Source organism: Ornithorhynchus anatinus, chromosome 2 (genome assembly GCF_004115215.2).
Source record: "Ornithorhynchus anatinus isolate Pmale09 chromosome 2, mOrnAna1.pri.v4, whole genome shotgun sequence".
NCBI classification, from domain to species: Eukaryota; Metazoa; Chordata; class Mammalia; order Monotremata; family Ornithorhynchidae; genus Ornithorhynchus; species Ornithorhynchus anatinus.
In genome coordinates, this window is record NC_041729.1 from 139,325,965 (window position 1) to 139,397,836 (window position 71,872).

Genomic DNA, 71,872 nt, shown 5'->3' on the forward strand with positions numbered 1-71,872 from the left:
TGATTGATTCCACACGATAAACAAAGTTTGTTTTCTCTCCTAAAACATCCAGTTCTACACAGATGCCCAAATATGACCATCCTCTTACCCTAACCCTTGGTGAAGAGGATTAGATGTGCTAGTAGAGACGAGGGAAGCTGCATGTCCTTTGGAAAGACCATCCACATAGGTTCTGATCCTTGCTCTGACATATTTGCTGTATAACAAATAATATAATAAAAGCAATTTTCCATTCGAAAAATCTCTTTCCCTGAATGTCAGCCACCTGAATTCCAATCCAGCTGTAGCCTGGTATTTGTCTGACTTCTTGATGGTGATGGTTTATGGTTTTACAATGTCTGTTCGCTAGTTATTTCAACTATTCATTCAATAGTATTTATTGAACGCTTACTATGTGCAGAGCACTGTACTAAGCGCTTGGAATGAACAAGTCAGCAACAGATAGAGACAGTCCCTGCCCTTTGACGGGCTTACAGTCTAATCGGGGGAGACAGGCAGACAAGAACAATGGCAATAAATAGAGTCAAAGGGAAGAACATCTCATAAAAACAGTGGCAACTAAATAGAATTAGGGTGATTTACATCTCATTAAACAAAATAAACAAAATAAATAGGGTGATAAAGATATATACAGTCCAGCGGAGGAGTACAGTGCTGAGGGGGTGGGATAGGAGGGGGGGAGGAGGAGAGGGAAAGAGGGAAGAAGAGGGTTTAGCTGCGGAGAGGTGAAGGGGGGGTAGAGGGAGCAGAGGGAAAAAGGGGGTACCTCAGTCTGGGACGGCCTCTTGGAGGAGGTGAGTTTTAAGTAGGGATTTGAAGAGGGGAAGAGAATTAGATTGTCGGAGGTGAGGAGGGAGGGCGTTCCAGGACCGCGGGAGGACGTGGCCCGGGGTCGACGGCAGGATGGGCGAGACTGAGGGACGGTGAGGAGGTGGGTGGCAGAGGAGCGGAGTGTGCGGGCTGGGCAGTAGAAAGAGAGAAGGGAGGAGAAGTAGGAAGGGCAGGTGATGGAGAGCCTTGAAGCCTAGAGTGAGGAGTTTTTGTTTGGAGTGGAGGTTGATAGGCAACCACTGGAGGTGTTTAAGAAGGGGAGTGACATGCCCAGATCATTTCTGCAGGAAGATGAGCCAGGCAGAGGAATGAAGAATAGACTGCAGAGTGGCGAGAGAGGAGGAAGGGAGATCAGAGAGAAGGCTGACACAGTAGTCTAGCCGGGATATAACGAGAGCCTGTAGCAGTAAGGTAGCCGTGAGGGTGGAGAGGAAAGGGTGGATCTTGGTGATATTGTAAAGGTGAGACCGGCAGGTCTTGATAACAGATAGGATGTATGGGGTGAACGAGAGAGACGAGTCACAGATGACACCGAGATTGCAGGCCTGAGAGACGGGAAGGATGGTCGTACCGTCCATGGTGATAGGGAAGTCTAGGAGAGGACCGGGCTTGGGAGGGAAGATGAGGAGCTCAGTCTTGCTCATGTTGAGTTTTAGGTGGCGGGCCGACATCCAGGTGGAGACGTCCTGGAGGCAGGAGGAGATGCGAGCCTGAAGGGGGGGGAGAGGACAGCGGCAGAGATGTAGATCTGCGTGTCATCTGCGTAGAGATGGTAGTCAAAGCCGTGAGAGTGAATGAGTTCACCAAGGGAGTGAGTGTAAATGGAGAACAGAAGTTCCTATCCTTCCCTGCAGTATCCTCAGAGGAGATCTCCTCCCTCCTTGCAAGTGCCACCCCCTCCACCTGCGCCTCCGACCCCATTCACGCTCACCTTATAAAAAACATGCCCCTGCCCTCCTCCCTCCCTTAACTTCTATTTTTAACCACTCAATCTCCAATGGCTCCTTCCCCTCTACCTTCAAACATGCCCACGTCTCCCCCATCCTAAAAAAACCCGCTCTTGACCCCACTTCCCCTTCCAGCTATTGCCCTATCTCCCTACTACCCTTCCTTTCCAAAATCCTAGAACGAGTCATCTACAATCGCTGCTTAGAATTCCTTAACTCCCATTCTCTCCTGGACCCCTTCCAATCTGGCTTCCGTCCCCTCCACTCTACCGAGGCTGCTGTCTATAAGGTCACCCATGACCTCCTTCTTGCCAAATCCAATGGCTCCTACTCCATTCTAATCCTCCTTGACCTCTCAGATGCCTTTGACACTGTCGACCATCCCCTCCTCCTCCACACCTTATCTGACCTTGGCTTCACAGACTCCATCCTCTCCTGGAGACTCTTATCTCTCTGGCCAGTCATTCTCGGTCTCCTTCGCAGGCGCCTCCTCCCTCTCCCATCCTTTAACTGTTGGAGTTCCTCAAGGGTCAGTTCTTGGCCCTCTTCAACTATTTTTTATAGTATTGGTTAAGCACTTACTATGTGCCAGGCACTGTACAAAGCATTGGGGTAGATGCAAGATCATCAGACTGGACAAAGTCTTTGTCCCACATGGGCCTGACTTGCTCCCTTTATTCGTCTCCCCTCCCAGCCCCACAGCACTTTTCTATGCATAACTGTACAAATCTATACATATCTTTAATTTATTTATATTAACATCTGTCTCCCTTTCTAGACTGTAAGTTCATTGTGGGCAGGGAATGTGTATGCTTATTGTAATATTGTTTCCTCCCAGTGCTTAATACAGTGTGCTGCACTCAGGGAGCACTCAGTTTAGATGACTAAATGAATGATTGAATTTTAATCCCCATTTACAGATGAGGTAACTGAGCCCTAGAGAAGTTAACTGACTTGCCCAAGGTCAAACAGGAGACATGTGGCAGAGTTGGGATTAGAACCTAGGTCCCCAGACCCCCAAACTTTCCATGGGACCCTGCTGCTTCTCCAACCATTGGTTTACCAGAGGTCAATGACCTGTTTAAGCTTGTAGGGAAGAGAGACAGAAGGGAACTTTGCTCTCAGGGACTGTGTCCCTTGATTGTTTTTTGTACTTCCCAAGTTCTTAGTATACTGTATTGCTCAAGAAATGTCATTACTCCTACTGCAACCACTAAATAAATTATTCTGGATACTGGTCACCTCCTTCTCTATAATCTCACATTTCCGCCTATCTCCAGCTCAGCTCTACTTAGATGTTTTGTGGATTCCTCAAGCTTAACAAAATTAAATGTAACAAAACAAAACTCATCTTCCACCGCAAACTTCCCTCCCTGCAGACGTTCACATCCCATAGAAAATACCACCATCTTCTTTGTCTCAGGAGCCCACAACCTTGGCATTACCTTTGACTCATTTTTCTTCTTAAACCTGTCTATTCAGTGTGTCTTCACATCCTGTCAATTCAACGCTTAGAACAGTACTTGGCACAAAGTAAGCACTTAACAAAAACCATCATTATTATCATTCTATCTTCACAACATCTTTAGATTCCACTCCTTCCTCTCCACCAAAACTGCTACCATGCTGGCCCAAGCACTTTTCATATCCCTTCTCAACTACTACATCAGTCTTCTTGCTGACCTCCCTGCCTCCAGCCTTGCCCCATCCAGTCCAACTTCATTCTGCTGCTTGACTCATTTTTCTAAAACAATCTTTTAGTCCATATCTCCCCACTCCTCATGAACCTCCAGATGCCCATCTGTCTCCCCATCGAGCAGAAACTCCTCACCAATGGCTTTAAGACACTCTTTCAATCAGTTCTCTCTCCTACCTAACCTCACTCCTCTCCCAATATAACGCCTCACTCACATCTCTGTCCTCTAGCAGCAACCTACTCACTGTGCCTCGATCATATATTTCTCACCACTGGCCCCTTGCTCATACCCTCCCTCCTACCTGGAAGTCCCTTCCCCTTTATATTTGATAGACTACTACTCTCCCCATCTTCCAAGGTCTTCTGAAATGATATCTTTTCCAGAAAGCCTTCCCTGACAAATCTGCCATCTCTCCACCTTATTATCTCTCCCTTCTGCATCACCTATGTACTTGAGTCCATACCCACAAAGCATTTAGGCACTCACTTCACTCCCACAACACTTATAAACTTATCCTTTGGGGAAGCAGTGTGGCTTAGTGTAAAAGCCCTGGTTTGGGAGTCAGTCTCCGTGGGTTCTAATCCTGGCTTTGCCACCTATCAGCTCTGTGACTTTGGGCAAGTCACTTAACTTCTCTGTGCCTCAGTTATGTCATCTGTAAAATGGGGATTAAGACTGAGAGCCCCACATGGGACAACCTGATTACCTTGTATCTTCCCCAGTGCTTAGAACAGTGCTTGGCACATAGTAAAGCGCTTAACAAATACCATCATCATCATCCTTTTACTTAGTTGCCTCTCCTATTTTAATGTCTGTCTCCCTGCTAGTAGAGGGCAGGGGCCGTATTTACTTAGACTCTGAGCCCCATGAGGAACAGGGACTGTTCAACCTGATAAACTTATTAGAATAGTGCTAGACAGTAAGTGTTTAACAAATACCATAACTATTGTTATTATTACTTACTTCATTGTTCTTTCCAAAGCACTCAATAAATATTCACAATAAACCCACACAGTAAGCACTAATAAATATAATTGATTGCTTGATTGAGCAGAGGAGGCCTTCTGGCTGAAGCGGGGGTTGGGATTTGGGAAAGAAGAGCTGATGGTTCTAGGATTCTCACCTCTCCTCTTTACTAGCTGGCTGGCTCATCTCACATTTCTTTTAGAAATGAGTTTGGAAGTCCAAAAACTTTTAAATGACCTATCTGGCCTCAATTAACCTACTATGTCAGGTGAAACATTAACCTAATATATTGGCCTGAAATATTTGCATTATTCAGAACCTAGAGGATTTTTGTTTTAGGGATCAATTATTAATCAATCAGTGGTATTTACTGAGCATTTACTGTTTGCAGAGAACTATACTAAGTACTTGGGAAAGTACAATACATCAGAGTTGAGGTAATATTTATATATTAGTGTCTTCAGCATTGGGAACAAAGCCTCAGATAGAGAAGTCAGGTGGGCAGAAGGAAAGAGGGTAAGAAAAAGAGAGAAATCTGAACTGAAGATGGGTTGTGTTTTCAGGATGCTGAGTTAGGAGCTGATAATCTCTTGATGGGTCCTTTCTAGATCTGGAAAAGAGTTGGTAGTAACAGTATTTAGTGGAAATAGCATTTATGAAGTGACCAGTGAGTATACTTAGCACAGGAAAAAAAAGTCCTTGGCTGAGAATTAGACACAGTTCCTGGCTCCAAAGGGGTTCACAATCTAAGAATAAAGGGCAGTAAGTGGCTGGGGGAGGACCTGGAGAGAGACACATAAGGAAAGATAAAACAATAAAATCACACGAAAAAAACAAAAGACTCTGTCGAGGACAATAACTAATGCAGTGAGGATACAGTAACAAGAGGGGCAGAGTTACGGACTACTTGCTGCTCAAAAGCCAACAGTCTCAGCCACCACCACAGCCTACCAGTATTCTAAATTGTTTGGAGTTCACACAATGGTGCTGAAGGTTTCCTGTCTGCCCCCTGGAGCAAAACAGGTCAGGGACGAGGCTCCAGATGGCATGGCATGGAAGGTGGCAGTGGTTCCCTGGGCAAGTAGCTTGATAATAATAGTAATGTTGGTATTTGTTAAGCACTTACTATGTGCCGAGCACTGTTCTAAGCAGTGGGGTAGATACAAGGTAATCAGGCTGTCCCACATGAGGCTCACAGTCTTAATCCCCATTTTACAGATGAGGTAACTGAGGCACCGACAAGTTAAGTGACTTGCCCAAAATTACACAGCTGACAGGTGGCAGAGCCAGGATTAGAACACATGACCTCTCTTTAGCCCGTGCTCTTTCCAACGAACCACACTGCTTTGGTCCTCCCTCAGGTTTCCACAAAATGGCTCTTCCTTTGGGTCTGCTTTCCCCACTGTCCAGAGGCCCTATCCTGGCCAGCTGGAGACTGAGCCATCTCTGTTCTGTTTTGTTTTTTCTCTCAAATCTGCTTTTCCACATAACTTTTCCATCCCAGCAGGCCACAGCACCATCCTCTCTAGCCCAGAACTTGACAACCAAGTGATCATCTTCTCAACTCTCACATTCAGTCTGTCATTAAATCTTGCTGGTTTGTTCTCCACAATGTTTGCTAGATTTATCCCTTCCTTTCCATCTAAATGGCCACTCCTCTCATCCAGGTACTTGTCATATCCTGGATAGACTATTGCATCATAGTCTCCTGGCTCCTTGAGAGCAGTATGGCTAAGTGGATAGAACACAAGCCTGGGAATCAGAAGGTCATGGGTTCTAATCCCGGTTCCTTCACATATAATAATAATAATAATGTTGGTATTTGTTAAGCGCTTACTATGTGCAGAGCACTGTTCTAAGCGCTGGGGTAGATACAGGGTCATCAGATTGTCTCACATGAGGCTCACATATCTGCTGTGTGATTCTGCTGTGTGATCTTGGGCAAGTCAGTTATCTTCTCTGGGCCTCAGTTACCTCATCTGAGAAGCAGCATGGCTTAGTGGCAAGAGCCCAGGAGTGAGAGTCAGAGGACTTGGGTTCTAATCCCAGTTCCGCCACTTGTCTGCTGTGTGACCTTGGGCAAGCCATTTCACTTCCCTGTGCCTCATTTACCTCATCTATAAAATGGGGATTAAGACTGTGAGCCCCATGTGGGACAACCTTATTACCTTGTATCTACTCCAGCGCTTAGAATAGTGTTTGGCAAATAGTAAGCGCTTAACAAGTACCATCATTATTATTATTATTAAAATGGGAATTAAGACTGTGAGCCCAATGTGGGACATGGACTCTGTCCAAACTGATTACCTTGCATCTACCTCTACCTTACCTTAGGGAAGCAGCATAGCTCAGTGGAAAGAGTCCGGACTTGGGAGTCAGAGGTCATGGGTTCGAATCCCAGCTCTGCCACTTGTCAGCTGTGTGATTGTGGACAAGTCACTTAACTTCTCTGTGCCTTAGTTCCCTCATCTGTAAAATGAGGATTAAGACTCTGAGCCTCACGTGGGACAACCTGATTACCCTGTGTCTACCCCAGCGCTTAGAACAGTGCTCTGCACATAGTAAGCACTTAACAAATACCAACCATTATTACCTCAGTGCTTAGGACAGTACTTGGCACAAAGTAAGTGCTTAACAAGTACATTATTATTATTATTATCATCTTCCTCATGGTTTTTCCTGCTCCCAGTTTGGCCTTTCTCCAGTCCATACTTGACTCCACTTTCCAGATCATTTTTCTAAAATGTTGTTCTACATTTGTGTCTCTATTCCTCAAAAGCACTTCAGTGGCTACCCATTACTCTCAAATAGGAAATCTTGATTGTAAACTTTTAGGTATTACATCATTTCTCTCCTACTTATCCGCTCTCTTCTTCCACTGCACTCCAGCTTATACTCTTCAAGAGTACTCTTGTACTCTTACTCCTTGTATCTTGTTTTTGACTTTCCTGTCTCCAAGTTCATTTTCACACCACTCCTTGTATCTTGTTTTTGACTTTCCTGTCTCCAAGTTCATTTTCACACCCTCCCATCTGCCAGAACTCCCTCTCCCTTCACATCTGGCAAACCATTACTCTCTCCATCTTCAAAGCCCTCCTGAAATTCCACATTCTCCAAAAGAAATTTGTCACAGAGACAGAGACAGAGGGAGGAGGGAGTAAGGATCAGAGGGAAGGAGGGATCCAGGGTCAGAGGGGAGAGGAAGCCAGGGTCAGCAGGGAGTCAGGACCTGAGGAGAGATTGGAACCAGGGTCAGAGAGGAGGAGGGAGTCAGGAACAGAGGGGAGGAGGGAACCAGCAACAGAGGGAAAGAAGTCATTAGGCAAATGCTGTCCAGAGTCCCCTGGTGATGAATAGGTCCACCAGGACTTCTTGGAAGGAAACAAAAGTCCTTTACCAGCACATATCTGGCAATTGTCCCTAAAAGCAGGCTGGGGAACGTGGGCTGGGAGTGAGGGGTAGAATCGTGGAGGGGAGAGCTTCCCCAGACTCTGATCTCCCAGGGCCCAGAATCCTGAGAAGATGCTCAGAAGGTGAGTTTCTGGAAACTGTTTCTTTGGGGTTGGTGAAATGGTGCTTCTGAAGTGATTAAAATGTTTGTGATGCACCTGGAAATCAGGCAGCAACACAGTAGGAACTGATTTTAGGGACATGTATTTTTGTTTGTCTATGTGGGGGGTTCAATTTTTTTTTAATGGCATTTGTACAGTACCTACTATGTGCCAATCACTATATTAAGCACTGGAGTAAATAGAAACTAATCAGGTTCAACACGGTCCATGCCCTACATGGGGCTCACAGTCTTAATCCCCATTTTACAGATAAAGTAACTGAGACACAGAGAATTTAAGTGACTTGCCCAAGGTGGCCTAGTGGAAAGGGTATGAATCTGAGAATCATAGGATCTAAGTTTTAATCCTGGCTCTGCCACTTGTCTGTTGTGTGACCTTGGGCAAGTCACTTCTCTTTTCTATGCCTCAGTTACCTCATCTGTAAAACGGGGATTAAGACTGTGAGCCCCATGTGGGACAAGGACTGTGTCCAATCTGATTACTTTGTATCTGCCCCAGCACTTAGAACAGTGTCTACCCTACAGTAACTGCTTAACAAATACCATTTTTCAAAAATGGCAGAGCTGGGATTAGAACCCAGTTCCTCTGTCTACCAGACTCTGGCTCTTTTCACCAGACCATGTGACTTCTCATGTTGACATGGGAATGTCCGGTTTGTGAGGTTTCTAATCTCAGCTCTGCCACTTGTTTGCTGTGTAACCTTGGGCATGTCACTTAACTTCTCTGTGCCTCAGTTACCTCATCTGTAAAATGAGGTAAAATGTGTCCAACCTGATTAGCTTTTATCTACCCCAGTGCTTAGAAGAGTGTCTGACACAGTAGGCATTTAAAAAATGCCATCATTATTATATGGCATTTTTAAGTGCTTACTCAGTGCCAGGCCCCATACTAACTGCTGAGGTAGATACAAAATAATTGGGTTGGGCACAGGTTTTGTCCCACATAGGACTCACAGTCTTAATCCCCATTTTAAAGATGAGGTAAATGAGGCAAAGAGAAGTTAAGTAACATGCCCAGGGACACACATCAGACAAGTGGAGGAGTCAACATTAGATCTTAGGTACCTTGAGTCCCAGGCCTATTCTCTTTCCATTAGGCCAGGCTGCTTCTCTATTGAGTACTTACTGTGTGCAAAGCACTGTCCTAAGAGCTTGGGAAAGTGCTCTGTAGCAGGGTTGGAGCCACCTTCCCTGCCCACAAGTGGATTAAAGTCTAGAGGGGGATTATTATTATTACAGCGCTCTGTAAACAGCAATTGCTTCATCAATAAGCGCCAGATAAATGTCATAATTATTATTACAATTATTAATGGGATTGGAGTGTAGGGCTGTGCTCCAAGTTGGGGCTCAATACAGATTGGTGATATGTAGGGGAGCCCCAAGCACTGGTGCCCTGAAACCTCAGCCCACATCAAAACACTTTTGTGCCTAAAAACCTATCTAGAGGATGCTGAGAGTTGAATTGCTTCATCTGCTTCTAGGTTAAGCTGCTCTCACCTGCCTTGGAGTAGGGACCTGGGGCTTCTTTTGAAAGACAGCCTTCACTATTAAGTAGAAGACTATCATTCAGAAGCATCCTACCTATAGTGTAAAAACAGTGTAGTCCAGTGGAAAGAGAATGGATCTGGGAGTCAGGACCTGAGTTTTAAGCTCAGCTCTGCCAGTGGTCTGGCAGATTTGAAGAAGGAAGGGACTCCAGGCCTGGGAGGATGTGAGTAAGGAGACAGAGGCAGGATGGGGCCCACTGAGGTTATCTTGGGAGTAGTGAAGAGAGCCCCAGATGGGGAATAGTGGGTGAATAGGGCAGATAGAGGAGAGAGATGATTGCTACCTCTCAGAAGCCAATACCTTCTTTTTTATGGTATTTAGATTGTCAACCACTGTTCTACCAAAGGGGTGATACCTGTTAATTAGGTCAGACACAGCCCCTGTCCTACATGGGGCTCTCGTTCTAAGTAGGAGGGAGAACAGGTTGTTAACCCCCAGACATTTAATCTCTGAGGCACAGAGAAGTTAATTGCTTTGCCCAAGGTAATTGGCAGAGCCAGGATTAAAACCTATAACTCCTGACTCCCAGGCCCCTTCTCTTTCCACTAGGCCACGCTGCTAGTGGCAGGATCAAGGGAAGGAAGGAATGAGGGTCAGAGGCAAGAGGGAGCCAGGGATGGAGGGAAGGAGGGAGCCAGGGTCAGAGGGAAGGAGGGAGCAGAGATTCAGAGAGAAATGGTAAACATCAAAGGTTTTTGGTGTATGGGAGAGCCCTATTCTGGCATCAGAGCATGTGACAGGCTGGAAAGGGTAAAGGCTTGAGGCAAGTAGACCTATGAAAAGGCTGGTACAATAGTCTAGTCAGGAGATAACAATAATAATAATGATAATTATGGTATTTGTTAAGTGTTTACTGTGTGCCAGGCACTAAACTAAGCTCTGGGATAGATACAAGCAAATTCAGTTGGACACAGTCCCTGCCCCATGTGGAGTTCACAGTTTCAATCCCCATTTTACAGATGAGGTAACTGAGGCACATAGAGGTCAAGTGACATGCCCAAGATCACACAGCATGCAAGTGGCAGAGCCGGGACTAGAACTCACGACCTGATGACTCCCAATCCCATGCTCTATCCACTATGCCATGCTGCTTCAGAGATGATGACGGTTTGAATCAGAGTTCAAGCTCTCGTAATATCCTGGCTGGATTATTGTGTCAGCCTCCTCTCTGATCTCCCTTCTTCCTGTCTCTCCTCACTCTACTCTGTTTTTCATTCCCCTGCCCAGATCATCTTCCTACAGAAACGCTCTGGGCATGTCACTGGAGAAGCAGCGTGGCACAATGTAAAGAGCCTGGACTTGGGAGCCAGAGGTCATGGGTTTGAATTCCCACTCTGCCACTTGGCAGCTGTGTGACTTTGGGCAAGTCACTTAACTTCTCTGTGTCTCAGTTTCCTCATCTGTAAAGTAGGGATGAAGACTGTGAGCCTCACATGGGACAACCTGATTACCCTATATGTACCCCAGCGCTTAGAACAGTGCTCTGCACATAGTAAGCGCTTAACAAATACTAACATTATTGTTCCCCTCCTTAAAAACCTCCAGTGGTTGCCTATCAACCTCCACAAGAAACAAAAACTCCTCACTCTTGGCTTCAAGGCTCTCCATCACCTTGTCCCCTCCTACCTACCTCCCTTCTCTCTTTCTACTGCCCACCTCACACGCTCCGCTCCTCTGCCGCTCACCTCCTCACTGTCCCCGTTCACACCTATCCCGCCGTCAACCTCTGGCCCATGTCCCACCTCTGTTCTGGAATGCACTCCCTCCTCACCTCTGCCAAACTAACTCTCTTCCCCTCTTCAAAGCCCTACTGAGAGCTCACCTCCTCCAAAAAGCCTTCCCAGACTGAGCTATCCCCTTTTCCCTCTGCTCTCTCTGCTCCCCCTCTACTCCTCCCCCTTCCTTCACCTCCCCTCAGCTAAGACCCCTTTCCCTCTGCTCCTCTCCCTCTCCCTTCCCCTCCCCTCAGCACTGGGCTCATTTGTATATATTTTTTATTACCCTATTTATTTTGTTAATGAGGTGTACATCCCCTTGATTCTATATATCGTGATAATGTTGTCTTGTTTTTGTTTCGTTCTGTTTTGCTCTGCCATCTATCTCCCCCGATTAGACTGTGAGCCTGTCATCGGGCAGGGATTGTCTCTATCTGTTGCCGAATTGTACATTCCAAGTGTTTAGTACAGTGCGCTGCACATAGTAAGAGCTCAATAAATACTGTTGAATGAAAGAATGAATATTGAATGCCCATTTGGGTGCCCATTTAGGTGGAGAGAAAGAGGTGGACCTAAGATCTACTGTGGAGGAAAAACAGGTAGGATTTAGTGAATGATCAATTATGTGGTACTGACATTTAGGGAATGAGACAGAGGGAGGACCAGCAAATGATACTGAGAAGGAGCTTTCAGAAGGTAGGAGGAGAACCAGGTGAGAGTCAGATCAGAGAATGTTTCTAGGAAAATGAAGGTGCCTACAGTCAATCAGTCAGTCACATTTATTGAATGCTTACTATGTGCAGAGCACTCTACTAAGTGCTTGGGAGAATACAATATAACAGAAACATTCCCTTCTCAGGAAAGGCAGTTAGGAAGCCAAGATGGAATAGGACAAATAGATGAAGTTCCTTGTTAAGAGCAACCAGTGAGACTTGGACCTGTCTCTCCAAGACCGAGAATCTGTCCTACAGAATTGATTGTGCTGCTATGGGCTCTCAATGTGTCCTTCGCACTCTGTTGTCTCTGCCAATCATGGCACTCAATCATGGGGTGAATCAAGAGAGTAGACAATCAGGGGTATAGCACCCTTCAAAGTTAGAGGTAGTCTTCACCCACTTCAACCAGCTCCAGGCAGAACTGGGGCAAGAACCAGTTAATGGTATTTATTTAGTGCTTATTATGTGCAGATCTCTGTACTAAGCACTTGGGAAAGTATAATACAACAGGATTAGTAAACACATTCCCTGCTCAGAACGAGCTACCCATCTAGAGGAGGAGATAGACATTAATATGAATAAATAAGTTATTTATGAAATATAAAATTATGAACAAAAATGCTATGGAGTTGGGAGAATATCCAACACCCAAAGGTCAAAGATCCAAGTTCATAGATGAGACAGAAGGGAGAGCGAGATGGGGAAATTGAATTTTGGAGAAGGCCTCTTGGAGGAGATGAGACCTCAAGAATCTATGTTTTCTGAGTCCCAAAGGACTTCTTTGAGCCTATGGCCAGGCTAGAGCAGAGCCTATTGGACATGACTATCCCAGTTGATTGGAGAACTCATTGAATATGGCCTCAGGGGACAAAGGGGGTGAAACCCCAAATGTAGCCTGTTGAGAAGAGATTTTGAGGAGTTTGGACAGGAATGGGATCGAGGAGATGGTGTAATAGTTAGAGGGTGCAGTAGGATCTAGAAGCACATTGTAATATTGAAGACACACGACCCACAAAAACTAGAAACTTTCAAAAAAAATTAGATATGCACCAGAATAGAACTCTAAAAGAGGGAGAAGGAAGAGCTTCAGCAGAGAGAGGGTGAAGGTGTTGCAGGCAGGGGAAATGATGTGCTGAAGGTACTTGTAAAGCACATACTATATGACGGACACTGTACTAAATGCTAGGGTGGACATAAGCTAATCAGGTTGGAGATAGTCCATGTCCCACATGGGGCTCAAAGTCTTAATCCCAGTTCTACCAATGAGACAAGTGAGGCCCAGAGAAGTGAAGTGACTTCCCCAAGGTCACTCGGCAAACAAGTGTCAGAGTTGGGATTAGAACTCGGATCCTTCTGATTCCCAGGCCCGTACTCTATCCATAGGCCATGCTGTTTCTTTTCTGGACACCAAGTTAGGTTTCCAAGAGGACCACAGGCCAGTCCTCAGGGGGCTCAGGACTCACTTGTGAGTTGATTTCTGTTCATTTCTTCACATATCCCCAGCATGGGAGAGTCCCAAGGCAACACCTCTGGCTCCCTCTCCATCATCCTGACTGGCTTCCCAGGATTGGAAGATTCCTTGTATTGGATGTTTATTCTGCTTGGAGCCCTCTACTCTGTTTCCATCCTAGGAAACTCCCTGATCCTGGTCATCCTCAAGGAGGAGCAGAGCCTGCACCAACCCATGTATTATTTCCTGGCCATGCTGGCCATCAGTGACCTGGGTGTGAACTGCTCAACTCTGCCCACAGTCCTAGGCACCTTCTGCTTCAACGTCAGGGAGGTTAGCTTCGATGCCTGCATGACCCAGATGTTCTTCATCCACTCATTCTCCTTAACGGAGTCAGGCATCCTGCTGGCCATGAGCTTTGACCGCTATGTGGCCATCTGTAACCCACTCAGATACTCAGCGATACTGACCGGCAGTAGCATTGTCAAGATGGGTTTGGCCATTTTAGTACGCAGCTTCATTTTGATCCTTCCTTTACCCTTCCTCCTGAGGAGACTGCCATTTTGCAAGGTCAACATCCTGCATCACGCTTACTGTCTCCATCCCGACCTCATCCACCTGCCCTGTGGGGACACCACCTTCAACAGCTTATTTGGCCTATTCATCGTGCTCTCCACATTCGGACTGGACTCCGTGCTCATCTTCCTTTCCTACGTCCTGATCCTCAGGTCCGTCCTGACCATCGTGTCCCAGTCAGGGCAGTCCAAGGCCCTCAACACCTGTATCTCCCACATCTGTGCGGTGCTCATCTTCTACATCCCCATGCTGGGCGTGTCCATGATTCACCGGTATGGGAAACGGGCCCCTCCATTCATCCACACATTGATGTCCATCGTCTATCTCTTCGTGCCACCCATGCTTAACCCCATCATCTATAGCATCAAGACCAAGGATATCTACAAAAAGATGGACAAGATGCTCTCTGGTGCTTTCGGGGTGGGCCGGGGAGTTAAGCCCTTATCTGGATAATATTAAATGCTTCTTTGTAGTGTTTCACCTTTGTGAAAAGTCTGAGCCTTCTTGGTCCTGATCACTGAGAAAAGCACAGTCTCTGACCCAAACTAGCTTGTGAGCTTGAAGAATCCTGTCAGAAAGAAAATCTCAGTGGTAAGTCCAGTGGTGTATGACCCTTTCAGAATCCCCCCCTCCCACAGACCCCCCAGGTCCCCTCTATTACAGACACACTGATCCAGAGAGAACCAAGATAAGATGGAGTCAGGGCTCGCCATGGTGACCTCTCAAAATTCCTTCCAGAAATTGTGGTCTTTATTCAGTGTACCTCAGGACAAGGCAGAAAGGGGCCAGGAGAAGGATGGGAGAAGCTTCATTCTCAAGACCCTTGAGCTTGTGTGGGAGGGCTAGAAAGGCAGATGGGCCAAACCCAAACAGAGCTGAGAATGCATTTTGCCAAACTATGAGAATGACTGACCACATTTTTCCCTTTCCTGTCATCTTTGGCCTCTTTCCAGATTTCTTGAAAGCTTAACTCTGGCTTTCTTTCCAAATAAGAACTCGACTGGTGATACGCCCCTGGCCAAAAGGATAATTTGGAAATTAATGTCAAATAGGATCCTGTCCTGAATATTTTGCTTTAGTAAATAGGCTCAGTTCTTCTGACCAATTTACTTCTAACCCACTAAACTGAGTGTAGCTCAGGTTGGAGGTGATGAACAGGAATTATATTTTAATGTCAACTTCTGAAATGTTGTGAAGCAGTATGGCCCAGGGCATTGTGACCCAGGGAGGCATAGTGGATACAGCAGGGACTTGGGAGTCAGAAAGACCTGAGTTCTAATCGGGCCTCTACCACTTGTTTGCTGTGTGACCTTGGTCAAGTAACTTGGCTTCCCTGTGCCTCAGTTACCTCAGCTGTAATAGTGGAATTAAGACTGTGACTGTGAGTCCGAAGTGGGTTCCAACAGTGTCCAACCTAATTATCTTGTGTGTACTTCAGTATTTAGTACAGTGCCTGGCACATTGTAAGTGCTTAACAAATACTAAAAAAATGCAGGGTTAGTAAATTGGGTTATTACATATTTCGTTTTATATTATATAAATATTTTTTAAGTGCTTACTATGTGCAGAGCACTGTTCTAAGCTCTGGGGTAGATACAGGGTAATCAGGTTGTCCCCCATGAGGCTCACAGTCTTAATCCCCAATTTACAGATGAGGTCACCGAGGCACAGAGAAGTTAAGTGACTTGCCCACAGTCACACAGCTGACAAGTGGAGGAGCTGGGATTCAAACCCATGACTTCTGACTCCCAAGCCCGTGGTCTTTCCACTGAGCCACGCTGGTTCATTTTCTGTTCAACTACAGGCACAGTATACCATGTTTGGCAAAAAAAGTCTTAAATAAAATCAGTCATTTATGACTGTAGAGCTCTTCAGCATAGCAATTTCTGGATGCTTTGAAACTTAATTATCATCAAACACCTAAGATTTCCCATCATATATGAAGAAATTCATTTCCACTTTTGACCAAGTTTTCAGTATTTCCTGGTTCACTGGTTGGTTGGCTCATACCTGACATTTTGATGTTTTTTTAGTATGTTTTCTTTGAATCATTTATACGTGGCCAGTATAAACCACATGAAAAAATAAGTGGCTCATTTTCCTCTTAAATTTTTCCACATGCAACAGACCCTCATGCATTCACCAATTAGGACTAATATCACATTAGCAGGCATCATTATCTGGGAGTTTTTGAAAAGTACCCTGCATATTTTATGTAATTCACAACTGTATCCCAAGGCAACAGAATAACAAAATTATTTTTGAGATGCATCCCAACTGAATTTCATGCATCAGCTTTCTTGGCCTGTTAATTTCATGTGCAAGCTATGAAAAACTCTCCTATGTTTCTTCTATATCATTTGAATATTTTTAGAATTCCATCCGCTGAGATATGTTTCTCAGTAGTAAACTTCAGTGTCGACATTCTATTATTCTATTAATGAGTTCAAGTTGACAGATTGTACCCACTGACATTTCCCTGAACACAATTTATCCTGTAAATACTTTTAATAGAGTTTGTCTTGTGCCAGGTTTGTACTGTACTTTCTGATAAAGTTCAACCTGATCAATACTTTTTGCAATCTTCCTTGTCTTTTGAAGCAGTTAAACTTGTGATGAGATGTATTCTGTTTTGATCTATTTCTATGCATCTACCAACAGTTCTTTCATTCATTCACTAGCATTTATTGAGCACTTACTATATGCAGAGCAATGTACTAAGTGCTTGGAATGTACAATTTGGCAACAGATAGAGACAATCCCTGCCCAGTAATGGGCTCACAGGCTAAATGGGGGAGACAGACAGCAAAGCAAAACAGAATAAATCAAAACAAGACGTCATCAAGATAAATAGAATCAAGGAGATATACACTTCATTAACAAAATAAATAGGGTAATAAATAATATATACAAATGAGCACAGTGCTGAGGGGAGGGGAAGGGGGAAAAGCAGAGGATGGGGGAGAGGAGAGAGGGGAGGAGAAGAGAAAAAGGGGGGCTCAGTTTGGGAAGACTTCCTGGAGGAGGTGAGCTCTCAGTAGGGCTTTGAAGAGGGGAAGAGAGTTAGTTTGGCAGATGTGAGGAGGGAGGGCATTCCAGGATAGCGGTAGGACATGGGCCAGGGGTGGACAGTGGGATAGGTGTGAACAGGGGACTGTGAGGAGGTGAGCGGCAGAGGAATGGAGTTTATGGGATGGGCAGTAGAAAGAGAGAAGGGAGGTGAGGTAGGAGGGGGCAAGGTGATGGAGAGCTTTGAAGCCAAGAGTGAGGAGTTTTTGTTTCATGTGAAGGTTGATAGGCAACAACTGGAGGTTTTTGAGGAGGGGAGTGACATGTCCAGAGCGTTTCTGTAGGAAGATGATCCGGGCAGCGGGATGAAGAATAGACTGGAGTGAAGAGAAACAGGAGGAAGGGAGATCAGAGAAGAGAGTGACACAATAATCCAGTTGGGATATTATGAGAGCTTGTACCAGCACGATAGCCGTTTGGATGGAGAGGAAAGGGAGGATACTGGACATAGTGTGAAGGTGAGACCAGCAGGTGTTGGTGACTGATTGGCAGTGGGAAATTTCTTTCAATCTAAATTGACATTTACTTCCATGAAGTTTTGTGTCCTCTCATATTTGAACCAATGTCTATTCAGTGTCTTTTTCATGTTCCCCTAGGTTTGCACTCCAAGGCAGTGAATCAGTCAGGGATGCTTTTGCAGTTGTCTACAGTTTTAAAAACTCGATTACTTCATTGATGGAAAACTTCCATAGCAGAATACAATACAAATGCCAGTGGGTAAACAATAGCTTCCAAATGCCAAATTCTACAGCTTCCAGTTAAAATTGTATGTACCAGAACCCTAAACATGTGTGGAGAAAGAAAAGTATTTTGCATCTAAAATTTGACAAAAGCCTCATCTCGGTCAATCAATAAATGGCATTTATTGAGAGTTTACTGTGTCCAAAGCACTGTGCTAAGCACTTGGGGGAATAGTAGATGCACTACAATAAAGTTGGTAGACACAGTCCCCACCCATAGGGATTCTATAGTCTAAAGGAGGATCTTGCAGTCTAGAGGAGGTGCTTACAGTCTAGAAGAAGACTTTACTGTCTAGAATGGAAAAAAATAAACATTTTTTTAAAAAATAATTATTCAGATCTTTGGGATCTAAAATACTCTTATGTAATCCATCCCTTTTCTTTACTGACCTGAATGAATGTGCATATGCCTTAAATCTGTCTATTTTTTCTATAGATCTTTGTATTAATCTCACATCCTTCAAGCATCCACACCAGAACATACTCTTTGAAAAATTTATCGTTTTCCTACTCTTTCAAAACCATTTAGGTATTCATTTAACTTATATTACCTTCCTCTGTCAAGTCATAAACTTCCTTCCAGACATAAAACATGTTCGCAATCTCAGATTTGTTACACTATTCCCCTTAATAGAAATGATTTGAACAATATCCTTCCTATCTTCACATTTTACTGGTTCATTCATTCATTTATTCACTCACATCTATTGAGCACTTATGGTGTGCAAAGCACTGTACTAAGTGCTTGGGAGAGTACAATATAACATCAGACTCATTCTCTGCCCACAACAAGCTCACAGTCTAGATGGGGAGGCAGACATTAGTATGAGAAGCAGCATGGCGTAGTGGATAGAGCACAGGCCTGGGAATCAAAAGGTCGTGGGTTCTAATCCTGGCTTTGCCACTTATCGGCTATGTGACCTTGGACAAGTCACTTCACATCTCTGTTCCATCTGTAAAATGGGGATTGAAACTGTAAATCCTACTGAGACAGGATCTGTGTTCAACCGATTTGCTTGTATCCACCCCTGGCACACAGTGAGCACTTAACAAATACCGCAGTTATCATTGTTATTACAAATAAATAAATACATTACATATATTATTTGAATATATAAGGGAGGGAAGGAAAATGAATGAAGAAGCAAGTGGTTTCAGTACAAGAAACCACCAGTGGAAATTTTTTTGAACAGCTGGAGCATTTCTTCTGCTTCATTTGAATGGCTCTTGTTTGATTTTCAACCCCTTGTAAATCTGCTAGGGCACAATATTAACCTAAGGCAAATAAAAACTATACTGTAGGTTCATTCAGTTTTTGGCTCCTATACAGGTCTAGTCTGCTTCCATTTCTATGGAAGTGGGTCAAGCTGAGGTGAGGCCTGGGAGATATTGGTGATGCCCTCCTTATCCTGACCCTCCCCAGGTCTGATCTGATCCCATTCCCATGATTTTGGGAGTTCCCGGCAAGCTGCAAGGAAGGGTAGGCATATCTGCCATGGAATAAGTTTTTAAAATGAAAGGCTCCAGGCATTAGAAGTTGAATTATGGGCATGGGAGAGTTCAGTAAGGGAAGATGAGAGGGGGTGGAGCAACTGTGGGTAAGAGCTGGTTTAGGGAGTAAGTGGGTAGTGTAATACAGGAGATGGAGATTACACAAAGCGATGGGGTTGGTGGAGTGGGTAATAAAGATGGTATTTGTTAAGCACTTACTATGTGTAAAGCAATGTACTAAGCACTACGGTGGATACAAGTAAATCAGGTTGGACCCAGTCCCTGTCCCACAAGGGCCTCACAGTCTTAATCCCCATTTTACAGATGAGGTAACTGAGGCCCAGAGAAGTGAAGTCATATGCCCAAGGTCACCCGGTAGACAAGTGCTTAGAACAGTGCTTGGCACAGAGTGAGTGCTTAACAAATACCATCATTTTTATTAAGTGGTAGAACTGGAATTAGAACCCAGGTCCTTCTGACTCCCAGGCTGGTTCTCTATCTACTAGGCCACACTGCTTCTCTAGAAGTAGAGGTGTAGGGAGGGTGGGTTGAGGGAAGGACAGGGTTTACCCGATTTGACATACAGGGAGAAGCATATTTGACATTAGCTATTGTGTCTTTTTATGTGTATATTGTGTATGCACATAGCTATTTGTATTTCTTATCTGATTAGTTTCCCCCATTGGATTGACAGATCCATGAGAACATGGATCATGACTTGTTACTTCTTCTGTAGATTCCTCAAGCACTTAGTGCTCTGCATACAACAGATACTCGATAAATATTGTCCATCGATTCCTCATCTCCCCATATTATTCTCTCCCTATTCTCTCTCCCTTCAGCATCCCTTGTTCAATTGAGTTCGGTACCTCCTAGCACTTGCTCCATCCCCACCGCCATGGCACTTATGTACATATCCTCATACTCTATTTCTTCCCCTTACCTGTAATTCATTTTATTTTGATTTATTTTGAGAAACATTCATTCATTCAATCATATTTACTGAGTGCTTACTGTGGGCAGAGCACTGTACAAGGCACTTGGGAAGTACAATTCAACAACATATAGAGACAATCCCTGCCCACAAGGAGCTCACAGTCTAGAAGAAACAGTGGCCTAGTGAAAAAAGCATGGGCCTGGGATTCAGAGGACCTGACTTCTAATCCCAGCTCTACCACTTGTCTGCTGTGTGACTTGGGCAAGTAACTTTTTTCTGTGCCTCCGTTACCTCATCTATAAAATGGGGATAAAATCCTCCTCCCTCTGATACTCTGAGTCCTATGTGGGACAGAAGCTATGTCCAACCTATTCTCTTGTATCTACCCCAGTGCTTCCCCTCTCAGGCTCGTACCTGGGAAGTTTCCAGTCCTCTACCAGTCTTGACTGTGGGAGGGAGAGTCAAGCAGAGGCATATCCATTCCATTCCTAGCTTGGGCAGTGTCTAGCGAGGGGAAGGCAATCTGCTACAAGTCAAAACTCACTTGTGCTGGGCAGCAGTGGCATGGGAGAGAGTAGAGGGTGGAGACTCGTTTACTTCACGGAATGAGGCAGTAGTAAACCACTTCCTTATTTTTACCAAGAAAACTCGATAAATACCCTACCAGAACAATTGCAGGTGGAGGTAGGGCATTCTGCGAGAGATGTGTCCACCAACTGTGTTGTGTTGTACTCTCCCAAGCACTTTATGCAGTGCTTTGCACCCATTAAGTGCTCAGTAAATATAATTGAATAATTGATTGAAAGTGAGGGTTTAACAGCCCCCCAACATTTTTGAATGCCCCAATTACAAATCCCAGAATGCTTTAGAGCTTAAACTGAGCATGTAACGATGATGCAGCAACTTGGATTAAAAAGTTTAGCCAGGAAACTTCCAATCTCAAAATGTTTGCCTTTTTTTTTTCTAAAACTGCCCTTCCTGGCTAAAGCTGGATGAGCAATCTGCCTTTTCTTTACCTACATGTCCATTAAGTTGCTGAAAGCCACTTAAAATGTAGCTTGGAGAGCATCCCTCTCCCTCAAAAACCTCCAGTGACTATCCATGTCTGTCTATATTGAACAGAAACGCCTCATCACTGACTGATTCAGAGGTCAGTCAATCAATGTTATTTACTGAGCATTTACTATGTGCAGAGCATTCTTCTAATCACTAGGGGCAGTGAAAACACAGCAGCAATGGTAGACCTGTTGCCTGCTCACAGCGAGAAATAGCATGGCCTAGTAGATAGAACATGGTCTGGGAATCAGAAGGACCTGGGTTTTAATTCCAAGTCTGCCACTTGTCTGCTGCATGACGGGTAAATTACTTCATTCCTCTGTGCCTCAGGTACTTTATCTGTAAAATGGGTATCAAGACTGTGAGCCCCATGTTGGACATGTACTAGGTCCAAACTGATTAACTCGTTTCTACCCCTGTGCTTAGTATAGTGCTTGGCATAGATTAAGCACTTAACAAATACCAAAAAAAAAAGAGATTTCATTTTAGAGAAGGAGACAAACATTAAAATAAATAAATGAATTATGGATATGTACATAAATGCTCCACCATTTGCCTCTTTCTAACCTGCTTTCTCCTGCTATTCACTAGCTCACCCTTCCCAAGCTAACCTTATGATGGAACATTTCTTGTGATTCTGTCTCCAATCTTCTTACTTGGCTATTTCTCCCTACATTAAACAAATGACAAATTACCTACCTACCTACCAATTGTCTTATTTTGCCCGACAATAAGCAGTGTGACCTAGTGGAATGAGCACAGGGCTGGAAGTCGGAGGACCTGGATTTGATTCTCAGCTCTTGTCAAGCCATTTGACTGCTATGTGACCTTGGGCAAGTCTCTTGCCTGGGTCTCAGTTTCTTTATCTGTAAAATGGTGATTCAAAATTCCTGTCCCCCCACCCCTTATTTAGGGAGGGAACTGTCTCTTGTAGGACAGGGATTGTGACCAATCGGATTACTTTATACCTATCCCAGTGCTTAGTACAGTGTTTGGCATATAGTAAGTCCTGAACAAATAGCACAATCAGTCATATTTATTAAGTGCTTTTACTGTGTGCAGAGCACTGTGCTAACTGCTGGGGAAAGTACAATATACAAGCGTTACAGAAACATTCCCACAATTATCATTATTATTATTATTATTATTTTCCTTCCCATCTTCAGTGCCCTTCTAAGAAGTGATTTCTTTCAGCAAGAATTCACTGATTAATAGCCATCTTCCTGGTCTTTTCATTCCATCAATCACCTGAGCATACAATTAGTCAATCAATCAATAGTATTCATTCAATCAATAGTATTCATTGAGTGTTTACTGTATGTGGAGCACCGTACCAAGCAGTAGGTAGAGCACATTACAGTAGAGTTGGTCTACATGGTCCCTGTCCTCAGCATGAACTAGTGGGAATCAAAGGTCCTGGGTTCTAACTCTGCCTCTGTCAATTGCTTGCTGGGTGACCTTGGGCAAATCACTTAACTTCTGTTTGCCTCAGTTTTCCTGTTCTCCCTCCTACTTAGATTGTGAGCCCCATGCAGGACAGGGCTGTGTCCAACCTAATAAGCATGTATTACCCCAGTGCTTAGAACAGTGTTTGACACATAGTAAACACTTAACAAATTCCATAAAAGAGGAGTTTACAGTATAGTGAGGGAGGTAGATATTGAAACAAATTACAGATAGGGGTAGCAGAAAAATATAAGGGTATATACACAGTGTCGTAGGGCTGGAGGTGGGATGAGTATCAAAGTGCTAAAAGAGTACAGACTCAAGTGCACAGGAAACACAGAAAGGAGATTGAATAGGGGTTAGTCAGGGAAGGCCTTTTGGAAGAGATGATATTTCAGCAGGGCTTAGAAGATGGGGAGAGTGGTGGTCCGTCACATATGAAGGGGGAGAGAGTTACAGGACAGTAGATGTGGGCAAGGGGTTGGTGGAGAGAGAGATGAGACTGTAGGTTGACATTAGTGGAGTGAAATGTGTGGTTAGAGATTAGCAAGGTGAAGTAAGTTGCAGAGAGCTGATTGAATGCCTTTAAGTCAATGGTAAGGAGTTTCCGATCGATACAGAGACGGATGGGCAGGGCCTGAGAAGCAGAATGGCTCAGTGGCAAGAGGATGGGCTTGAGAGTCAGAGGTCATGGGTTCTAATCCCGCCTCTGCCACTTGTCAGATGTGTGATTTTGGGCAAGTCACTTAACTTCTCTGTGCCTCAGTTAACCTCATCTGTAAAATGGGGATTAAGAATATGAGCCCCACATGGGACAACCTACTTATCTTGTATCTACCCCAGCGCTTAGAACAGTGTTTGGCACATAGTAAACACTTAACAAATACCATTATTATCATTATTATTAATAATAATGACATTGGTTATTTCCCTTTCCCACCCACACAATCTGTCATGCAGGATTAACATGCACTTGTGTGTCACATATGCTTGGCATGACCTTTCAAATGAGGCTCTTACTATGTAAAAATCATCATCTTTGTCACTGTGCATGCTTGGTCATCATAGTGAGACTTCAGGTCAGCTTTTAAGTGATCAGTTTCACCTACATCACAGCAGGCTGCTTAACAATTTCTGATATGTGTCAGTGTGTCACTCTGCATTTTCTCAGGGGATCTCCACTGCCTTGCTCACAATTAAAAATTAATGATAATTATGGTACTTCTTAAGCACTTACTTTGTATCAAGCTCTGTTCTAAGGCCTGAGGTAGGTATAAGTTAATCAGGGTGGACATAGTCCCTGTTCCACATGGGGTTCACACTCTTAATCCCCATTTTACAAATGAGGCAACTGAGGCCCAAGGAAGTTAAATGACTTGCCCAAGGTCATGCAGAAGACATGTGGCGGAGCTGGACTTAAAAACCAGGTCCTTCTGACTCCCAGGCCTATGCTCTATACACGAAGCCCTGCTGCTTCTCTAATTCACCTTGCTGTGGTTATCTTAGGGAGCTGATCCACCTGGAAATGGTGAACCTCCCCATCGGGGCACCTCAAAGCTAATCTTTTCATTTCCCAACAACAGACACTGAAGAATTCTACAAATAGTGCAAAGAAAGTAAGTCAATGAAAGTACGATTGAATAATATATATGCAAAGGTGTTCAGGATGGATACAAGCATGAGTCCTTTTAGACTGTGAGCCCGTAGTTGGGCAGGGATTGTCTCTATCTGTTGCTGAATTGTACATTTCAAGCGTTTAGTACAGTGCTCTGCACACAGTAAGCGCTGAATAGATATGAATGAATCCTGGAGATTGTTGCTGGGTTTATAAAATTTGAGAAGTTGGCAACACCCCAAAGAGGTGCTCAATGAATATGCAATTGACAAAACTCCAGTCTCTCCCCTCTTCAGTCCGTATTTCACTCTTCTTCCCTGATCATTTTTTCAAACCGAAATGTTCTACACATATCTCCCCACTCCCTTAAAACCTCCAATGGTTGCCCATCCATCTCCACATCAAACAGAAAATCCTCACCTACTCATTAAATTCTCTCCCCATGACTTATGCTCACTCTTCTGCCACTACAACCCAGCCCATGCACTTTGCTACTTTAATATCAACCTATTCATTGTGCCTCATTCTCATCTCTTTTGCCTTCGACCCATGCTCATATCTTACCTCCGGCCTGGAATGCCCTCTACCTTCACATCCAACGGGTCATCCCTCTCCCCATCTCCAAAGCCCTACTAAAGTCACATCTCCTCTAAGTGGCCTTCGCTGACTAGCCCTCCATTTCTCCACACTATTTGTTCTCCCTTCTGCATTGCCTACACACTTGGGTGTGTACCTCTCATTCGAGCCCCACAGCATTTACTACATATCCTTGAGAAGCAGCATGGCCAAGTGGATAGAGCATTGGCCTGGGAGTCAGAAGGACCTGGGTTCTAATGTCGGGTTTGCAAAGTGTCTGCTATTTGACCTTAGGCAAGTCGCTAACTTCTCTATGCTTCATCTGTAAAATGGGGATTAAGACTATAAACCCCATATGGGATGATGATGACGGCATTTGTTAAGCACTTGCTATGTGCAAAGCACTGTTCTAAGCGCTGGGGAGGATAAAAGGTGATCAGTTTGTCCCACATGGGGGTCACAGTTTTCATCCCCATTTTACAGGTGGGAATAACTGAGGCCCAGAGAAGTTAAGTGACTTGCTCAAAGTCACACAGCTGACAAGTGGCTGTGCCGGAATTTGAACCCATGACTTCTGACTTCCAAGCCCGTCCTCTTTCCACTGACCCACACTGCTTCAATATGGGACTGGAACTGTGTCCAACCTGATTTGCTTGTATCCACCCAAGCACTTAGTACAGTTTCTGGCACATAGTAAGCACTTAAACACAATTATTATTATTATTACTGATATGTAATTTGTTTTAATGTCTTTCCTCTAGACTGTAAGGTTCTTGAGGGCAGGGATCATGTTTACCAACTATATTGCATTATACCCTCCCAAGAGCTTAGTACAGTGCTTTGCACAAAGCATTCATTCATTCATTCATTCATTCAAGCGTATTTATTGAGTGCTTACTATATGCAGAGTACTGTACTAAGTGCTTGGAATGTTCAATTCAGCAACAGATAGAGACAATCCCTGCCCAATAACAGGCTCACAGTCTAAATGGGGGAGATAGACAACAAAACAAAACAGACCAAAACAAAACAAAACAAGGAGTCAGGTGTAAATATCATCAAGATAAATAGAATCATAGATACATAAGCATCATTAACAAAATAAATAGAGTAATAAATAATATATACAAATATGCACAATGTTGTGGGGAGGAGTAGGGGGAAGAGCAGAGGGCGGGAGAAGGTGGAATGGGGAAGGGAGGAGGAAAAGAGGGAAAGGGAGGGCTCAGTCTGAGAAGGCCTCCTGGAGGAGGTGAGCTCTCAGTAGGGCTTTGAAGAGGGGAAGAGAATTAGTTTGGTGGATGTGAGGAGGGAGGGCATTCCAGGTCAGTGGTAGGATGTGGGACAGGGGTCGACGGCAGGACAGGCATGAACGAGGGACCGTGAGGAGGTGAGCGGCAGAGGAGTGGAGTATTTGGGGTGGGCTGTAGAAAAAGAGAAGGGAAGTGAGGTAGGAGGGAGCAAGGTGATGGAGAGCTTTGAAGCCAAGAGTGAGGAGCTTTTGTTTTGAGCGAAGGTTGATGTACAACCACTGGAGGTTTTTGAGGAGGGGAGTGACATGCCCAGAACGTTTCTTTAGGAAGATGAGCCGGGCAGTGGAGTGAAAAATAGACTAGAGCGGGGAGAGACAGGAGGATGGGAGATCAGAGAGGAGGCTGATACAATAATCCAGTTGGGATATTATGAGAGCTTGTACCAGTGAGGTAGCAGTTTGGATGGAGAGGAAAGGGAGGATCTTGGCAATATTGTGAAGGTGAGACTGTCAGGTGTTGGCAATGGATTGGATGTGTGGGGTGAATGAGAGAGCACAGTTAAGGAGACACCAAGGTTGCGGGCCTGTGAGACGGGAAGGATGGCAGTGACAGGGAAGTCAGGGAGAGGACAGGGTTTGGGAGGGAAGATAAGGAGCTGAGTCTTTGACATGTTGGGTGGCGAGCAGACAGCCAGGTAGAGACGTCCTGAAGTCAGGAGGTAGAGAAGCAGCATGGCTCAGTGGAAAGAGCACGGGTTTTGGAGTCAGAGGTCATGGGTTCGAATCCCGGCTCTGCCACTTGTCAGCTGTGTGACTGTGGGCAAGTCGCTTAACTTCTCTGGGCCTCAGTTACCTCATCTGTAAAATGGGGATTAAGACTGTGAGCCCCCTGTGGGACAACCTGATTCCTCTATGTCTACCCCAGCGCTTAGAACAGTGCTCTGCACATAGTAAGCGCTTAACAAATACCAACATTATTATGAGCCTGGAGGGAGAGGGAGAGAACAGGGGAGGAAAGAGAAGCAGCATGCTTTAGTTAAAAGAGCATGGGCTTGGGAGTTAGAGGTACCTGGGGGAGTTAAAGGAATCCTGACTCCACCACTTGTCTGTTGTGTTACCTTGGGCAAGTCACTTCTCTTCTCTGTGCCTCAGTTCCTTCATCTGTAAAAGGGAGATTAAGACTGTGAGCCCCACATGTAACTACCCCAGTGCTTAGAACAGTGCTTGGTACATAGTAAGCACTTTACAAATACCATAATTATTATAATTATTAATTAATACCATTGATTGATTGATTGGCCTAAAACTGACTGGGTGAGAGGGTATGGGGGAATTTCTCATCATGAAAGCAAGCAGTCTGCCTCAACAAGTGGCATAGAAATGGGGCAGAGGAGTGGGGGGCACTGGACATTCCCTCCTCCTGCAGGCTCCATTCTGGAATCTCAGGCAAAGTCCCTGCCTCGAAGGAGAGATTCGACAGGAGCTGTTGCAACTCTCCCGGTTTCTAAAAGAGGATAGGCTCATTCTACAGGTAAATTTCTCCTACTAGCTCAGGGATCTGGGGGACAGAGTCTGTCAGTCAACAGAGTCAATCAGCTAACCATACTTACTGAGTACTGTGCTAAGCACTTTGGAGAGTACAATATAACAATACACAGACACATTCCCTGACCACAGGTGAGCTTACAGTCCACAGGGGTTTAGGATTTTGTTTGTTTTGTTTTTAGCATGAGCACATCAGGAGAGGGAGAGAGACAGATAGACAGAGACAGACAGACAGAGATATAGAGAGGCAGAGAAAAAGATGGAAAGAGAGAAAAAAAACACAGGATAAAGCCACCTGCTGACTTTGTGAAGAAGACCCAAAAACCCATATTCAGATTATAACCTGCCAGCAGCCTCATCTTCAAAATACAAAAGATAATAAGGAAGTGAGAGTAACAGAAGAAAAGACAGGGGAAGTGGGAGATGGGAGTGGCCTAGTGGATAGGGCATGGGCCTGGAAGTCAGAAGGACCTGAGTTCTAATCCCAGATCTAGCACTTGTCAGTTGTGCGATCTTGGACAAATCACTTAACTTCTCTGTGCCTCAGTTACCTCATCTGTAAAATGGGGAGTAAGATCGTGAGCCTTATGTGGAACATGGACTATGTCCAACTTGATTAGCTTGTATCTACCCCAGTGCTTAGAACAGTGCCTGGCACATAGTAAGTGTTTAACAAATACCATAAAAAATGCAGTGAGGAAGAGAGAGGCGTGAAGGGTAAAGCATGGAGAGACAGAGAATGAGTATTTGTAATGAGAGACAAATGACAGAGACAGAGACATTAGGGGCCCAAGGAGGAGAGTGGGAAAAGCAACCAGGGACTTGATCATCCACACCTTGAATAATCAGCTCCTGATCCTGGCGTGTGACTCACAGAATTGGGCCCATAACAGATCTCCACAGCCTAGAAAATGCAGAGGGTAGAGAGCTGGAGGTAGTGATTCAGATCTGTTAAGGGAGAACCATCAAATTCCAATTTAAAAGCCCTGAATAAAAAGGAGAAAGGTGAGGGATTCTTGTGTGGATTAGCTAAAGTTTCACTTCAATTTTTTGTTGCCATTTACCTGGATACACAGTCTTAATGTGCACAGAGACATCAGATCTGAATGGCCACAATTAACAAGACCATTTTAGCAAACTGAATTACTGCCCCAGCTTCTCAAAACACTTGCTCCACCCCTTTCCCCCTTTTCATCCCTTTTTACCACCCACCTTTACTTGGCTTAATATGTTAGTCTGACTGTTGTCCCTCTTGTTGCAGAACTACATGTTGGAATTCCAACTGCTGTGTCCTCTCCTTATCTCAGAGGATCCTTACCTCCCTCTGCCTCTCTGACTCCTTCCCAGGTTCAGGGTTCTGCATCATTAGCGGCCCACAGGGAATGGGGAAGAAAACAGTATAAACCTGGGACTCAAGGAGCCACAGGAGTCAGAGCTGAGGCGGCAGGGGATTGGGCTGGTCTGTATTCTGGGAGAGAGCATCCTTCTGTGGAAAGCTGTTGATGAGTGCAGGGAGGATGAGCCCCTCCAGGCCTAGTGGATATATTAAGTGCTTGGAGTATTGAGGGTTTTTCCTCGCTGGCTTTTGGAGCATCCGGGGTTCCTCCCGTTAAGAAAAAGAAAGCTGAATCCTCAGAACTAACCTCTACTTTTCCAGGTTTGAATTTTTCTGTTCTGGGCAGACTGGAGGAAAACAACTGAGCCCTTCAACCTCTTTCTGGGCTTTTTAATACTGGGCTTAGCACAGCCTTTCTAAGTATCACCCCAGCATAGCTTTTTTCTGTCTCCCCAGTAAGGCCTATTTGAGGGTCCCACACCATGGAGGAGAGGGAGGATCCTAGAGACTCAGAGAGAGCATAAGGGTCATAGAACTAGGAGGAAGGGTTACAGGAACTGGGATTATTCACCCAGGAAAAAAGAGTAGGAGGAAGGAAGGGGAAAAGTTGGACAAAGGACCATACTAATCGCTTGTACTCAGAGCTGCTTCCGCAGTTGCCTTTAACAGCTTTCTGGAGCCAAGGAGCAGTGTGGCCTGGTGAAAAGAGCCCAGGCCTGGGAATCAGGGTATTCCTGACTCCTAGAATGTCTGTTACCTCATCTGTAAAATGGGGATTCAGTATCTGTTCTCCCTTCTACTTAGACTGTGAATCCTGAGAGGGACAGGTACGATGTCCGACCTGATTCACTTGTATCTACACCGATGCTTAGAACTGTTCTTGACACAAAGTAAGCACTTATTATTATTGTTATTATTATCATTAACTGAAGACTTCCCATTGTGAAGGGACATTATAAAGAGGAGGGGGAGAATGAGTCTGCTTTCTGAGACATCAGCTGACAGGGGAACCGGACAGAGTAAACCCTGCCAGCCCATTAGTGGGCTTGTTCACCCTAGTCTTCTTGGGCAGGGACCATCTCTGCTAGTCTCTGTCTCTGCTGAAGACAGAACAATAGTCACTATTATTATTATAATTATTATTATTATTGTTGTTGTTTTTATTGCTGTTATATGCTTAGTATGTGCCAAGCACTGTACCAAGTGATGGAGTAGATACAAAAAAATCAGATTGAACCTGTCCCACATGGGCCTCACAGTGTAAATATGAGGGAATAGGATTTAATCCCCATTTTACAGATGAGGGAACTGAGGCACAGAGAAATTAGATGTCTTGCCTAATGTGACAGAGCTGATGAGCATCGCAACCAGAATAGGTTATCTGACTCCTAGTCCCAAGTTCTTGCCATGCTTTAGTGAGGATTCATTCAATTGAATTTATTGAGTGCTTACTGTGTGCAGGGCAGCAGCGTGGCTCAGTGGAAAGAGCCTGGGCTTCGGAGACAGAGGTTATGGGTTCGACTCCCGGCTCTGCCACTTGTCAGCTGTGTGATTGTGGGCAAGTCACTTAACTTCTCTGTGCCTCAGCTACCTCATCTGTAAAATGGAGATTTACTGTGAGCCTCATGTGGGACAACGTGATTACCCTGTATCTACTCCAGTGCTTAGAACAGTGCTCGGCACATAGTAAGAGCTTAACAAATGCTAACATTATTATTATTATTACTGAGTGCTTGGAAAGTACAATTTGGCAAAGACCATGCTGAGCAAAGACTAAAACTGTGATTAAACCAGCTAAGGGATTTGGATTATTTTTATGTAATCTAAGAAAAGGATACTTTATACATATGTTGGGGAAGCGGGAGTTTGGGGTGGAGGGGACGTTGGTAGGATGCAGGGCTGAAGAAAAGTAATTACCTGCAATAATAATTATGTGGTATCTCTGGTATCTGTCCAGTGCTTACTATGTGCCTAGTACTGGGGTAGATACAATACAATCAAATCAGATACAGTCCCTGTCCCTCATTGGACTCACAGTCTAAGGGGGAGGGAGAATAGGTGTTTAATCCCAGTTTTTTTTCAGAAAGGAAATTGTGTCTCAAAAAATGACTTGCCCAAGGTCACACAGCAGGCAAGTGGTGGATTTGGGATTAGAACCCAGGTCTCCTGAGTTCCAGTACAGTGCTTTTTCAATTAGGCCATGCTGCAAGACTATAGGTGTGTTTTTTGTGGATTCTGAAAACCAGTCCAATTCCTCTATCTGGGCAGGAAGGTCCGTTGTGTCAGAAGTGCTTTCTGACTTTCCATTCCAATGTTCCAGGGACGGTCTTGGGCTCCTGGGATTGTTCCCAAAGAACTGGAAGGGGAACCCAGCTGGGAGCTGCTCTGGGAAGGTTGTTCAGAGAAGACTGGTCCCTATTGGTGGAGGTCAGGGGGCGGCTCCATTTCCCTTGGCCCCAGGCTGATTCTGTCGGACTCGGAGTGGGCCTGGTCAGGGCTTTGATTAGCTGTCAGAAGTGAAACAGACAGAGCAAACCCCACCAGCCTTCCATGAAGCCAAACCATCTGGGGGTCACCTTTGGGCAGGTGCAGTAATGTCTCCAAATGCCCTCAGTAGAGTGAACTTCCCATGGTGGTCACCCACAGCCCAGTGGGTCAGACTTCACAGATGGTCACTCATAGGCTAGCAGGTCAGATGGCTTAAAGAATCACATCACCCTCAGACCCATCAGGTCCGATTCTCCAATGGTCACCTCTAGCCCAGCAGGTCAGGAACTCTTGTGGTCACCTACAACCCAGCAGGTCAGACTCCCCAGATGGTCACCCACTGGCCAGTGGGTCAGACTCCCTGGGTGGTTACCCACATCCCAGCAGGTCAGACTACCAGATAGTCACCTTCATCCCAGTGGGTGAGACTCCCTGGATTGTCACCCATAGTCCAGTAGATATGACTCCCCAGATGGTACTAAGCATTTGGGAGAAGACAATAGAGGAAGTAGATACAATCTTTGTCCTCAAGGACTTTATATCTAGCAAGGGAGCAGACAATGAAATAAGTTCCAGGTAAGAGAGGCTGCCCAGCATAAGCATATCAGTGCTGTGGAGGTAGGGTGAGGACCTAAATGCATAGGGAGTACAAACACAAGTGCATAGATGATGCAGTAGGGAGGGAGATAAAGTGGGGAAATGAGAGATAAGTCTGGGAAGGCTTCCTGGAGGACCTGTGATTTTAGTAGGGTTTGGAAGATGAGGAGAGCAGTGGTCTGTGTATATATGTACATATTTTTAATTGTATTTATTTATTGTAATGATGTGTATATATCTATAATTCTATTTATTTATAGTGATGCTATTGATGCCTGTTTACTTGCTTGGATGTCTGTCTCCCCCTTTCTAGATTATGAGCCAGTTGTGGGCAGGGATTGTCTCTATTTATTGCTGAATTGAACTTTCTAAGTGCTTAGTACATTGCTCTGCCCACAGTAAGCGCTCAATAAATATAAGGTTGAATGAATGAATGGATGTCTGTCAGATTTCATTCATTCATCTGTTCATTCAATCCTATTTATTCTGCTCTTACTATGTGCAGAGCACCGTACTAAGCACTAGGGAGAGTCCAATTCAACCATTAACACATTCCCTGCCCACAAGATTTGAAGTAGGAGGGAGTTCCAGGTAGTGGGAAGGGGCATGAGCAAAGGTTCAATGGAAAGAAAGATGAAAGCGAGACACATTTAACAGGCTAGGGTTAGATGAGCTAAAGTGTGCAGGCTGTGTAATAATGGAGAGTAGTGAGGCTGAGCAAGGAGAGAAAGAACTGGTTGAGTGCCTTAAAGATGACAGTGAGGAATTTCAGCTTAATGTAGAACTGGACTAAAACCTAATTCATCCCATCACCAAGGGGGAAAGTGGGTCCATTAAAATGAATTACATAGGATTGTACAGAGTGCATAATACCAGACACAAATGGGAAATACATGGTTATTTACCCTGAGGACCTTGCAGTTGGTCATAGGGAGAAGCTTAGGGAAGAGTCAGAGTGATTTACAGTGGAGGTGATCGGCTGAAAAGATCAGTGAAAGGAAGGCTTTATAGACCTCTGTTTTGCTTTGCTGTCTGTCTCCCCCGTTTAGACTATGAGCCCGTCATTGGGCAGGGATTGTCTCTATCTGTTGCCGAATTGTATGTTCCAAGCACTTAGTATAGTGCTCTGCAAATAGTAAGCGCTTAATAAATACTACTGAATGAATGAGCACCCAGCTGGAAGACAGTGGTATAGCATCTGTCTCCACTACCCTAGTATTAGTATCCCCACTCTTCCTTCCCTCCTGTGGCAGATCCCATCACTAATCCTGACCCCAAATTGGGTGGGGTGACAGGACAGTTGAAACTTGGTGGTTCCTAACCTTTTGGTGCTTAATGACATTCCCTTCATGGAGTTAATGATTGAATCTCTGTCTGGGACCACTTGACTAAAGAGCCACAGTCAATAAATTAATTCACCGGGGACTGGTGTGGACATTTGAGGCAGAGACATGTAGAAAATTATTTCCCAGTGCTTGTCTGGGACCAAATAAGAAGCAACTTTACCTAGTGGAAAGAGCAGAATACCTGGGTTCTAATCCTGTCTCTGCCACTTATCTAATGTTTGACGATGGGGAAGTCATTTCACTTCTCCATGTCTCAGTTCCCTCATCTGCAAAATGGGGATTCAATATATGTTGTCCCTCTTACTTAGACTGTGAGCCCCATCTGGGATCTGATTATCTTGTGTTTACCTCAGCACTTGACACAAAGTAAGTGCTTAACAAGTATTATTGTTATTACTGTTATTGTTCACCAAAGGGGCAGGGAGATTGGAAGAGGCTCCTATTTGTTGAGGAACTGCTCTCTTTCCTTGCCCCACTCCTTAGGAAGCAGAGTGGCCTTGAGGAAAGAGCTAAGGCCTGGGGGAGAGAGAACCTGGGTTCTCATTCTAGCTCAGCCACTTGCCTGTTGTGTAAACTTGGACAAGTCACTTAACTTCTCTGGGCTTCAGTTTCCTTATTGTAAAAAATTGGGATTTGATATCTGTTTTCACTCTTATTTAGATTGTGAGCTCCATGTGGGATGGGGACTACGTCCTAACTTAGTAAATAATAATAATAATAATGTTGGTATTTGTTAAGCACTTACTACGTGCCAAGCACTGTTCTAAGCGCTGGGGTAGATACAGGGTAATCAGCTTGTCCCATGTGAGGCTCACAGTTAATCCCCATTTTACAGATGAGGTAACTGAGGCACAGAGAAGTTAAGTGACTTGCCCACAGTCACACAGCTGACAAGTGGCAGAGCCGGGAGTTGAACCCGTGACCTCTGACTCCGAAGTCCGGGCTCTTTCCACTGAGCCACGCTGCTTCACTATTTACTATTTAAATAGTAAATAGTGGGCTCATAGTAAATGTTTAAAAAACATAATTATTAGTTGACCTGTCTGCTCAGAAGAAGCTAGCACCTTTCATCCATTTTTCTCCTTGGTCTTTTTAGGTAGGAAGAAACATCAGCCAGCACAAACAATAGTGATAACAATAGTTATGATATTTGTTAAGCATTTACTAGGTGCCAAGAACTGTACTAAACTCTGAGATAGATACAAAATAATCGGGATGGAGACAGTCCCTCTCCCAAATGGGGTTCACAGTCTAACCAGTCTAAAAGAGCCTGTGCTTGGGAGTTAGAGGATGTGGGTTCTAATCCCAGCTCTGCCATTTGTCTGCTGTGTGATCTTGGTCAAGTCACTTCACTTCTCTGTGCCTCAGTGACTTAATCTGTAAAATGGGGATTAAGACTATGAGCCTCACATGGGACAACCTGGTTACCTTGTATCTATCCCAGCACTTAGAACAGTGCTTGGCACATAGTAAGTGCTTAACAAATACCGTAATAATAATTATTATTATTAAGTGGGTAGCAGAACAGGTCTTTAATTCCTATGTTAGCAGCAACTGCTTAATACATATTACCACTTTTTCTACTAAATGAGGAAACTAAGGCCCAGAGAAGTTATGTGACTTGCTCAAACCCACACACAGCAGGCAAATGATGAAATTATTATTAGAACCCAGGTCTCCTGAATCCCAGTCCTGTGTTTATAAATCATAATAATAATAATGATATTTGCTAAGCACTTACTATCTTTCAAGTTCTATTCTAAGTGCTGGGGTAGATAAAAGTTAATCAGGTTGAACACAATCCCTGTCCCACATGGGGGACACTGTCTAAGTAGGAAAGAGAACAGCTATTGAATCCTCCTTTTACAGATAAGGAAACTGAGGCACAGAGAAGTTAAGTGACTTGCCCGAGGTCACACAGCAGGCTAGTAGAGTTGGGACTGGAACACAGATCCTCTAACTCACAGGCCTGTGTTCTTTCCACCAGGTCACCCTATTTTTTTATGGAATTTGCTAAGAGCTTACTATGTTCCAGGCAATGTATTAAGCACTGGGGTAGGTACAAGCTAATCAGATTGGACATGGTCCATGATCCACATGGGGTTCACAGTCTTAATCCCCATCTGACAGACGAGATAACTGAGCCATAAAAAAGTGAAGTGACTTGCCCAAGGTCACACAGCAGGCAAATGGCAGAGCTGGGATTAGAACCCAGGTCCTTCTGATTCCCTGCCCCAGGCTCTATTCACTAGACCACACTGCCTCTTCTCTTTCCACCAAATCAGGCAGGCTGCTTCTCCCAACAACGGCTGTTGACTAGCGACCTTCTGCCAGGAATTGATTGCAAGTTAGGTCAGCCACCTCTTCTGACTTGCTCCCAGATCGATTCCTGTCCATTTCCCTGCATTGCAGGGTGAGTCTCCAGCATGGCAATTCCTCCCAGCAACACCTCCACCTTCAACTCCTTTATCCTGACAGGCTTTTGGGGACTGGAGGATTCCTTGCACTGGATCTTTATCCTGCTAGGGGTGCTCTACTGTGTCGCCATCCTGGGAAATTCCCTGATCCTGGTCATCCTCAAGGAGAAGCAGAGCCTGCACCAACCCATGTACTACTTCCTGGCCATGCTGTCTGTCAACGACCTAGGCGTGTCCTGCTCTACTCTGCCCACAGTCCTGGGCACCTTCTGCTTCAACGTCAGAGAGGTTGCCTTCAACGCCTGCATGGCCCAGATGTTCTTCATCCACCTGTTCTCCTTCATGGAGTCCGGCATCCTGCTGGCCATGAGCTTTGACCGCTATGTGGCCATCTGTAATCCTCTCAGATACTCACTGATATTAACCAATGCCAGGATCACTAAGATGGGTCTGGCCATTTTCTCCCGCACCTTTGGGGCCGTCTTCCCCCTGCCCTTTCTTCTGAAGCGACTGTCATTCTGCAAAGGTAATATCCTCTCCCATGCCTACTGTCTCCATCCTGACCTCATCCGCCTGCCCTGTGGGGACATCACTATCAACAACATCTTTGGCCTTTTCATAGTGCTCTCCACATTCGGAATGGACTCCGTGCTCATTTTCCTTTCCTACGTCCTGATCCTCAGATCCATCCTGACCATCGCGTCCCAGGCAGGGCGGTCCAAGGCCCTCAACACCTGTGTCTCCCACATCTGCGCAGTGCTCATCTTCTACATTCCCATGGTGGGCGTGTCCATGATTCACCGATACGGGAAACGGGCCCCTCCATTTGTCCACACATTGATGTCCATAATCTACCTCTTCGTGCCACCTATGCTCAACCCCATCATCTACAGCATCAAGACCAAGGAGATCCGCAAAAGGATGGTCAAGATGCTCTCCGTAGACAAACTCTGATAGACCCTTTGGGTGAGATCTCGGTGGGGAGGACTAGAGGCGGTAAGGTGGTTCATGAGACACAGAGCTGCCTACTAGAAAGAGCACGGGCATGGCAGTCAGAGAACCTGGGTTCTAATCCTAACTCTACCAATTGCTTGTTGTGTGACCTTGAGCAAGTCACTTCATTTCTCTGTGCCTCATTTCCCTCACCTGTAAAATGGGGGTTCAATACCCATTCTCCTTCCTATTTAGACTGTGAGTCCCATGTGGGGCAGGGGACTTTGTTCAATCTGATTAACTTGTTTCTCCCCCAAGGCTTAGAGAAGTGCTTGACACACAGTAAGTGCTTAACAAATACCATAATTATCATTCAAGCCTAGCCTGGATAATTCTTAAGGTGTTTTCTTACCATTGCACTTTTGGGTCAGATTAAAGACTTCTTCTTACATGCTGTTCACAATCTTGAAAATTACCCAGTCCTTGCCCAGACTGGAACAAGATCTGAGAGAGACCAGAGCCAGTCAGCTTCCTACAGACTCAATGGAAGTCTGTGGAGGATTAGGGGCTGACATTTTGATGGGGAAAAGAACACCCACTAACTCAGGTACACACTTTACTGGGTCCTGGGGAGAGGACCTGAGGGTGGTGAAGATACCATTATCTGTTAGAGGACACCGTTCCAACCCAAACAGACAGAATAAAAGTGATAAACCCAGCATGTTTCCAGGAGCCTAGCTTAGAAATAGGTGTGTTACAAGGATGGCTTTTACTACCTGATGATGTATGCTACCTGATTCATAGCCTCTGACTCCACCTGCCAATTGTCACCCGGCAATCATTTCACCTATTTATTCTTCTTACTTGTCCTGACTTCCTCTCCTCACCCCAACCCTCTCCTTCCCTGCTATATGGATCCCTTCCCAGGTCTTTTAAAACCACGGGGATGAGACCAGATGGGATGGCAGGGTTTGTTCCCAGGACTCCTTTCTTCCTTCCTGGTTCTGACCTGAGGGAGGAGACCAATAGGACTGGAACCTCATAAAGCCCCAGCACAAGTCATCAGCTGCAAAACTTCCGTGGAAGCGGCAGACATGGGATTCCAAATAGCAATTGGCAAATTCTTGCTTGAGTTAGGTGCTTTTAGACAGATAGGTTCTGGCCTGCTTGTTAGCTAAGCCCTCTTACCCCTGTCCTCCTTATTATTTGTTCCCCTGGTCAGGGCTTGCTGACCCCGTGTGAACCCAGGCAGATGATCATCAGAGGGCAACACTGTGAAACAACGCAGACCTCTTAGTCTGACCCCAATCTCAAATGCCCACATAACCCAAATTTCCAGAGGCACATGGCAACTTGGCAGCTTGCCAAGTTATGACTCCTTCATAAATGAAAGGCTTCTGGAGTTAAATTATTATTATTAATAATAATAATAATACTGGTGTTTATTAAACTCTTCCTATGCACCAGGCACTGCACTAAACACTGGGGTGGATACACTGGGTTGGACACAGTCCCTGTCCCATATGGGGCTCACAGTCTTAATCCCCATTTTACAGATGAGGTGACTGAGGCACAGAGAAGTCAAGTGACTTGCCCAAGGTCACACGGTAGGTAAGTGGCAGAGCCGAGATTAGAATCAAGGTCCTTCTGACTCGCAGACCTGTGCTCTATCCACTGGAAATGCTGCTTTGTCTCACCTGACATAATTCTCCCTTTCCAAGTTGTGTTGGTGTCCAGATTTCAAATCTGTACCTTCTCTCTGCCTTGACCTTCTCACATTCACTTCCTGTTGCTCTCCCAACTCATGACTCCATCTCTCTCCAGTCCTGTTCTCTCTCTGTCTCTCTCCTTCTCTTCCCACCCCCTTGCCTTTTCCTACCATCATGTCTATTATATCATACTCTCCCAAGCGCTTAGTATAGTTGACTGATTCTCTCTCGAGTTAGGCTCTGAAACCCAGGAACTCAGTAACTAACGGTAATCAGTGCTCCATGATCAGGCACTGAGTACACTCCCCTCTGACCAGTGCTTAGTGCTCACTCTGTGCAGAGCACTTTATGCTGAATGCTGGGGAAAGACACACGGATCATCATTCAGATAAGGGCTCTGGACTATGGGGGACTCCCAATCTAAAAGGGAAGTGGTTGGGGGTGGGGGTCTGGAAACACACAGATACATTTGGAAATACACAAAGAGAAGCAGTGTGGCTCAGTGGAAAGAGCACAGGCTTTGGAGTCAGAGGTCATGAGCTCGAATCCCAGCTCTGCCAATTGTCAGCTGTGTGACTGTGGGCAGTCACTTAACTTCTCTGTGCCTCAGTTCCCTCATCTGTAAAATGGGGATTAAGACTGTGAGCCCCACGTGGGACAACCTGATTCCCCTGTGTCTACCCCAGCACTTAGAACAGTGCTCCGCACATAGTAAGCGCTTAACAAATACCAACATTATTATTATTAGTAGTAGTATAACAAATAGAGCAAGAGCCATCAATTAATCAACAACGATGATGACAATAAAAAGAGCTGCGAGACGTTACTGTTGAGGCTCCTCATGGTTGGCCTGGGCTGCCCTCCTCCATAGCTGGAGCCTCTCTGCAACGTCTGTTACAGCTGCATCTTCTGCCCATTCTTCCTCAACTGACTTCCTCTTCCTTCAGGAAGTCTTTCCTCCTTAATATTCAACACCCGCAGAAGCGCCAGCCCAAGATCAAACACCGTGACACCACATTCAGCCATTTGTTCAGCTGACCCATCCTTATGGTATTCTTCTGCTTCCTGTTCTATCATTGCTCTTCCTCTAGCTTTCACTTTCTGGTAAATCAGCTTTGTCTGTCATCTCCCATTAAATTCCTTGAGGGCCGGGAATATGCATCTTCTTGCTGATATACTCTCCCAGTTGCTTAGCACGGTTTTTAGCACACAGAAGGTGTTCAATGAATATCATTGATTCATTGGCCTGAGGGCACCAGGATGGGGAGGGGACGTAGGGGTGAGTAAGAATTGGAATAAAAATGGAAAAGTTGCCTTCCTTTTGATCATATGTTGTCTTTTTCATATGTGTTTTTCTGAGGTAGCATGGTCTCATAGACCGGACATGGGATTGGGAGTCAGGAGACCTAGGTTTTAATCCCAGATCTGCCACTGGACTCTTGTGTGACCTTGGGTTACTCACTTAACCACTCTGAGCTTTGGTTTCTTCACCTGTAAAATGGGGCTAAGATACCTATTCTCCCTTCCTATTTGATCATGAGACCTATATGGGACAGGGCTGTGCCTGATTTATTTTTATTTAACCTAATGTTTTGCACAAAGTTTGTCTCACAGTAGATCTTTAATAAATAGGACTAGGAGAAACTGCGGTTTAGTAGAAAGGGCCAGGACCTGGGAAACAGAGGACCTGGATTCTGAGCCTAGCTCCATCACTAGTCTGCTATGACCCTGGACAAGTCACTTAACTTCTCTAGACCTCAGTTTCCTCATCTATAAAATGGAAATTCAATACGTGTTCTCCTTTCTACTTAGACTGCGAACCCTGGTTGAGACAGGGGCTATGTCTGACCTGAATACCTTGTATCTATCCCAGTGCTCAGTACAGTACTTGGGACAAAGTACTCAATAAAGGCCACAATTATTAATAAATAACAACATTATCAATAGTGTTATGACTGTGATCCCATGATGAAGCTTCCTTTTCTGGGTGTGTCTAGAGGATGAGATTGCCTGTGGGAGCTTGGTGTGGGTGAAGAGCCCCTTCTAAGGTCCCTCCCAGGCCCCAGAGCAACAGAACCACTGAAGGGTAGTCCACTCTAGCCCTGCCCAGCCCAGCCAGTAGCCATCTGCCTCTGAGCTCAAGCGATATGGTTGCCAGCGTAGACCGATCTCTAGAGGGCATCTGTGTATTTGCCCTCAAGGAACCAACCAGACAATTCAGGCACCGGACCTCCTCTCTGGGCCATATCACCATTTGTAGGCGGGTCTTTGTCCTCCCCAGGATAGTTTCCATGCCTTCACCCTCCTCCTCCTCTAGTGTTCTCCCAGGGCTCGGCATACAATTAGGCTTCAATCTGGGTTGTTGCTCATTCATCTAACACACACACACTTACACATCACAAACACACACACCTAATAATAATATTACTAAAAATTATGGCACTTGTTAAGTGCTTACTATATGCTAAAACACTGTTCTAAGCGCTGAAGTAGACACATGTTAATCAGATTGGACACAGTTCCTGTCCACATGGGACTCATCTTCTTAATCCCTATTTTACAGATGAGGTATGATGCCCAGAGAAGTGACGTGACTTATCCAAGGTCACACAGCAGACATGTAGCAGAGCCGTGATTAGAAGCCAGGCCCTTCTGACTCTCAGGCCCATGCTTTATCCCCAAGCCACACTGCTTTTCAAAACCACACACTCACTGAGACACTTAAGGCTATTTTGTAGACTAGCCCCCGCCTCCCACAAGCCCCACCTGTGTGTTGCCAGGTTTTTTGCCTTGCCAGTTCTTACTGCAGCCGGTTGCCAGTTCTTACTGCAGCTGACCCTGATGGGGAAGATGGAGTTCCAGACAGGTGGGGGAGGAACAGTGTGAGTGAGACACGAGGAGGCTCTCAGGCCTCAACACCCCTAAGAGGGAAGTGTCTCAGATGGAGCCCCCCAAGATGCCACCATCCTGGGTCTTTAATTGTATTCCCCACCCTGAACCCTAAACAAATGCTGGAAGTTTTGGGGTTCACTCTTGAGCCCTGTCCTGTGACTGCAAAGAATAATTCCTTCCTGAGGGGTTTTCTGTCCCCTCTTTCAGTAGTGAGTTCCCACTAGGTCCATTGATCCCCTGGACACAAGATGTGACAGAGCTATTCCATTTTCAACCAGAAAGGATATTAAAAGCATTTCACTGAAGCTAAAGACAGGTCCACGCTTTTGTTAAAGTCACCAGCAGTCACAAGGGCTTACAAGCTTAACACAAAGAATGGAACTGCATTGGCAAAACAAGTAAATTTTGATCTCAGGTCCTTTTGTTCCCCTCCACATCTCCTACCCTGGTCTAGTATTGTAGAGGCGTCAGATGTCACTCAGCTTTGGATCAAATATTGGATCAAATATCAAATATTATAGGGCACATAATATTAATACAAGTCATAAACAGAATTGTCACCCCTTGAGAGCCTGGCCTGATGGTCACACCTAAGCACATGCACATAAACACACACACTCACATGCACACCCCTCTCTCTCTCTCTCTCTCTCTAACAAGAAGCCTAGCCCCCTCATCCCTTCCACTCTTATTTTCACCTGCTATGGCAACTATCAACTCCATGGTAAGAAGATAGAGCACGGGCCTGGGAGTCAGAAGGTTGTGGGTTCTAATCCCAGCTCTGGGCAAATCACTTCACTTTTCTGTGCCTCAGTTACCACATCTGTAAAATGGGGATTGAGACAAATGGGGATTGAGACTATGAGCACCGTGTGGAACAGGGACTATGTCCAGCCTGATTTGTTTAGTACGGTGCCTGGAACATAGTAGGTACTTAACACATACCATTATTATGATTATTATCAGTCAATTCCTAATCTGAAAGTTCCCTGTCTCCCTGCTACCGTGAGTTTAGCTCTCTCTCCCTCTCTCTTCCTTCCTTCCTTCCCTTTCTTTTTCCCATCTCCCTCCTCCTCTCCCTCGTTATGGCTCTTCTTTTGGGGGCTGGAGGGGGGGAAGGGCTGTGTCCCACATAAAAGTATCTCTAGCCATCTGTCACTCAAGCCATTTTCTTATCTTCATTATCATCAACATCACTAGAAGCTACCCATTTTCTTCCCACTCAAGAAAAAACTCCTCACACTTGCCTTCGGTGCTCTCCACCAGCTCTCCCCATCTTACATACTGGCCTTCTTCACTCACTCAGTATTCTTCAGTTTACCTGAAGCATGGTGCTCTGCGTACACTAAGCACTAAATAAATACTGTTGATTGACTCAGCTCACTAGCATGGTGCTCTGCACACAGTAAAACCTCAATAAGCACTGTTGATTGACTCAGTTCGCCTTTTTGGCTCCTCCCAAGCTCACTTCTTAACTGTGATAGTAATAATATTAATAATAATAATAATAATAATTGTGCTATTTGTTTGGTGCTTACTGTGCGACAAGCACTGTGCCTGAATATAAATAATTGGATACTTGACTCTGACCACTCAGTCATGTTGTTCCCCATGCCTGGTATATTTCCTTTCCAAATCCTTCAGGCCACAGTTCACAGGTCTTCATCCTAATAATAATATTGATAACTGTGGTAGTTAAGTAACAGTAATAATAACAGTAATAATAAATAATAGTAATAATAAATAATAATAGTAATAAATAAATAATAAATGCCAAGCACTGTTCTAAGTGCTAGGGTAGATACAAGATAATCAGGTTGGACTCAGTCCCTGTCCCACATGGGGCTCACAGTCTTAATTCTCAATTTACAGATGAGGTAACTGAAGTCCAGGGAAGTGAAATGATTTGCCCAAGGTCACAGAGCAACTAAATAGTGGAGTCAGGATTAGAACCTACATCCTCTGACTCCCAAGCCCTACTCTTGCCACTAGGCCATGTACCAAGCACTGTCCTGGAATGCCCTCCCTCCCCACCTCCGCCAAACTAATTATCTTCCCCTCTTCAAATCCCTACTTAAAGCTCACCTCCTCCAAGAGGCCTTCCAAGACTGAGCTCCCCTTTTCCCTCTGCTCCCTCTACCCCCCCTTCACCTCTCCACAGTTAAACCCTCTTTTCCCCCCTTCCCTCTGCTCCTCCCCCTCTCCTGTCCCATCCCCTCAGCACTGTACTAGTCGGCTCAACTGTATATATCTTCATCACCCTATTTATTTTGTTTAATGAGATGTACATCACCCTCATTCTATTTATTTGCTATTGTTTTAATGAGATGTTCTTCCCCTTGACTCTATTTATTGCCACTGTTCTTATCTGCCTGTCTCCCCCGATTAGACTGTAAACCCGGTCAAAGGGCAGGGACTGTCTCTATCTGTTGCCGATTTGCACATTCCAAGCACTTAGTACAGTGCTCTGCACATAGTAAGCGCTCAATAAATACTATTGAATGAATGAATACTAATGCTAGGCCAGATACAGCAGAATCAGGTTAGATACAGTCCCTGTTCCACATGGGGCTCAGTCTAAGTAGGAGGGAGAACAGGCATTAAATCCCCATTTTACAGATGAGGAGACTGAAGCCCAGAGATGTTAAGTGATTTTCCCAAGGTCACAGAAGAAGCAAGTGATGGAGCTGGGAATAGAACCCAGGTTCCCTGACTCCCAAGCCTGTGCTTTTTTCCAGTAGACTACACAGCTTCTCCAGGAAGCCTTTCCAATTAATTCACAGCACACTCGTCCCATCAACTTGACAGTCACTTTAGCACCTATTTATTTTATTCCTAATCTCAGCACCCATATACATATGTATCTTTATTGCTATCTCGATTATACATTCAACTATTTCATCCTGCCATCTACTCAGTTCCCTGCCGTATCCTAGTCTCTGTCTGCCCCCTTCGCTCCACAGAAACCACCCTCTCACAGGTCACAAATGATCCTCTTCTTGCCAAATTCAGTAACTCCTAATCCATCCTAATCCTCCTCAACTTCTCAGCAGCTTTCATCACTGTCAACCATTCCCCTCTCCTGGAAACCTTATCGAACCTTGGGTTCACTGACACTGTCCTCACCTGGTTCTCCTTTTATCTCTCTGATAACTTATTCTTAGTCTGTCTCCTACTTCCTGTGGATGTCTCTCAAAGTTCAGTTCTAGGACCCCTTCTATTCTCCATCTACACCCACTCCCCTGGAGAACTCATTTGTTCACATGGCTTCAACTACCACCTCTTTATGGATGATACCTAAATCTACATCTCCAGCCCCAATCTCCCTCCCTTTCTTCAGTCTCCCATTTCCTCCTGCCTTGGTTGTCTTTCCATCACCTCAAATTTAGCATGTCTAAAACAGAACTTCTTATCTTCCAACCCAAACCCTGTCTGCCCCCTGATTTTCCCATCGCTGTAGACAGCACCACCATCCTTCCTATCTCACAAGCTTGTAACCTTGGCATTATACTTGACTCCTCTCTTTCATTCAACCCACATATTCAATTCATCACTAAATCCTGTTAATTTGACCTTCACAACATCTCTAAAATCTGCTCTTCCCTTTTCATCCAAACTGCTTTCATGTTAATCCAAGCACTTGTCCTATCCTGCCTTGATTACTGTATCCTTGCTGATCTCCTGGCCTCCTTTCTCTCTTCACACTCCAGTCCATATTTCACTCTACTGTCCAGATTATTTTTCTACAAAAACATTCAGGCCGTGTTTTTCCGCTCTTCAAGAACCTCCAGTAGTTGCCCACCCACCTCCATATCAAACAGAAACTCCTCACATTTGGCTTCAAAGCACTCAATCCCCTTGCCCCCTCTTACCTTACTTCGCTACTCTCCAACTACAACCCAGCCCACACACTTCACATCTCTAGTGCTAACCTTCTCACTGTACCTCGATTTCGTCTATCTCCCTGCCAACCTCTTGCCCACATACTGCCTATTGTTTGGAAGACCGTCCCTCCTCATATCCAACAGACAATCACTCTCGTCTCCTTCAAAGCCTTATTGAAATGACAATCTCCTCCAGGAGGCCTTCCCTGACTCAGCCCTCCTTTCCCCTTTTCCCTGTACCTTCTGCATTGCTCTTACTCCCTTCACTCATCCCCCTCTCCCAGACACACAGCACTTAAGTACATATCTGTAATTTATTTATTTATATTAATGTCTGTCTCCCCCTCTAGACTCTAAACCCACTGTGGACAGAGAATATGTCTGTTGTATTGTTACACTGTACTCTCCCAAGCTTTTAGTACAGTGTTTTGCGCACGGTAAGTACTCAATAAATATGATTGACTGCCTGATAGACTAACTCTCCTGCTCATACTCTGTCTTTGTCTGATTACTCTTTGTCTGATTGGAAGCTCTGTGGCACTCTCCTAAGTGCTAAGTAAGTGTTTAGTACAGTGCTTTGCACACAGTAAGCCCTCAGTAAATATGATTGAATGAAGTACAGTGTTTTGCCCTCAGTAGGTGCTTAATAGATGCCAATTATTGATCAGCTGAAATGAGGCTGAGTTGGGTGAACCTCCTTTCATTATCAGAAGATCAGGAGAGAGGACATTGTGAGTGTTTTTCTGTCTTCTCCTGTCAATGTGAACATTCAGGTCACTGGCCTATGTCCCTTACCCCCTACCCAGTGCCTGGGCCTCAGCCGGATGCCAGAGCTGAGTCTGGCACACCCAGGCACAGCTTCATCTCTTTCCCCCGCTGGCTGCTGTCCAAAAGCAGGCACTAGGAAGCAGCATGCCTTAGTGGATAGAGCACAGGACCCGGAGTCAGAAGGACCTGGATTCTAATCCTGACTTCGCCACTGTCAGCTGTGTGACCTTGACAAGTCATTTGTCTTCTCTGTGCTTCGGTTACCTCATCTGTAAAATGGGGAGTAAGAGTGTGAGCCCCATGTTGGACAGGGACTGTGTACAGCCTGATTAATTTGTACCTACCCGAATGCTTAGAACAGTGATTGGCTCATGGTAAGCACTTAATAAGTACCAAATTATTAGGAGAGGGAATCAGCTGATCAATCATATTTATTAAGCACTTACTATGGGCAGAGCAGTGTACTAAGTATTTGGGAAAGCATAATAAAACAAAAGCAGACACATTCCCAGCCAACAACGAGCTTACAGTCTAGAAGGGGAGACAAACATTAATATGAAATACAGACATTAAGATGAAGAGAGGCCTATTTGGTGAAACAGGTTATTATTAGCATTATAATAATTATCATTACTCTATTCGTTAATCAAGTGTATGTATTGAACACTTTCTATGTGAAGATCACTTTTCTAAATTCTTGGGAGAGTAAAATACAGGAGAGTTGGCAAACAAGTTCCTAAATCTACTATCTCTAACAATGCAGATGCTGAGGAACATTTATCGCCTTGAAAGACATAAAGCAGAATCTGCTTTCCAGGCCTCTTCCCTTGGGAAAAACTGAGCATGTGCAGAGTGGGAAAAAAAGAAAGAAACGGCTTTGAGGAGGGGGGTGGAGGACGGTCAGGGGAGAAAGTGAGTGAGTCAGAGTGGGCATCCACCCCACCTAGGGTGACCTCCTGGGACTAGCTCCCATGGACTCCCCTCACTCAGTAACAGGACTTCATCATGCATTGAGGTCATGACACTTTAAGCAACCCCATCCAGGCCAACTCAGGACTCAGTGTCTAGTAGACATGGCCCTCTCTTAGGTCACCAACGACCACCTTCTTGCCAAATCCAATGACTTCTACTCCATTCTATTCCTCCTCGACTTCTCAGCTGCCTTTGATACTGTGGAACACTCCCTTCTCGAAATAGTATCCAACCTCAGGTTCACTGACAGTTTCTTCTTTTTGTTCTTCTTCTCATTCTCTTTCACAGGCTCCTCCTTTGCCTCTTACCCCTTAAATGTGGAAGTCCCTCAAGGCTCAATTCTAGATGCCCTCTATTCTCCATCTACACCCACTCCCTTGGAGAACTCATTCACTCCCATGGCTCCAAGTGCTATCTTTACATAGATGATTCCCCAATCTACATCACCAACCCTGATCTCTCTCTTCCTCTCTGCAGTCTCGCATATCCTCCTGCCTTCAGGACATCTCTACCTGGATGTCTTGCCAACACCTCAAACTTAACCTGTACAAAACAAAATTCCTCATCTTCCCAACAAAAACTTGTCCTCCTCCTGACTTTCCTATCACTCCAGACAACACCTCCATCCTCCCTATGTCAGAAACCCATAATGTTGGCATTATCCTCCACTCGTCTCTCCCATTCAACCCAATATTCAACCTGTCACCAAATCACGTCAGTACTATAGAATCTGCATTTTCCTCTCCATCAATCAAAAAATCGTAATTATAGAGCACTTACTGTAGGCAGAATACTGTAATAAGTACTAAGGAAAGTACAATTGGATAGAATTAGTGATTCCTGCTCCCAAGAAGTGTACAGGTTATAAACTGTTACCACACTGATCCAAACACCATTTTAATGGTACTTGTTAACCATTTACTTCGTACTAAATTCTGGGCTAGGTTCAAGATCATTAAGTTGGATCATTAAGTCTCTGTCCCACAAGATGTTCACAGTCTAAGTAGGAATGTTTAGGATTTAATTTTAATTTTACAGATGAGGTAACTGGGGCTCAGAGAAGTTAAGTGGCTTGCCCAAGGTCACACATTAAGTAAGCGGCAGAGCCAGGATTAGTACCCAGGTCCTTTGATTCCTAGGCTCATGCTCTTTCCACTAGGCCATGCTCCTTATTATATTCCAACTTGCCTATTGCATCAGCCTCCTTGCTGAGCTCCCTGCCTCCTGTGACTCCCCTCTCCAGTCCATGCTTCACTCTGGTGCTTGGATCATTTTTCTAAAAAAAGTTCAGTCCACAACTCCCCTTTCCTCAAACCTTCCAGTGATTTCCCATCCACCTCCACATCAAACAGAAACTCCTTACTATAGGCTTTAAAGCATTCAATCAGCTCTTACTCTCCTATCTCACCTTGCTGATTTCCTAGTACAACTCATCCCATACACTTCACTCCTCTAAAGGCAATTTATTTTCTATACCTCTATCTCACCTATCTCATCACCGATCCCTCACACAGGTTCTCCCCTGGTCTAGAACTCCCTCCCTATTTATATCCCACTGACCACCACTCTCTCCTCTTTCATATCCTTTATAAAATCACATTTCCAAGAGGTCTTCCCTGAGTAAGCCCTCTTTGCCCCTACCAGCCCTTCCCCTCTGCATCCCCTATGCACTTTGTACTTAAGCATATGATATTTAACCCAACTTAATTACTACAGCACTTATGGACCGAACTTTTCATTCTGCAACTTCTCCCATATGTAATTTATGTTAATGTCTGCCTCCTCCTTTAGACTGAAAGCTTTTTGTGTACAGGGATTGTGTCTACCAATTCTGCTTTTTATACTCTCTCAAGTGCTTAGTCCAGTGTTCTGCACACAGTAAAAGCTAAATAAATACTGTTCATTGATTGATTGATCTAACCGGGGCATTCATCCTCTTGGTCACTAACCATACCTAATTGTCACCACTTCACCTCGAGTGTTCAATCCATTCATTCAATCATATTTATTAAGCACTTACCATGTGCAGAGCACCCTACTAAGTGCTTGGGAAAGTTCAGCATAACAAGAAACAGTGACATTTCCTGACCACCAAAAGTTTACAGTCTAGAGGGAGGGAGAGAGACATCAATGTAAATAGATAAAATTACAAATATATACATAAGAGCTGAGGCTGGTGAGGTTGTTTAGTAAATGGAGCAAGTCAGGGTGACGCAGAGGGAGTAGGAGATGAGGGAAAGTGGGGTTTAGTCTGGGAAGGCATCTTTGAAGGCGGGAAGAGTAATAGTCTGTCATATTTGAGGAGGGAGGGTGTTCCAGACCAGAGGCAGGATGTGGGCCAGGGGTCAGCAGCGAGACAGGTGAGAAGGAGGCACAGTGAGGAGGTTAGCATTAGAGGAGCAAAGTATGCAGGCTGGGTTATTATTATTAATAATAATAATAATACTAGTATTTGTTAAGGGTTTACTTTTTGCCAGGCACTGTACTAAGCGCTGGGGTAGATACAAGCAAATTGGGTTAGACACCGTCCCTGTCTCATGTGGGGTTCACAATTTCGATCCCCAGGGTTGTAGAGGAGAAAAATGAGACGAGGTAGGAGGGGGTAAGGTGATGGAGTGCTTTAAAGCCAATGGTGAGGAATTTTTGTTTGATTCGGAGGTGGATGGGAAACCACTGAAGATTTTTGAGAAGGGGGTGTGACATGTACTGACATTTTTGTAGAAAGATGATCCAGGCAGTGGGGTGTAGGCATGGATTGTCTCTGATTATTGCTGAATTGTATTTTCCAAGTTCTTAGTACAGTACTCTGCACAGAGTCAGCGCTCAATAAATGCGAATGAATGAATGAATGAATGAATGAATGAATGAATGAATGAATGAATGAATGCACTGGAGTGGGGAGAAGCAGGTGGTTGGGAGGTTAGCAAGGAGGCTGATGCAATAATCTAGGAGGGATAGGATGAGTATTACTCTAGACAGCATAGGGACGAGAGGGGAGGGAACGGAAAGGAAGAGTATTAATAGACAATTAAATAAGAATTGAATAGATAATAATAGACCGTTAATAGCAGCCTTATCTGTGACCATAGGGGGCAGCAGAGAGAGACAGAGAATCATAGAGGTGCAATTCCTTTTATGACCACAGGAGGGCAGGTTCGTAATGGGATTGGCACCTGAAGCCCAGGCCATAGAGCGTCTAATAATACGTTGGTATTTGTTAAGCGCTTACTATGTGCCAAGCACTGTTTTAAGCGTTGGTAGGTGAGCACCAGTAAATTTGAGTTCTCCGACTTTCCCCAGTGAATTTGAGTTCTCCGACTTTCTCCCTCTGCCTCCCCCTCCACATGCACACACCATAAGGAGACCCTTCCTACCGTCCTTCTCTTTTCCATCCCTCTCACAACTTCCTTCCTGTCAGGAGATCAGGATCAATCAATCAATCTATGGTACTTATTGAGCGCTTACTAAGCGTTTGGGAGAGTACAACACAGAGTTGGTAGACACATTCCCTACCCACAGAGAGCCTACAGAATTGAGGATTTGATCAGTTCCAAAAGTAGGCCAAGTGTGCAAGGTAGAGAACCAGGGGCAGAAGAAAGGGGACTGGGGGCAGGAGGCCGGGGCAGCCTAGCCTAGTGGTAAGAGCATGGGCTTGGGAGTCCGAGGTCGTGGGTTCTAATCTCAGCTCCGCCACCTGTCTGCTGTGTGACCTTGAGCAAGTCACTTAATGTCTCTTGGCCACAGTTATCTCATCTGTAAAATTGAGGAATTGAGACTGTGAGCCCCAAGTGGGACAGGGACTGTGTCCAACCTGAAAACCTTGTATCTATCCCAGTGCTTAGAACAGTGCTTGGCACATAGTAAGTGCTTAACAAATACCATAATTATTATTTTTAATTATTATTATTATGGGGCAGAGGATCTGGAACTGGGAAATGAGGACCAGGGACAGAGGATGGGGAGCAGAAGGGATAAACTAGATTAGCTTTGCTTCCAGCGGAAGTAGAAGAGAGTTCAAACCTAGTTCCTTTGAATCCCGGCTCTGCCACTTGTCAGCTGTGTGACTTTGGGCAAGTCACTTCACTTCTCTGTGCCTCAGTTCCCTCATTTGTAAAATGGGGATGAAGACTGTGAGCCCCACGTGGGACAACCTGATTCCCTTGTGTCTACTCCAGCGCTTAGATACCAACATTAATTCAATTCAACCCCAAAGAGTCCCTTAGTTCATTCATTCATTCAATCATATTTATTGAGCACTTACTGTGTGCAGAGCACTGTTCTAAGCACTTGGGAAAATAAAATGCAACAATAAACAGTGACATTCTCTGCCCACAATGAGCTCACAGTCTAGAGTGGGGGAGACAGTCATCAATACAAGTAAATAAAATTACAGATATATACATAAGTGCTTTGGGGCTGGGAGGGGGGAAGAGCAAAGAGATAAATAAAATTAGAGGTATGTACCTAAGTGCTCTAGGGCTGGGAGGGGGAGAAGAGCAAAGGGAGCCAGTCAGGGTGACCCAGAAGGGATTGGGAGATGAGGAAAAGTGAGGCTTAGTCTGGGAAGGCCTCTTGGAGGAGATGTACCTTCAGTGAAGCGGGGAAGAGTGGTTGTCTGTCAGATTAGAGTAGGGAGGGTATTCCAGGCCAGAGGCAGGATGTGGGTTAGGAGATCGAGGCACACTGAGAAGGTTAGCACATATTAGTTACCACATGTCCCCTAAACCACGCACAGCCGAGGTGCCACAGGCTGTAAGCGCTCCATAAATACGATTCATTCATTCATTCATATTTATTGAGCGCTTACTGTGTGCAGAGCACTGTACTAAGCACTTGGAAAGTACAAATGGGCAACAGAGAGAGACAATCCCTACCCAACAACGGACTCACAGTCTAGAAGAGGGAGACAGACACAAAACAAAACAAGTAGATGAATGCACTGTCAGCTCCTGGAAAACCCTGGTACAGAGGCCTCTATCCCACCATGGGGCCAGGTGGCACTGAGGTTAGGCATAAGGGGCACCCAAGAATGAGATGGACACTGGTCTCTGGCCTCCATTTCCTCTGGATGGTGGTGGAGGGGAACAACAAGTGTCCGTCCATCTCCTCCTGAAATACAGGCCCTAGAGCTGTCAGTTCTAGTCCAACCCATGGAATGCTCCAAGGCAGTCAGGGAGCATCTTCTCCCGTAAAGGAGCACTGTGGGAAGCACATTTGGATTTCTGCCCGGTCACCCCGAGAACCATTCTAGAGCTCAGCTCATTCTGAGCAGAGCCAGGGGCAGGCCGGATGGTCCTCTCCTCCCTAACCCTGTTTGCTGAGCTTGAGTTGGGATGTGTTGGGGCCGCAGCTGAGGGGATTGGGTTGGGAGGGAAGGAATCCTTGTGAGGGCAACAGAAAACCAAATCAAAGGTGAGGACAAAATGAGCTCTGGTGACCTCTCGTTGGCACCTTCCCTCCTGTCTGGAGTTCCCTCCTAGAACTCCATCTCTCTACATCAATCAGAGGTATTTATTGAGTGTCTACTATGTGCAGAGCCCTGTATTAAGTCTGGGGAAAGTACAATACAATAGAGTAGGTAGACAAGATCCCCACCCTCAGGGAGTTTACAATCTTGCCAGGGCAGGGTGGTGGGTGACAAGGGGGAGAGAGAGAGACAGGTATTAAAACAAATAAATAATTCAAGTAGTGGGAAAAGCAAAGACTGATTACTGTCAATCCACAATCAGTCTATCTCTGGATAATCAATCAATCAGTGGTATTTATTGAGCACTTACTCTATGCAGAGCACTGTACTAAATGCTTGAGCAAGTACACAACAAGAGTGGGTAAATATGTCCCCTGCCCACAATGAGCTTACAGTTTAGAGTCTCATGCTAGACACGTGGCAGGGAATGTGTCTGTTTACTCTTACATTGTACACTCCCAAGTGCTCAGTACAGTGCTCTGCACACAGTAAGCACTCAATAAATGATTGAATGAACATAGCAATGCCAAGGGGCTGACAGTAAGATGGGTGAGGAGATCACATAGACATGCTCACACGCTGAATGGAAAGAGCAAGGGCCTGGGAGTCAGAAAACCTGAATTCTAATCCTTGCTCCACCACTTGCCTGCTGTGTGATTTAACAAGCAAATCGCAACTTCTCTGTATCTCAGTTTCCTCATCTGTAAAATGGGGAAATGCCCATTCTCCTTCCTACATATACTGTAACTCCCTCATGGGGCAGAGGCTGGGTCTGATTTGATAATTTTGTATTTACCTCAGAATGTAGCAAACTGCTTTGCACATAGTAAACCCTTACTGAATAGTCCAGTTACTTAATAGGTGCAACACTGTGATGGAGGAAGAGGGCACGCCTTTGCCCTCGAAGGAGGAAATTAGGACCAAGGCAACCCATAGTCGGGCCTGTCCACATCAACCTCAAGTAATAAAGAGAAGTCACAAAACCACCAGAAGAACAAAACTAGTAGAAAGTCCTCACCTCCCTTTCATGAAGGCCAGGCCATTCAGGAACTGGTGTTCTTGCTTTTCTTCCTTCCACATCCCCTGCTTCTCAGAGAAGCAGTGTGGCCTAGTGGATAGAGCATGGGCCTGGGAGTCAGAGGGACCTAGGTTGTAAACCTCACTCAGCTACTTGTATGTCGTGTGACCTTGGGCAAGTCTATTAACTCTGTCCTTCCGTTACCTCATCTGTAAAATGGAGATTGACATGAGCCCCATGTGGGACATGGACTGTGTTCAACCCAGTTAACACTTTTTTTATCTACCCCAGCGCTTAGTTAAGTGCCTGGCATATAATAAGTGCTTAACAAATATCATTACAAATAATATTAATCAGGTTGCCCCATGAAATGGGAAGCACCCAAGCCCCTTCCCTCCCTAGGAGCCTTGACAAATTGCTAGAATGTTCAAGACTTTGCTGTTTCTGAATTAGAGCGGGAAATGGGAAGATTTGGGGTTAGTTTTGATATATTTATATTTTTTTTCTGATTTTGTCTCTCCCCTCATTCCCTAGATTAGTAGAGTGCTCAAGTTCTTAGCACAGTGCTCGGTTCACAGCAAGAGCTCAATAAATATCACTGACTCATTAATTGTAAGCTGCTTGTGGTCAGGGGACCATCTTGGCACAAAGAAGGCCCTCAGCTAATATTTGGCAATAAGGAAGGATGATAATGATAATTTACATTAATTTACAAATACAGGACTATAGGGACAGAAATAATGATCGGTGTGGCTAGCATCAGGCTAGACTTACCTGGGAAGACTATCCAGAAACAATCAACCAATCACTGAGCACTTATTAAGCACTGGGGAGAGTACAATTAAGTTGGCTGACATGTTTTCTGCCCACAAAGAGTTTGCAATCTAGAGGGGGAGACAAACATTAAAATAAATTACAGACATGGGCACAAGTGCTGTGGGGCTGAGAGTGGGGTGAATACCAAGTGCTTGAGAAGCAGTATTGTCTAATGGATAGAGCGCAGGCTTGGGAGACAGAGGACTTAGTTCTAACTGAAGTTTTGCCAACCACTTGCTGTGTAAACTTGGGCAAGTCACTCCACTACTCTATGCCTCAGTTCCCTCATTTACAAAATGGGGATTCAATACCTGTTCTCCTTTCTACTTAGACTAGAAGCCCACTGTGGAACTTGATTATTTTGTATTTACCCCAGCACTTAGTGCAGTGTTTGGCACATAGTAAGCACTTACTAAATACTATAGTTTTAAACGGTACAGATCCAAGTAAATAGACGACACAGAAGGGAATGAGAGTAGGGGAAATGAGGGCTTAGTTAGGGAAGGCCTCTTGGGAAGACAGGTGATTTTAATAAGGCTTTGAAAGTGGGGAGAGTGGGAGTCTGTCAGATATGAAGAGGGTGGGAGTTCCAGGCCAAAGGAGGACGTGGGCAAGACAGAGGAGATCAAGAGTTGCAGTGAAGAGGGAATGGAAGTGGTTGGGTGAGAAGGGTAGGGAAGGGCTTTATCCTGGGAAAAATGTCTGTCCTTCACCTCTGGGATTCCCTGATGGGTTCTCTTGCCTCTCCCCCTCCCCGTTCCCACTGCCCTATGCCTTCCAGTTAGGGTCTGCCCCTCTTCTGAATCAGATTCCTGAAAATCCCCTTGCGGATTTCCTTGGTCTTCAGGCTGTAGACGATCGGGTTGACCACCGGTGGGATGAAGAGGTAGGCATTGGCCATCATGACCTGGAGCAGAGGAGAAGGGTGCTGTCCAAAGCGGTGCATCATGGCCAGCCCAATCATGGGCACGTAGTAGACCAGAACAGCACACATGTGGGAGACACAAGTGTTGAGGGCCTTGAGCCACCCATCCCCTGACACGATACCCAGCACGGTCTTGAGGATCAAGGCGTAGGAGAGGGCGATGAGCACAGAGTCGAGCCCGAAGGTGGAGAGGACGACGAAGAGGCCATAGATGTTGTTGAGGGTCGTGTCGGTGCACGGGAGGCTGATGAGGTTGGAGTGGAGACAGTAGGAGTGGGAGAGCACATTTTCCCGGTGGCAGAAGGGCAGGCGTTTCAGGAGGACGGCCAGGGGCGCCATCAGCACCGCGCTCTTGAGACTGAGGCCGACGGCCGTGGCCCTGATGCGTCTGTGGGTGAGGATGAGCGAGTACCTCAGCGGGCTGTAGATGGCCACGAAGCGATCGAAGGCCATGGCCAGGAGCACGCCCGACTCCATGATCGAAAAGGAATGGATGAAGTACATCTGGGCCAGGCAGGCGTTAAAGTCGATCTCCGTGGCACCCGCGAGGAAGATGCCGAGGACCGTGGGCATGGTGGATAGGGACACGCCCAGCTCCGTGAAAGCCAGCATGGCCAGGAAGTGGCTCATTGGCTGGTGGAGGACCGGGTCCTTCTGGATCACATACAAGATGGTGCTATTCCCGACCAGGATGGTCAGGTACATCAGGCAGAAGGGGATGGACAGCCAGGCACGGACAGCTTCCAGATTGGGAATACCTACCAGGATGAATGTAGAGGAACTGGCCAGGGAGATGTTGGAGGTTTTCATGGCTCAAACGGGATGGTGACATCCTATTGGGTGGAATGGAAAGTCTGATACTATGTAAAGTGTGACCCAATATAAATCGATAGATCGTATTTATTGAAACCAAACTGTGCAGCGCACTGTACTAAACATTTATATCGCATGATATAAAAGACCACGGGCCTGGGGGGACAGTTTTAATCCTGGCTCCACCACTTGTCTGCTATGTGACCTTGGACAAGTCACTTCACTTCTCTGCACTTCACTTCTCTGGGACTCAGTTACCTCATCTGTAAAATGGAGATTAAGACTGTGAGTCCCACGTGGGACATGCACTGTGTCCATACCCAGCACTTAGATTAGTGCCTGGTATGTCAATCAATCAGTCAATCACTGGTATTTTTTAAGCAATTAAAATGTGCAGAACACTGTTCTAAACAATTGGTAGAGTATGATACAACAGAATTAGCAGCATGGCTCAGTGGAAAGAGCCCGGCCTTGGGAGTCAGAAGTCATGGGTTTGAATCCCAGCTCCGCCACTTGTCAGCTTTGTGACTGTGGGCAAATCACTTAACTTCTCTGTACCTCAATTACCTCATCTGTAAAATGGGGATCAACTGTGAGCCCCATGTGGGACAACTTGATTAACCTGTATCTACCCCAATGCTTAGAACAGTACTCTGCACATAGTAAGCGCTTAACAAATACCAACATTATTAATTAGCAGAAACATTCCCTGCCCATAAGGAGTTTATAGTTTACGCGCTTAACAAATATCTTGGCTTAGTGGAGAGAGCACAGGCCTAGGAGTCAGAAGGACCTGAATTCCAATCTTGGTTCCGCCACCTGTCTGCTGTATGACCCTGGGCAAGTCACTTAACTTTTCTGTGCCTCAGTTATTTCATCTGTAAATGGGGACTAAAAGTGTGATCCCCATGTGAGCCCCAATATCATTTTTTTAAAAAACAGAACAAGGAGAGAAAATTGGCCCTGAAGTGGTCCCAGAGGGAAAGTTGAACACATCTGGTGGTCAGACTGAACAAGACAAGTCTGAGGGGTGAGTTACAAATTGTCTTTAAGCCCCTGAGCCCCTGAAGAGGTTTTGTGGTAAGTAGGCTGATCTCAGTTTCCATGTCTCAACCAAGGACTGAAATCAAATGGGCTTAAACAAAATCGCAAGAAACCTTAGTTGAACATAAGCTACTTGCCTGGAGGCAGAGGCCTAAACAAGATGATCAACCAATCAATAATATTTACTGGGCACTGTTTCTGTCCCCTTCTCAGGGTCACACCTGGAGAGTTTCCAGTACTCTACCAGTCTCGACCATGGGAGGGAGAGTTAAGCAGAGGCATATCCATTCCATTCCTAGCTTATCGAGTGGCAGGCAATCTGCTACAAGTCAAGACTCCACCGTGCTGGGCAACAGCGGCATGGGAGAGAGTCGAGGACAGAGACTCAGGTTAACTGTGTAGAAGAAGGCAGTGGTCAACCACTTCCATATTTTCACCAAGGAAACTCTATGGATACACTACCAGAATGATTGCAGATGGAGGCGGGGCATTCTGGGAGAGATGTGTCTATGGCGTCGCTATGAGAGGGAGATGACTCGACACCAAAAAACTAGACAAGACTGTCTCTGTGGAGAGCGCTGTACTCTCAGAAGAGGACAATAGAATTAAACATGATTCTCACCCTCTGGAGCTAACAGTCAAGCAGAGAATGACCTTCCCAAGTCTCTTTTAGGGCTAGGGCTAGGATGAAGTTTGTATTTGCATTTTGTTGGCAGGTTCACACACTGGAGTTGAGTCATGGACAGAATCCATTTTAGCAATAGGACCTATGTCAGGGTAAGGGAGAGGGTTAGAGGCTGGTTTCTCAAGTATTCCCCAGTGCCAAGTCCTGGGTTGGGAGTGGAACGGTGAAGGGGAAGAGGCACATTAACACATAGTGAGGAGCTGGGCTTAAAATTCAAGCAGCGTTTTCTAGTGCAAAAAGCACCGGTTTGGGAGTCAGAAGACCTGAGTTCTAAGCCCTGCCCTGCCAACTGCTTACTCTGTGACCTTGGGCAAGTCACTTAAATTCTCTATGCTTTAATTTCCCTACTATAAAATGGGGTTTTAAAGCCTGTGTCTCTTCTATGGACACTGTGAGCCACATGCAGGACTGGGCTTGTGTTACTCTGTCAGACCTAATTAACCTGTACCTACCCTCGGGGGCCAGAACAATGTTTGACACATAGCAAGTGCTTAAAGGATACCAATAAAAAAGAAGTTTGTCATCTAGTCCCCAGAACCTGGCCTCAGGGAGGAGGTGAGGAAAGTCAGTTTTGGACTCTCAGATTCCTAGGTTTGAAAGAGACCTAAAGAAGTCAGGTGACCTACCCCGGCATTAAAAACCACGTCCTCAGTCATGGGTTCTAATTCCGGTTCTGCCACTTGTCTGCTGTTTCTGCCACTTGTCTGCTGTGTGACCTTGGGCAAGTCACTTAACTTCTCTGGGCCTCATTTACCTCATCTGTAAAATGAGGATTAAGATTGTGAGCCCCATGTGGGACAGGGGACTGGGTCCAACCTGATTTGCTTGTATCCACCCCAGCGCTTAATACAGTGCCTGGCACCTAGAGAAGCAGCGTGTCTCAGTGGAAAGAGCCTGGGATTTGGAGTCAGAGCTCATGTTTTTGAATCCCAGCTCTGCCACCTGTCAGCTGTGTGACTGTGGGCAAGTCACTTAACTTCTCCGTACCTCAGTTACCTCATCTGTAAAATGAGGATGAAGACTGTGAGCCCCACGTGGGACAACCTGATTCCCCTGTGTCTACCCCAGCGCTTAGAACAGTGCTCTGCACATAGTAAGTGCTTAACAAATACCAACATTAAGTGCTTAAAAAATGCCATAGTTTTTAATACCTGTTTTCCCTCCCTCTTAGACTAAGCCCCATGTGGGACATGGATTGCATCTGATCTGCATATATTGTACCAAGCCCAGTGCTTAGTGCAAGTACCACCGTTTTAACTCAAATTCTTTCTTAAAGATCCCAAGCAGCAAGGCCTAGTGGCAAGGGCACGGACTTAGAAGTCAGAGGATGTGAGTTCTAATCCTTACTCCGCCAGTCATCTGCTGTGTGACCTTGGACAAGTCACTAAACTTCTCTGTGCCTCAGTTATCTCATCTGTAAAATGTGGATGAAGACTGGGAGCCCCTGTGGGCCAGGGACTGTGTCCAACCTGATTACCTTATCTCTACTCCAGTGCTTAGAGCAGTACTTGGCACCTAGTAAACGCTTAACAAATACCATAATGATTATTATTAGGGAAGAAAATTGCCACCCCTACCACATCTCTCTCAGTCACCTGATCTAAAGGTCCACACTCCACTCCTCAGTTCTATAATTATGGTATTTATTAAGCACCGCGGCAAGCAAGGTGCTAAACTCTGGGGTAGGTACAAGATAATCAGGCAGATGCAGTCCTGTCCCTCACAGGATCACGCTCTAAGAAGCAGAGAGAGTGGGTATCTTATCAACATTTTACAGACGAGGAAACAGAGCTAGGACCTCAACCCAGATCCCTTGACTCCCTCCCTCCCCATACCACAATGTTCTTTCTAATAATAACAATAATAATGGTACTTCTTAAACACCATACATCAAGAACTGTACTAAGCACCAAATAATACAGAAGCAGTGAGGCCTAGTGGAAAAAGCAGAGGTCTGCGTGTTAAAGGACCTGGGTTCTAAACCCAGCTCTGCTACTTGCTTGTTATTGGTATTTGTTAAGCACTTACTATGTGCAGAGCACTGTTCTAAGCACTGGGGTAGATACAGGGTCATCAGGTTGTCCCACATGACGCTCACAGTTAATCCCCATTTTACAGTTGAGGTAACTGGGGCACAGAGAAGTTAAGTGACTTGCCCACAGTCACACAGCTGACAAGTGGCAGAGCCGGGAGTCAAACCCATGACCTCTGACTCCGAAGCCCAGGCTCTTTCCACTGAGCCACGCTGCAACTTCACTTCTCTGTGCCTCAGCTTCCAAAACTGTAAAATTCATTCATTCAATCATATTTATTGAACGCTTACTGTGTGCAGAGCACTGTACTATGTGCTTGGAAAGTACAATTCAGCAACAGATAGAGGCAATCCCAAGCCAACAACGGACTAGAAACAGGCTCACAGTCTAGAAGATAGGGATGAAATACCTAATCTGCCAAATATTTAGACTGTGAGCCCCAGATGGGATAGGGGTTATGTCTGATCTAATTAACTTGTATCTACCCTAGCACTTAGAACAGTGCTTTACACATAGTAAGTGCTTAATGAAGACCATTATAAAAGAAAAAGTACCATGGTAAGCAGAGAAACACAGTCCCTGTCTCACATGGGGCTCACAGTCTAAGCAGGAAAGAGAATAGTTATTTAACAAGTACCTTTGATTGATTAACCCCTAATTTACAGATGAGGGAACCAAGGAATGGAGAAGTGACTTGACCAAGGTCATACCAAGGGAAGTGGCAGAGTCATAATTAGAACCTAGGTCCTCTGGTTCCCAGGTCCCTCCTCTCTTTCCCCTAGTCTACACTGCTTTCTCCAGGGTCATGCTTAGAAGAGCGCTCTACATACAGGAAATGCTTAATAATGCTATTGTTTGATTGAATGATAGATGCTGTCTACCCCAACACCTCCTGGTTCAGTGTCAGTCTCTCAGTCAGTCAGTCTGTAAGTCAATTATACTTACTGAGTGTATACTATGTGCAGAGCACTGTACTAAATCCTTGGGAGAGTACGATAGACATATTACCTGCTCACAATAAGTTCACAATCTATAATGGGAGCCACGCATTAATATAAATAAATAAAATTACAGATCTGTGATAGGATTGGAGTCTGGAAGACAGGGAGGAGGAGAAGGATACTGCAACCTGCTTAGTCCTGGAACTTACCGGGAGGCAAGGAGCCTGTGGGAAAGCTGGCTGGGGAAGCCAAAAGGAGAAGGCTTCACCCGATTTTCACGGCTCTCCCAAGGAAAGATGAAGGCCTTTACTGCCCAAGGACCTCCAACAGCTTCCTTTCTGCCCAACAGGGCCTGGCAGCAGCTGCCTCACTTTTTATTAACTCAGAGTCTCCCTGGGGGGCCAATAGGGAGCCTTCATTGAGAACAATTGGCCAGTTAATGACTGCTGCCCCTAGCACCACAGGAAGGGCTTGGCCCAAGAGATCAGAGACCAAGGATTCTGGGTCCTTGAGCTTTGAGTCCCAGGTGCCCAGAGCTGAAAAGGAAGCAGGTCAGGAGCTGCTTTGAAGAAATTGTTCACATCTGGCCTCCCACTCTCCTTAGTGGGGAGAAATGGAAATGGCTTCTCATTTCCCTCTGCATCAAGCCTAATTTTTCCAAATGGGCCTCAAGGCTCTCTCCATCCCTTATCTTGAAGAAGCAGCGTGGCGCAGTGGAAAGAGCACGGGCTTTGGAGTCAGGGCTCATGAGTTCGAATCCCAGCTCTGCCACTTGTCAGCTGTGTGACTGTGGGCAAGTCACAACTTCTCAGTGCCTCAGTTCCCTCATCTGTAAAATGGGGATTAAGACTGTGAGCCCCATGTGGGACAACCTGATTCCCGTGTCTACCCCAGCACTTAGAACAGTGCTCTGCACATAGTAAGCGCTTAACAAATACCAACATCTTGACCTAAATGTGCTGGCTCGCCTCTCAAGTTGCTCCCCAGTTCCCTCCTTTCAAGTTCATCTTCTAACTGTTCCTTGTTCTTGCTTCTGCTGCCTCTACTCCCTCACCCACGCTGTCCTCTGGCCTGGTACATGCCACCCCTGCCCACATCCGACAGACCCAGCCCCCAATCAAAGCCCTCCTAAAAGCCCACCTCTTTCAAGAATTCTTCCTCAGATTAGATCCCAGCCCCCCAGGTTGTACAAACCTTCCAGCCATCTCCAGCGCTTGTACTCATACTTACACCCATCCTGAGCACTGCTGTATTTACGTTATCCAACTCTACATTCAATAATAATAATTAATAATAATAATGGTATTTATTAAGTGCTTACTAAATGTCAACCACCTTGCTAAAGCGTTGGGATAGAAACAAGTTTATCGGGCTCCACAAAGGCACGCAGTCTAAATAGGAGGGAGAAGAGGTTTTTATTCCCCATTTTGCAGATGATGTAACTGAGGCATGGAGAAGTGAAGTGACTTGCCCAGAGTCACACAGCAGGTAAACGGTGGAGCCGGGATTAGAACCCAGGTCATCTATATTGGAAGCTCGTTGTGGGCACGAAATGTGTCTGTCTGTTGTTATATTGTACTCTCCTTAGCACTTAGTACAGTACTTTGCACACTGTCTTGTCTTGTCTTATGCCATCCAGTCATTTCCAACCCATAGTGACACCTTGGACACATCTCTCCCAGAACACCCCGCTCTCCATTTGCAGTCGTGCTGATAGTGTATCCATAGAGCTTTCTTGGTAAAAATACAAACTCTGTCCTATGCCACTGCTGCTCAGCATGGGTGAGTTTTGACTTGTAGCAGAATGCCTTCTCCTCGCTAGCCACTGCCCAAGCTAGGAATGGAATGGCCTCTGCTTGACTCTCCCTCCCATAGCTGAAACTGATAGAGTACTGGAAACTCTCCAGGTGTGACCCTGAGAGGGGATTGCACACAATAAATGCTCAAAAAATACAATTGAATGACTGAATGAATGAATAAATATGATTGAATGAATGAAGTCTGACTCCAGGCATGTGCTCTTTCCACTAGACCACCCTGCTCCTTCAATTACTCTGACTATCCTTTCCATAAATGTTTGTTTGTCTGTCCCATCAGAATGTAAGTTCCTTGTGGGCAGGGAATGTGTCGTGTCCCTGTTTTATACTTCCCAAGGGCTTAGTACAGTGCATTCATTAGGTGCTCAACAAATACTATTAATATCATTACTATTACCAGATTCACTTCTGAATCTGGTTCCGCAAGGAACCTTGGCTCAGAGAGATTCTGCAGGCTGTGAGCCAGAAGAGACACCTCTTTCTCTGGCCCTTAATTTCTGTCTCCTCCACCATCAGCTGAAACCTTGGGATTGTAAAGTCTTGCCCCAACTTTCTGGAAGATGGATGCATTTATAAATTTAATTGAGAAAGCAGCGTGGCCTAGTGGAGAGAGCACAGGCCTGGGAGTCTGAGGACCTGGACTCTAATCCTGGCTCTGCCAGTTGCTTACTTTTGACCTTGGGCAAAGCCCTTATCTTCTCTGTGCCTCCGTTTCCTCAACTATAAAATGGGGATACCTGTTTTCCCTTCTACTTGCACTGTGAGGCCTATGCAGAATGATTACTGTGAACAGGCTAATTAACTTGAAGCTTCCTCTGAACTTGCAACCATGTTTGACTCATAATAAGCACTTAACAAATACCTTTAAAAAAAAAAAGAAAAGAAGCCCTTAATGGAGAGAAAAGTTCAGAGGTGGGCTGGCTGTTCTGAAGTTTGCCCACATCTAAGTGTTTTCAGAACTAAAAAAGACTACTGCATAACCATAGTTGGACAAATCCGTTACTAATTCTTTTCTTTTAAATGACATTTTTAAAGTGCTTATTATGTGCCAAGCACTGTCTTAAGCATTGGGATAGATAGGAGATACTCAGGTTGGTCACAGTCCCAGTAGGCTAAATAGGAGGAAGAACAAATAGCTTATCCCCATTTTATACATGAGGTGATTGAAGCACAGAGTAGTTAAATGCTTTGCCCAAGATCTCACAGCAGACAAGTGACAAAGCTGGTATTAGAACTCAGATCCTCTAACTCCAAGGCCTGTGCTCTATCCAGTAGACACGCTGCCTCTCCATTTTATCAATAATAAGGAGTAGCTTGACTTAGTGGAACGATCCTGGGCCTGGGAGTCTGAGGACTAAGGTTCTCATCTCATCTCTGCCAATTGCCTCCTATGTGACCTTGGGCAAGTCATTTAACTTCTATGGGCCTCAGTTACCTCATCTGTAAAATGGGGATTCAACATACAATCTCCCTCTTATTTAATAGTAATAATATTAATAAAGACAGGACACAGCTCCAGGAATCAGAAGATTTGGGTTTTAGTTCTAGTTCTAATGGGCTTAGGCCACCAGCAGGGAAGGCTTCTTCACTCACCCCTCCCTCAGCTGGACAGGGGACTATGTCCAGCCTGATTACCTTGTAACTGCCCTAGAACTTAGAACAGTGTCTAGCACACAGTAAGCACTTAACAAATACCATAAAGAAAAAAATGGAGGCTGGTAAGATCCAAGGGCTAGCATTCTCTATACTGTGAGCTCATTGTGGGCAGGGATTATCACTCTTTATTGTTGTATTGTATTTTCCCAAGTGCTTATTACAGTGTTCTGCAGACAGTAAGCTCTTAGTAAATATTAAATAAATGAATGAGCCCCAGGGACGTGGGAAGCTCCTTTCCTTGGTGCTTTTCAGAACTGGGCAATGTCCATCTGGACAAGTTGGGAGAGGAGCCAAACTGGCTGGTGATGCACTGAAAAACTTCCAACTGGAGAAGACCCAAGCTGGGTCTCTGCTGGGAAAATGGCCCAGGTCATTCCAGCCCTCAAATCAATCAATCAAGCAATAAGTCAGTGGTATTTATTGAAGTTTACCATCCAGATGTTTTGGGAGGAGAAAGTATTTCACCTGCATAATAATAATAATCATGGTATTCGTTAAGTGCTTATTATGTGCCTAGCACTGGGGTAGATATAAGATGATCAGCAGCTCCCACATAGGGCTCACAATCTAAGTCAATACATACCCCTGATGATTGATCAATTGGTTTATGTTAATTTTCCTATGATTACGAATACGTTTGTCACTTATTCCTTTCTAAATGTGTGAAGATGCTCCTTGTCTAAACCATAACTCTGTCCTGTCCAGATCCTTTATTGCATGGGCCCGTTCTCCCAGGCAGCAGGACCGGGGCTAGGAGTTCTCATTTATTCTGAGATACTCACTTTAAAAATCATAGCGGTCTTGGCTTCTCTCCTGAACACCCCAACCTTTGACACTGACTGAAAACTTATCATATATAGAGCGCAAGGTTCAGAGCGGTGCTTGGGAGAGTTTAGTAATAGGGGCAGCTGCAGCCTCTGCCCTTTAGAAGCTTACAATCTAAGGGGGGGAGGCAGGAGGACACATATCCTATATGTACAGAGATTAGGGAAAACATTCATACAATACTTTCCCTCAAGTGCTTAGTACAGTGCTCTGCACATAGTAAGCGCTCAAGAAATACTATTGAATACAATGGGTAACTGCACAAGTAAGCAACAAATGAATCAATACATAAATGATTCAGTGTACTAATTATGGTATTTATTATCGTGTTATTTGTGGTATTTATTTGTGCCAAACACTGGGGTAGATCTACCTTACTGCTACAGGCTCTCGTTATATCCCGGCTAGACTACTGTGTCAGCCTTCTCTCTGATCTCCCTTCCTCCTCTCTCGCCCCGCTCCAGTCTATTCTTCACTCCGCCGCCCGGCTCATCTTCCTGCAGAAACAATCTGGGCATGTCATTCCCCTTCTTAAACACCTCCAGTGGTTGCCTATCAACCTCCGCTTCAAACAAAAACTCCTCACTCTAGGCTTCGAGGCTCTCCATCACCTTGCCCCTTCCTACCTCTCCTCCCTTCTCTCTTTCTACCGCCCACCCCGCACGCTCCGCTCCTCCGCCGCCCACCTCCTCACCGTCCCTCGATCTCACCTATCCCGCTGTCGACCCCTGGGCCACGTCCTCCCGCAGTCCTGGAACGCCCTCCCTCCTCACCTCTGCCAAACTAATTCTTTTCCCCTCTTCAAAACCCTACTTAAAACTCAGCTCCTCCAAGAGGCCTTCTCAGACTGAGCTCCCCTTCTCCCTCTACTCCCTCTACCGCCCCCCTTCACCTCCCCGCATCTTAACCCTCTTTTCCCCCCATTTCCCTCTGCTCCTCCCCCTCTCCCTTCCCATCCCCTAAGCACTGTACTCGTCTGCTCAACTGTATATATTTTCATTATCCTATTTATTTTGTTAATGAAATGTACATTGCCTTGATTCTATTTAGTTGCCATTGTTTTTACGAGATGTTCTTCCCCTTGACTCTATTTATTGCCATCGTTCTTGTCTGTCTGTCTCCCCAGATTAGACCGTAAGCCCGTCAAATGGCAGGGACTGTCTCTGTTGCCGACTTGTTCATTCCAAGCGCTTAGTACAGTGCTCTGCACATAGTAAGTGCTCAATAAATACTATTGAATGAATGAATATAAGATAGTCAGGTCCCACATGGTCACAGCCTATGTAGGAGGGAGAATAAATTAAATCCCCATTTTGGAGATGAGGGAAGTAAGGCATAGGGATGTTAAGTGTCTTGCCAAAGATTGCAAAACAGGTAAGTGACAGAGCTGGGATTAGAAACCAGGTCCTCTGACTCAGTACTGTGCTTTTTCCCTACAGTACTTCTCTCCTAAATCAGTCCAGAACTGATGTGGCTACTGAAAAGAAAGCTGGCCTGGGAGTCAGAGGATTTGTGTTCTCATCACTGCTCCACTACTTGCCTGCTGTTTGATCTTGGGAAAAGCTTCTGTTTCCTCATCTGTAAAGTGGGGATTAAATATGTATTTTCCCTCTTACTTAACACTGAGAACCCCATGTGGGAAAGGGACTGTGTACGATTTGTTTTTATTGTAGCTATTCCAGCACGTAGTACAGTCCTTGGCATAAAGTTGGTGTTTAACAAATACTATTATTATTGTTATTATTAGTAGTAATAGTATTAATTGATAGAGCATAAATCAAGGATAGTTGTTGGGAAATGTTGATCTGGGACCTGGCAATTAGTCAGTAAGGTGGTTTTTGAAGTTGGGAAGTTCTGTGATTTGGCAGATATAAGTGGGGAGGGGGTTCCAAGAAGAAAGAAGCACATGACCAAGGAGCTGGAGATGAAAGAGTAAAGGGCAAAGTACAGTTGGGGTATAACACTGTTAGTACAGTGAATGGTCTTCTATCATCGTGAGGGTTGAAAATGCAGCTAGCAGGTTTGCAGTTAAATAAAAGAAAAGACTCTCTGAGATTAAGAGTTGCTATGCACTGGAAAAAAAACTTACCAAGGGAGTCAAAGAAGCTGAGCTCTAGTCCCAGCTCCACCACTTGTTTGATGTGTGGTCTTGGGAAAGTCGCAACTTCTCTGTGCCTCGGTTACCTCATCTGTAAATGGGGATTAAATCCTACACCCTCCTACTTGGACTTTGAGCCCTATGTGGGACGGGGCTGAGTTCAATCTGACTTCTTTGTATCTACCCCAGTGCTGAGTACAGTGGTTGGCACATAGTAAGTGCTTAATAAATACAAAAAAAAAAAGAAAAAATATCTTTCTGCCTGCAATAGGAGAGGAGCAGGCCCAATCAGAGACAAGGATTTGGACAAAATGGCCTTTGGAGGATTCTGGGTTGGGCAGGCTTTCTTTAGGACTGTCAGAGTCAATTAGTCAGTCAGTCAATCATATTTATTATAATAATAGTACTTGTTAAGCGCTTACTACGTGCCAAGCACTGTCACTGAGCAGCTACTGTATGCAGACTATTAGCCCATCATTGGGCAGGGATTGTCTCTATCAGTTGTCAAATTGTACATCCTATGCGCTTAGTACAGTGCTCTATACATAGAAAGCACTCAATAAATACTACTGACTGAATGCTGAGCACTGTAATGAGTACTTGGGAGAATACACTATAACAGACACAGTCCCTGCAGAGGGTTGTCAGTTTCTTTTGGGGGGCCATGGGACAAGGTGGACATAAATCTGACTCTCTGATATTTCCGCTAGTTAGAGGTAGCAATGAGTCCTGCCTGGGCCCAGCTCTGCTATTTCCAGGAACTCTATGTACTTCTGCCCAGGACAGAAGAAAATTGGTTGGGAGTGGCAACAGGAGCCAGATTTGTTCAACAGGCCAACAAGCAAGGCTGGTAGGGCTAACAGAGAGGGGGTGGGGATCACTGAGAAGAGGGCTCAGGGATGGAGAGACATAAAACATTAGGACTCTGGAAAACTGGAAAAATGAAGGCTGAGAGGGGCCAGGACAGAGCCTGGCAAAATCAGAAAGCATTCATTCAGGTGCAACTCAGAATCCCACAGCCCTGGAGCCCCAGGGAAGCCAGTGAAGTTTGATGGATGAAGGTTTTGGGCTTTTTTAAGTTTGTTAAGTACTTACAGTGTGCCAGGCACTGTATTAAGGTGCCAGGCACTGTATTAAGCACTGAGGTACATACAGGAAAATCGCACTGGACATGGTCCATATCCCACATGAAGCTTACAATAATAATAATAATTATTATTATGGTATTTGTTAAGCAGTTACTATGTATGAGATACTGCATTAACTGCTGGGGTGGACACAAGCAAATTGGGTTGGACACAATCCCTGTCCCACATGGGGCTCAGAGTCTCACTCCCCATTTTACAAATGAAGTAACTGAGGCCTAGAGAAGTGAAGTGACTTACCCAAGATCAAACAGCTGACAAGGGGCGGATGTGGGATTAGAACCCATGGCCTTCTGACTTCTGGCCCATGCTCTCTCCACTATACCACTCTACTCTCCTTACAGTCTTAATCCCCATTTTACAAATGAGGTAACTGGGACACAAAGAAAAGTGACTTGCCAAAGGTCACACAGCCAACAAGTGACAGAGCCAGGGATTAGAATCCAGGTCCTCTGAGTCCCAGGCTAGAGCTCTTTCTGCTAGACCATGCTGCTTCTCAACAAACATAAGGAATCACGTTTTTTCTCAGGGAGAAACTAAGCATGTGGGATTTGTTTCTACAGATTGTAGGACGGCTGAAAATATCAGCCATTTTTTAATGGTATTTGTTAACAGCTTACTCTGTGCCAGGCATAGTACTAAGAGCAGGGGTATATTCAAGATAATCAAGTTGGGTCCAGACCATGTCTCACAGAGGGCTCACAGTCCTAATTCCCATTTTACAGAGGAAGGAACTGAGGCACAGAAAAGTTAAGTGGCTTGCCCAGGGTTGCCCAGCCAACAAGTGGCAGAGCGAGAATTAGAATTCAGGTCCTTCTGACTCCCAGGCCAGTGCTCTATCCACTAGGCACATTGCTTTGCAATTCAATTCAAGGGAATTTATTTGTATAAATTCATGGGTGGGTGGTTCATGCTGGGTCACTAGATAGAGTTAGGCTTGCAGAGGGAGGTAGAGATGGTCGATTTCTAACCAGGAGAGTGAATACCCAAGAAACTGACCATCATCTGAGTCCTGGGTCCACTACTGGGGTCAGAATTCAGGATAAGATGAGGCACAGGGTTGAGGCACGGCTGACAGTCTCTGTTCTAAGATGGACACCCTCTACTCAGCCATCCCTGGTGATCTTTTGGCTCAGTGGAAAGAGCACGGGCTTTGGAGTCATAGTTCATGGGTTCAAATCCCGGCTCGGCCACTTGTCAGCTGTGTGACTTTGGGCAAGTCACTTAACTTCTCTGTGCCTCAGTTACCTCATCTGTAAAATGGGGATTAAGACTGTGAGCCACACGTGGGACAACCTGATTCCCCTGTGTCTACCCCAGCGTTTAGAACAGTGCTCGGCACATAGTAAGCGCTTAACAAATACCAACATTATTATTATTACATTATTATCTTTTCTTTTTTGTGTGTGTCTGTGTGTGGGGGTAATATTTGCTAAGCACTTACTATGTGTCAAACACTGTTCTAAGCACTGAGATTAAAATACAAGATAATAAGGTTAATTTGGCCTCGCTTGAACTATGCTGTTGCAGTGAGAGGCAGTGGGATGGCAATCAATCAATCAATGGCATTTATTGAGCATTTACTCTGGAAAGAGCACTGTACTAAGAGTTTGGGACAGTATGCTACAATAGAGTATGTAGATATGATTCCTGTGCTCAAGGAGCTAACAGTGTATTGAGGAGTTTGTAGAAACAGACCTTTCTAGAAGTTCCTTCTGGCCTGAAAAATCTGATTCGGAGTTCTGAGCCCCTTCTAAGTCTCCAGGGTTCAAGACAGAGACAGTTGCGGTTAAATCAGATGTGCTCCAAGCCACATGTGGAATGGCAAAATGCCGAATTGTTCTCCCCTCAGTATAAAAATAACCTTCAACCGCCTCTGTGGGCTACTGGGCACCAGGAGCAGACTGATGGGGCTGGTTCAGCCCGCTCCCAACTCTGGGGATGGGAGCACAAGCTACTCTGTCCCCAGATTATCTCCTCCTGAGTCACTGTCCCCACTCCTCAGATGCCTCTATCAGCCCAGGCCAGCCCAGGCTCACCCAGAGCTCCTTGGCCAAGCTATGGCCTGGGTTGGGTCCCTCCACTGTTTTTCACTGAAAAACAGCCAGGAGGGGGAGAAAAGGGGTGCAGGAGGAAGAAGGGGTGGGGCAGCAGAGAGCAACACACCAGTTCACCCCAGCCCTCTTCTTTTTTCCCCTTACCTCCCCCACCCAAGGAAAGACCTGTTACTCATCTGCTCTGTGACCCTGGGCAAGTCACTTAACTTCTCTGGGCCTCTTTTTCTTCACCACTGATAATGGTTTTCCCACCCAGTTACATTTTTTATTAGGTTCTGCAGACATCTGCAGGGTGAGGATCCAGAGGAGAAAAGCAGAAAGTAGTGGACTGACCCAGAGGATCGGAGGGAATGGGTAAAAGGATCATCAACTCTGGAGAGGAAAGGGTTCCAGGGAAGGTGAATAATGAAAGAAATGAAGTGAATTTCTTCCTCTAAAGCCAGCCTATTCACTTTACCTAGATCTCATCATCTATCTCATTACCCCTAGATCTCTCTTGCCCACATCCTTCCTCTAGCCTGAAACTTCCTCCCCCTCCACTTATGTCAGACCATCACTCTCCCCACCTTCAAAACCTTATTAAAGTCACATCTCCTCCAAGAGGGCTTCCTCAACTAAGGTCTCACTTCCTCTCCTCCCTCTTCCTTCTGCGATGCCTCAGCACTTGGATCTGTACCCTTTTAAGCACTTGATATTCCCTCCACACCCAACTCCCACAGTATTTATGTATATATCTATAATTCATTTTAATGCATATATACTCCTCTAGACTGTAAGCACCTTGTGGGTAAGATACATTTCTACCCCTCTTGTACTGTGCTCCCCCAAGCCCTTAGTGCAGGGCTCTGCACGTAACAATCGCTCACTAAATACCACTGTTTGATTGATCATAACTCAACCCCCCGTTCTGAGTCCCTGAGACCTCTTCCCCATAATCCACCACTACCTTAGAGTCCAGTCTGTTGTCGCCAGACACTATATCAGTTCTGTTGCTAGCTTGTCCCTCAGACTGTGCTTCTCCCAGCTCAAAATCCCTACCCCCTTCTAGATCCAGTTGTGAAACTGGTGGGAATGAGTCCCAGATCCGTGGAAGAGCACACACTGGAGGATCTGGGAGGCCTCAGCCTTTCTTTTACAATGCTTGGGGATCAAGAACTCCAATCAGGGTTGGGTTACAACTGCCCACAGACAGTTACTCTCGCCACCTTCAAAGCTTTATTGAAGGCACACCTCCTCCAAGAGGCCTTTCTTAACTAAGCCCTCATTTCCTCTTCTCCCATTCTCTTCTGCATCACCCTTGCACTCTGCCTTGTTCCCTTTACCCCTCTCTCGGTCCCAAAACACTTATGTACATATCCATATTTATAATAATGTCTGTCTCCCCCTCTAGACTGTAAATTCTTTGTTGGCAGGGAGCATGTCTATAAACTCTGTTATAGTGTTATAC

General features: G+C 45.3%; 3 protein-coding genes and 1 non-coding gene across 4 annotated transcripts; 2 read left to right on the forward strand and 2 right to left on the reverse strand.

Moving 5' to 3' along the window:
- Positions 1-13,495: 13,495 nt before the first annotated feature.
- Positions 13,496-34,639, forward strand: LOC100093484 (olfactory receptor 51I2-like). Its single transcript, XM_029047060.1, has 2 exons — positions 13,496-14,437; positions 34,607-34,639. Exons 1-2 carry the CDS (start codon positions 13,496-13,498, stop codon positions 34,637-34,639), a joined length of 975 nt encoding a protein of 324 aa, XP_028902893.1.
- A 1,297-nt stretch (positions 34,640-35,936) lies between these two features.
- Positions 35,937-39,607, forward strand: LOC100086122 (olfactory receptor 51I1-like). Its single transcript, XM_029047071.1, has 2 exons — positions 35,937-36,851; positions 39,470-39,607. The coding sequence occupies exons 1-2, from the start codon at positions 35,937-35,939 to the stop codon at positions 39,605-39,607; spliced, it is 1,053 nt and encodes a 350-aa protein (XP_028902904.1).
- A 15,560-nt stretch (positions 39,608-55,167) lies between these two features.
- Positions 55,168-56,121, reverse strand: LOC100073635 (olfactory receptor 51I2-like). Its single transcript, XM_001505338.2, has one exon. The coding sequence runs from the start codon at positions 56,119-56,121 to the stop codon at positions 55,168-55,170; it is 954 nt and encodes a 317-aa protein (XP_001505388.2).
- Positions 56,122-62,619: 6,498 nt separating this feature from the next.
- Positions 62,620-62,752, reverse strand: LOC114809353. The gene has a single exon (XR_003757140.1). It is a non-coding gene; the product is annotated as a small nucleolar RNA SNORA7 (small nucleolar RNA).
- Positions 62,753-71,872: the final 9,120 nt, after the last annotated feature.

Bases quoted from the DNA above. Each gene is read 5' to 3' on its own strand.
- LOC100086122 (XM_029047071.1), top strand. From the start codon at position 35,937: ATGGCAATTCCTCCCAGCAACACCTCCACCTTCAACTCCTTTATCCTG. The intron at 36,852-39,469 runs GTCAAGATGCTC...CGTCTGTTACAG, and splicing joins AGGAGATCCGCAAAAGGATG to CTGCATCTTCTGCCCATTCT.
- LOC100093484 (XM_029047060.1), top strand. From the start codon at position 13,496: ATGGGAGAGTCCCAAGGCAACACCTCTGGCTCCCTCTCCATCATCCTG. The intron at 14,438-34,606 runs GTGGGCCGGGGA...TGGTCTTTTTAG, and splicing joins TGCTCTCTGGTGCTTTCGGG to GTAGGAAGAAACATCAGCCA.
- LOC100073635 (XM_001505338.2), bottom strand. From the start codon at position 56,121: ATGAAAACCTCCAACATCTCCCTGGCCAGTTCCTCTACATTCATCCTG.